This window comes from Colossoma macropomum, unplaced genomic scaffold (assembly GCF_904425465.1).
Source record: "Colossoma macropomum unplaced genomic scaffold, Colossoma_macropomum, whole genome shotgun sequence".
Taxonomy (NCBI): Eukaryota; Metazoa; Chordata; class Actinopteri; order Characiformes; family Serrasalmidae; genus Colossoma; species Colossoma macropomum.
In genome coordinates this window covers 21,482,455-21,535,343 of record NW_023494792.1, presented here as the reverse complement: position 1 = coordinate 21,535,343, position 52,889 = coordinate 21,482,455, and the positions used below count along the sequence as shown (strand labels likewise).

The following is a 52,889-nucleotide window of genomic DNA, read 5'->3' as shown; positions in this document are numbered from 1 at the left end:
TATCATTGATAGCTTACTTTCTAAACATGGAATACTTAGGATGTCAAGCTATAGACATTTTATTTTCAAATTAATAATTTTTATAATTTATGAAGGTTTTCAGCAGGTTAACTTAAACTGAACGCTACATTTAAGAGAGTAACTAACACAGCTAGATTTTTGGGGTAACAGATAGATTAGGCATGAAAACAGACTAGGAGCTTAATCCCAACTAAACTTATTTCCCAGTGTGATGCATAAAATTAGAGTCAGGGTGGTGTTCTCAATCGATCCTTACTCCAGAAATAGTGTACTTGTACTGTGTCAATGATAAATTGAACTCCTTAGCTCAAAGACTCACAAAGCACTGCAACGTGTGGAGCACACATGCTGCAGTTTCCAGTCTTACTAAAGAAAGCTTTCATGGAGTCAAAAAAGGGTCAAAAAGATTTTGAGCTTGTAAAACAATATTCACACATGTACTGAAATTTGCAGTTGTGTTTGAGCAACTATACACGTAAAATACACATTAACAAATAATTTGGAATCTGCAAATACGAAACCAAAAAAAACATAAATAAATAAATCAAATTCACAAATGCGTAAAAATATTTTGAATATATAGAAAGGATTTTTGAATGTGTAAAAAAGATTGGATTTGTGAATGAAATGTTGTGAATGTGTGAATCAGTACTACTCAAATGATTTACATTGTGCCAGACCATAAAAATACATTTAAAAAGTTTTAAGTTCCAAGTGTGACAGTACAAATCCACGAACACGTCTCTCTTTCTGTTTGTGTGAAGCTCTTTTTACAGCTGCGGATTTTTGACCCTGTTTTGACGGCAAATTGAAGGACCAATAGGAAACTTGAACTGGTCCAATCAGTAAGTTTGACTTATCCAACCACAACCCTGACTTGTTGCTGTCAGTCAAAGCTTTGGTAAGCTGTTGGTACCCGCCTCTAATGGCGCTTCGACCGAGGGCATATGTGGACATATCGGTATCTGATTCTAGCGGTATGTGTACATGTTAGGTAACAGAACAAAAAACTATGGAGATTTGACTTTGCAGTCCGGTCCCGCAGTGAGGCCACTTTAATTTGCTCTCGTTCGACACGGACGGCCGAGCTCGGGAGTCATTTCCCGCCTTCGGGCCTCTCATGGCTGTCATCGTCGTCCTCCTCTCTCTGGCAGTGATGTCCTCCTCCCACCGTCACTCGCGTCCCTTGGCGGTGTTCGGTACTCGCGTGCCGCCCCCCACTCACTCGCAGTTCTCCTCTCCCCGCACATTCACAACGTTTCATTTACAATTGCCAATTTTTTAAACATTCAAAAATCCTTCCTATATATTCAAAATGTTTTTATGCATTAGTGAATTTGATCTATGTTTTTTTTGGTTGTGAATATAGTTTACAAGTTGAAAATCATTTTGACCCATTATTGACTCCATAAGCTTTCATCTGCTAAGTGGCCTGAAGATGGTACAAGAGAGCATTTTCACATACAAACGTAAGCTGTGAACTTAAATTTTATTGTACAGCTTTGCCAATGCCTACTTTTGCAATTACACAGGCCTCTTTTTAAAAAAGTTCAGAGATCAGAAATCTTTCACTTTGTGTAGCTAGACTCCTAGCTAACCGATACTTGCTCACCAAGAGCAAAACATATTAGCTAGCTAGAGAGGAACTGGTAGGATCGCTAACTCTATTTGTTAATTGAGCAGGGACAACACACATTAATCAGCGTAATTTTTTCATAATGTGGTGCCAGATTTGGTCAAATGGCAAAGTTTCATCTGCAATTGCCGCCTCAGTCAGCTGGCAGACTGGACAGATTTGTGTCTAGCAGACTGTGTGGGTTTTAATTTAGAGGGCTCATATGAGTGTAGGAGTGAATGAGTGACTGTTTAGGACAGAGCCTCTGTCTGTGTTTCCTCCAGTTCTCAATCCCCACCGCACGCTTTCACGTTTTCTGCACCACCGATTAGCTAATGTTGTTTTCTTGAGCTGAATCAGGGGTGTCGGTGTGACTGTATGATCCAGTGTGACTGCATGGTCCAGTGTGACTATATCATCCAGTCACACTCTATACTCCAATGTAACTGTATTATCCAGTGCGACTGTATCATCCAGTGAGACTATAATCCAATGTGACTGTATTATCCAATGTGACTGTATTATCCAGTGTGACTGTATGATCTAATGTGACTGTTTTATTTAGCATGGCTGTATTATTCAGTGTGACTGTTATTCAGCGAGACTGTATTATCCAGTGTAACTGTATTATCCAGTGTAACTGTATTATTCAGTGTAACCATATTATACAGTGTGACTTTATTATTCAGTGTGACTGTATCCTCCATTGTGACTGAATGATCTAGTGTGACTGCATCGTCCACTGTGACTGTATCGTCCAGTGTGGGGCGCTGCTGGATCACATTCAGAATGGACGAGAGAAACTCGGTGTCAGTCTGTGTAAGTCCAGAGTTCAGAATCAGTACTGGTGCCGATGGAGCTCCGTTAATGGAGTCTGAGATACTTTCACTTGTGTGTTCATTAAACGATCGAGGTTTTCTGATGTTACTATAACCTTAAAAATGTTCACGTTAAATCATCATGACCGGTCTGGAGGCGGGTCTTTTCGCTGACCGGTCGCGCACTGCTCTCTGGGTAACCGAGTCCACATCTTCAGTAATTCAAGCACCATCACTTGTTAGCAAGATGCCGGCCGTCCATAAATTACTGCTAGAAGAAGCTCTACAAGACAGTCCGCAGGTAGGACAGACGCTTCTCTGCTGCAGTGTCTGCTGTACTACAGGCTGTGTTCGCAGTTTGTGGGTAATTTAGCTGCGGACTTCGTGAACTGTTGGTCCCGTTTGTCCAGACAGCGCTGATGGAGCTCACTGAGGTCGGTTAGTGTTTCATTCTGGTCTTACAGAGCGATCAGAACAGGCTGCTGTTGGTACAGAGTACAGGACACGACTGGGTGATCTCGATAGAGTATTAAACAGCAGCTTCTGCTTGTTTTCCTGGAGTAAAGGCCACGGAGGAGGAGGCGAGTGAGGGAGTGAGTGGACGCATCCTGCATCTCAGTTGTTTACGACTTTCCAGCGAGCTACGAATGAGCAGATCCGTGCAGAGCAGAGTGCTGCGTTTTCCATAACGGCCATGTTGAGTCGTTTCCAAGACATTTCGGCTAGAAATGTATTATTTTCATGCGATCAGTCTAAAAGCGCAGGGCCTGCAGCCCCGTCTGGCAGTCTGGGAGGGGCCTGATTAGCTGGACTAGCTGAATGTTATTCTGTGTGACGGACAGGGAACGACTGACTGTCAAACACTGTCTGATCCAGACTGGAGACAGACCACCGCACACTTACGCTATACTGCACTGAGAAACCATCACCCAGCTGACTGTCCCTGCTGAAATGATTATGTAAAACTGTTTTGATCAGCAGTAAGCGCATGGTGAAACTATAAAATATAGAAATAAACTATAAAAATATAGAAATAAACTATAAAAACTAGAATAAAAACAAATAAAATTGTCAGAAATGCATAAGAAGAATGTTTGTATATTGAGTTAGAAGAGTATAGTTACAAGAGCTTTGAAACTTTGGAAATGGTTACACTAACACACTCATGCACATACAGTCACAATGTATGTATTTGTGTTTATTCTTATTCTTGTTGGTGGTTTGTAACCAATAAACTGCCCAGATAAATAGCTTTACATGCAGTTATCTCAGATGCCTGAGACTTTGGCACAGTACTGTATACAGTGGACCTATAAGGTAGATGGACCTCATAAAGCAAGCAGTGAATGGAAGTGAGTGGAAGGTAAAGTGGATGGTGAGTAAATTCACTGGAGGTTTCCAAAGTCAGTTGTGGAGACCCCACACTATTCCCGTTTCTGTGATCTCCTGGTGTGCAGGGTCAAGTGTGTCAGAGTAGAACTGCTGCTACACACTGTTGTCGGAGGGGTTTGGTAAATCAAACAGCTGTTCAAAAATGTCCACGTGAAGCCCTGACTTGGCCTCTTACACTCAGTTGGCATTTCAAATGTCATTGAAATGTTGTATCTTGTGGCTTGGATAAGCCAATCATAATGTAATATCTGCTCACAATGTAATAAAGCAAAAACTAACCGTTTAGATCGCTTTAAAAATAGCTGAGAACGAAATAATGATTCTGTTTAGTTTAGACCAAACTCTTCTTTATCCATATCTGCAGATGCTGAAAAGTAATGCATTTAAACGTGTATGTTGTGAAGTCAAGACATATTTGGTGTTTGAACTTTGCCTCTTTAGCTCTTCATTTGGCTTCCGTTGTGGCGTGATGGTGAACTTCAAGTGGAGTCTTATCATTCAGGAGTTTCCAGACTCTTTCTCTGTCTTTCATTCTGTATCCAGTGAACAGTGGCTTTTTGTTCTCATAGACGACACCTGTCTCACTAGCAGCATATTTGAGAGTAGGCAATAGGGATCAACATGTGAAACTTTATGTGCCAGACATGTTAACATGTCTATTACATGTTTCATGATGGTGAGCAGTTGGGTGAGGGTTTGGATTTGAAGAAGTAGACTTAGATTTAGACCTTCAGTCCAGGGTCAGCTGATGAGTTGTGGCCCTTTCTAGGGGGAAAGTTCTTCTTTTAGGGCAAGATATTTCACACATGTGGTGACAGTAACCTACCCACCACTGTACCACTTTAAAATAGTTACATCACTGGCCAGTACATTATTCCTACTGTTTGTCTACTGTAGATAAGCTACAAATGGAAAACTAGAGAAAGTAAACTATGATAAGTAGCCTACTAGATCAGTCTATTTTAGGTTGTGTTTTAGCTTTAAAACTGTAGATGCAGATGTCTGGACTAGTATACACTCATCAATTTAGTTAGCTGACCGAACTGATTTGTTTTTGCAGATTTGACCTCCGCAAAAAGTTCAGAACTATGAAAGTCTACATCAAGCATTGCATAATACAGCACAATCAGCTGCTCCTAGTTATTGCTACAGACCCTTCAGTGTGCAGAGAGCACGCTGACTAAACTTGTTCACGAGTGTTCTGGTGATTCACAGGAACTCAGGCCTGCTGATGAATTGCAAGCTATCTTGAATATTTGTGACACTGAAATAAGATCCAGATAGTCAAACTAATCCAGATATCTCTAAGTCCAATTATGGTTAAAAATGAGACTCCTTAAAATGAGAACTTTCTTTCTAACAGCGCTGTAATTTATAGTCTGAGTTCATTTGAATAACTGCTGCTGTCATGTGTGTGTAATCTTGCAGTTCTAAGTAATTAAAAGAGTGGCCATAATTAGTCAGGTTTGGCAAGTTTGAAGTGTCATGTCTTCCACCTTGAGCTCTACGCTTATTATTCTATGCTTATTATTCTGTTATTAGTCTGAAGACTTAAGACACAACTACAGAGCCAATTCCAAAAAACAGTATGTGAAATGCAAATAAAAACAGAAAGCAATGATTAGTAAGTCCTTTTTGACCTGTATTAAACTGAAAACGGTACATAAACAGTATGTGTGAATGTGATATTTGTTGTTTTACTTTATATGATATGATAGCTCCAAAAAAATTATGACAGGAGCATTTTTACCCCTGTGCTATGTCACCTTTCCTTTTAACAACACTGAAGCATCATTTGGGGACTGAAGATACCGATTGATTCAGTTTTGAAAGTGGATTTTTTGCCATTCTTCTAAGTCTTTAGTTGTGCAACTGTACAGTGTTTTTGTTGTCTTATTTTGCACTTCATAACATGTGCCCTATGTTTTCAATTTTGAGGCAGGCAGGCCAGTCCAGCATCTGCAACTTCTGATTACCCAGTCATGCTGTTAAAACACTTGCAAAATGTGTCTTGGCATTGTCCTGGTGAAAGAAGCATTGATATCCCTGAAAGGCAGCTTATGTTGCTCTAAAATGTGATGCCCCCCCTTGATACAATGACAGACACTGGCTTTTGAACTTTATGCTGGTAGCAACCTGAATAAAAGTCCTTTTCGTCTTTGGCTCAGAGAACATCATGTCCATTATTTCTATAAACAGTCTGAAAGGTTGAATCGTGAGACTGCAATACATGTTTCCACTGTTCATCTGTCCATTTCAGATGAGCTTGAGCCCAGAGAAGTTGGCAGCGTTTCTGGAAGTCATTGACTAATGGCTTCCACTGTACAGAGTGCAGTCTTAATTTGCATTTGTGGATGCAGGGATGAACAACGTTTACCGACAAGTTTAGCAAAGTATTGTCAAGCCCATGTGGTGATGTACATCACAGAAATGCAAGTTTTTAGTGCATTGCTGTCTGAAGGATTGAAGGTCATGGGAATTCAGTTGTATCACTTTTGATAATATTATGCGCAGTAAAGAGTGAAATAGCTTCAGTGCTTTTTGAAGAACGTTGGGCCTCATTCACCAACTCTTCTTAAGATGAAATTTCTTCTTCAAACCCACTTACATGGTTTTCACAAAGATTCCGACATTCACCAATGCTTTCTTATTTGGGATTTTTTCTTGGGTAAGAACAGAATCTACACTCATTCAAAGGCACAAAGGTGTGAACAATTCTGCGGTATAAGAACACGTAATAAATCTGATCTAGACTTTTTTCTTAGGACCTTAATCAAGAACAAATCTAAGAAAACACTTGGATATTGGTGAATGAGGCCCATTGCTCTTAAAGTTGGAATATTTTTGGAAAAGTGGTAAATGTATGTTTACAAAAAACAATGAAATTCATAACACACTAAATATCTTGTTGTTTTGCTACCTATTTAAATACAGATCAAAGTGGATTTACAAATCACGGCTTGCTGGTTTTATTTGCATGTCATGTACTATCATAACCTCTTTGGAGTTGGAGCTTTGTACTAGGAATTGTTCTGTAATATGTAAATCATGTCTTGAGAGTGAGGAACTGAGGTGTGGGCCCACATGCAGGCCCTTAGGGTTTAAATGGTTAACCACATTACATGCAGTTCTGCAGAAGCCTAATTATATTCTCCTTTTGTTTGTGCTTGAACCACACCCACACCTGCAGGTATTAAAGACATTTCACCCATGTCTGTAGTCTTTCACTGAGCTGTCTGCATGACTGCTCTGCTTGATTTTGTGTGTCTTATTTGCTCTGTGTTGTGTGTTTCAGACTCGCTCACTGCTCAGTGTGTTTGAAGAGGATGCAGGGACTCTCACAGACTACACCAACCAGCTCCTGCAGTCTATGCAGAGAGTGTTTGGGGCACAGGTACACAAACACACTGTACACATACTCACAGTGCCTCGACAGAGGATCCTATGGACCTACAGTATATACCAGAAATATACCATGTACTGGCAGCATTATTGAGTAGGGCTGCAAATTGTTACAGGTCTGACAGTGCAATAGTATCACAACACTTGATACGATGATATGATTTAGTTGCAGTAGTTAAAAATTCGCAATATATAAGTATTGCAATATGACATACTGTTATGTTACTATTTTTTACTTTTGACTACAAATTATTCCTCCAAAGAAAGATCACACTTTGTTCACCTTACGTTAATCTTTTTATCAAAATCCTTTTATCAAAGCAGAACGGACCTATGCAGTATATAAGTCAACAACAACAACAAAAAAATGTTAGTCTTGTATCATATTTGGCTGATGGTGTCTTTTTGTTTGTAGACAAACAACATTTCGAATATAGTTTCTGATTTCTGTCTGCTTTCAGGTGTGGAGCGACTGTGTTATCCACTAATCTGTCCAACCACATCACATCACAATTTCATCACAATACATCCACTGACAGTAGACTTGGTCTCACCAAAAAGATCATAGGAATTAAGGCAGAAATGCATTTTGGTAGTCTGTCAGTCTAATAGTGAGATTAATACACATCAAAAATATTAATAATAAAATATTAATACTTGGGTTTCCATGTAGCATTACAGTTTTTAAACCCAAGATGATTTAATATTACACTCTATTGAGTTTTCTCCCACATCAATTAAAACTTTACAATTTGCTGAAGGTGGATATAAATGTGGCCTGTGCAAAAGTTGTGGCACATTTTAGATTTTATTTAAACTTAGCAAATACATAGAAATTGTGCACTAAAGTGTGCAAACTTTTGCATACGACTGTATGACAGTTCTATGTATTCACTTATACTCAAGACTGGAATAATCACATTGTCAAGTTGCAAAAATCATATCTAGTTCACCTCTCTCTCTCTCTCTCTCTCTCTTTTAGAATGAGATGGCTTTGGCCACAGAACAGCTCTCCAAACAGTTACTTGAGTATGAGAAACAGGTAACACGTCTTTGTGTTCTATAATGTAACCAGTAACAGATGAAAATCGAGTGTGTGTTGCTCTTTGTCATAGTCAGAATAATGCTGAATCAGCCATTTCAAATCGTAATGTAGCAGTGATGCCTTGTTTTAAATTTTAACTGTGACTGTAAAAGATTTCTTTATGACCCAGAGATGTCACGAATGACTGTGGGCTGACAGATGAGCACTGAATTATTCAGTGTTTTGGACTTTGAGTAATTTTAGGGTTTCTTTGATGTTGCAGAACTTTGCTCTGGGGAGGGGAGATGAGGAGGTGATCAGCACACTTCAGCACTTTGCCAGAACCGTGGAAGAGGTGAGGGCTCTGCCTGCTGAGTCTGTATGTGCATCTGACTCTGAGATTGCATCTATCTGAATGTGTGTTGGGTATATATAAACGTGTGTTTGTAGGTCTAGCATATCATAGCTGTCATGCCAAAACCTCGTAACTACAGTTTTGTAAAAATTTGAAATGCCAGCTACTGATTAGATGGTGTGAACATTTCATGATGAATGGAGCAACAGAAATAGTTAAAAAAATATCTGGAAAAAAACTCTTGCTAAATGAATGTACAATAAAGAAGAATGATTTTTCCTTCCCCAGTACAGTTAGTAGTTTGGAGTTATGAGGTTGTGTTATGATGGTGATGATATATTTGAGTGTAATTAGTTGCGGGCGGTGAGTAAGCTCAGCTGGGTGGAGGCGTCCAGCAGCAGTGCAGGTGGAGAAAGTGTGGGGTTCCAGCAGGGGGGCACAGTAACAGATGGCATGTGTTTTCCCAGCCACCAAGGTCAAGGTTTTAGATACTGTGGGCTAGAAACTACTGCACTGAACACAGAGTCCTCTCACCTGTTGTTAAAAACCATACTGTATTTCTTTAGGTAAGGGTTTGAGGGACATTGTGTATATTCAGGCTTATAGCTTAGGCAGGGGTCCTGTATTATTGGTTGTCTTAGATAATAGCAGAACGAACTGTGCATTGTTTTGTTTCTGCTGAGCTTTTCATATCGCAGTGTTGTCAGTAAGGCTTGTAGTCATTATTTTATTTTCTATAGTTCTCATCTCTCTCTTTCTCTCTTCGTCTCTCAGCTGAATGCTCTGCATGCTGACCTGGCCTCTCAGATTGCTGACAGGATGGTGTTTCCCATGGTGCAGTTCAGAGAGAAGGACCTGACTGGTATGGCAGTGTTAATGCTAAAACTAATCAAATGTGCTTCTCTGTTGTGTTTTAATCTAAGTTGCATTTCTGCCTATGTACACTAAAGCTTTCTGAGACGAAATGTAAAATAACTAAATATTGACAACAAATATTTCCTTATTTTGGAACTTTTCTGTTGTACTGTCTCTTACAGAGATAAGCACACTGAAAGAGATATTTGGAATTGCCACTGATGGTAAGGACAAATCATCTTAAAAAGAGGATGGGGACATTTTTCTGTGATTGTAAGGTGTCCTATTTTTACAGTTACTGCAGAATTTCTGCGATGAGCACATCATTAAGGGCTGTGATAACAAAATAGATCAAATTACATTACATATACCCAGTGAGAGTGATTGGCTGGAATGAAGTGTTAGAAGTCTAATATTAGTTATACGATCTCCTGAGCCGGCTCTGAATTCAGGTGTCATGCATACAGAGTGAGTGACTTAACCACTTTACAGTGAACAAAATGACCATATCATCTGAAGTGATATCTTTCCCCTTCCTCCTTAGAGCACGAGGCAGCCATGGTTAAATACAGTAGACTCCCCAAGAAGAGGGAGAATGAAAAGGTGGGTAACTCAAACAGGTTTCATCATATTTTTTCTGCTTGATGTTAAGTGGGGATGAAGACTACATATATATGACAGTTACACAACAGAAACTGATATTTATATAATATTTGTGCTTGTATGTATGTGTGTCTCTGTGTGTATCTTTTGCCCCCAGCTGAAAGCAGAGGTGGTGCGGGAGGTGGCATTTTGCCGGAGGAAGCAGCACCAGGCCTCTATGCAGTATTACTGTGCTCTCAATGCCTTACAGTACAGGAAGAGAGTAGCCATGCTGGAACCCTTGCTGGGATACACACAAGCACAGGTCTGAGAGCAGTTTTAGTTTTTTCCTCTGTATCTGCAGATAATACAGTGTAGGGGCTGATGATCCTAGGTCTTACGTGGGTGACTTCATCTGAGGAACAGAAAGAACATGGCATAAATTCATGATAGCCAAACATTTATAAATTTATCATGACACACGCTCAAATATTATTACATTCTCAGCTGCATATGCTGTTCTGTCTTCATTCTTACCTCCCTCACACAGATAAACTTCTTTAAGAAAGGGATGGAGCTGGTTTCCAAGAAAATGGACAGTTTCTTGGCTTCTGTGAGCAGCATGACTCAAAGGTAAACAGTCAGGTTTCTAAATAGAGTGTTTTATATATGCAAGATATTTATATGCAGTACTGGGCAAAAGTCAGAGAACAGCCTTCATTAATTTTATTTCCAGTCAAAACATTTCACTTACATTTTGGGGAATATTTATGAGGAAGTAGATATAAGACAAAATCCACTTGCATAAGGGAGGGAAAAGTTAAAGATAAGTACAAGAAGTAGGAGTTTTCCACTGGAGTTCAAAGATATGGAGAAAACGAGACTCCTAACAACCATGCGAGACCTAGTGGACCACCAAAACTGTCACCATCAGCACTTAAAGCTTTCATCTCTGAGAGGGAGGAGAAAATCAAGCTCCACTCTTGATCCAGAGCGGAAAAAATCCAGAGGATTTTCTGTCCATCCTTCCACTGTGAGAAAACTCAACACTATGAGTCTGACTGGATGTGCACCTGTGAAGAAACTGTTACTGAGAAAAGGAAATAGACAAAAAAAGAAGAAAATATGCAGATCAAACAAATAAGCTGCTGGTGTTCTCAGAACAATGTACTGACCACCCCTGAGTCCAGACCTCAACATCACTGAATGTGTTTGGGATTATTTGGATAGTAAGAAAATGCATCCAACTTCTAAGACTGAACTTCAGAGGTGTAGAAAAGGATCCCTGTAGATTTATTGAAAAACTGAAAGCAAGTATAGTACCCATTAGGGGTGGGAATCTTTAGGCACCTCACGATTCGATTCGATTACGATTCAGAGGGCTGCGATGCGATTATAAAACGATTATCGATGCATCTCGATACATCTTTTTTCTCTATACAGGATTTCCATCTTCCTACTGTCTGAGGACTTGGTAGTTTTAAAGCAAAGTATTTGTAATGATCCATAATATAAATGCATTATGGATCATTACAAATACTTTGCTTTAAATATCTAAAATATCTTTTATAAATAAATCAAATGGTAGTGATGTGGTAAGTGAACTAGAAGGCTCTCACTCAGAGACACTGCTGCCACTCACCTGCGATAAAATGCGCTGCTGCCCTGAAATAAGATCCAGTGGTGATGGGTGTCCACGCAGCACGTTACAGCCGTCCTTCCCGTTTTCTTTAGTGATTTTAGAACTTCGGTTTTCGTCTCGTTGTAGAGAGTGTGTGTGTGTGTGTGTGTGTGTGTGTGGTGTGGGGAGGGGGGGGGGTGTATTTTCGAGACTGGACGCTGAATCTCGGCTCCAAAGTGTGCAGCATAGCGCGAAAGCCCTGGTTCTCAACGACTGAGAACAGACAGCAGACAGCAGGTCACATAGGCCCGAAGTCTGGCCTCTCCAGTAGCGAACGAAAAAACAGATTAAGACGAACATTTGGAGGACTTATTCGCATTTATAAGCAGCGCGGTTGGTTAAATCTGCTGAGAGACTGTCTTTCTCTAAAAAGTTGCGAAAATGAACTCTCTGAGCTTCTCTTTCAGATCTTCCCGTTCCACCTTAAATGGTGCAGCAGTTACATTCGGCGCCTAAGGCAGAATTTAAGGTGGAACAGGAAAATTAGAACGAGAAGTGAATGAGAAGCGACTTCAGCCTCGTAAAACAGCCGGATGCTGAGACATTTTACAAGAAACTCTTCTAGTTTTGAAGAAAAGTTTTCTGGCGGAGATGGAAGAAAAGCGGCTAAAGCTAAAGCTTAAAGTAGAGCGAAGTAAATCTGCGCTCTCGTTTATATTGTTTAGTCTATACTAGGGACATTAACACATACTGAGACATACTGGACATTAAATGTTGCGGCTTCCAAGGTGGTTCGATTTTTGTTGAAAGGACAAAATGTCTCTTCTTAACTTTTGCGTTGTGACTCCTGACCTGACCTGGCTTTAATGCAGAGGGAGCCGGTCGGATTTCTCGATCATCCAGTGGTGTTTTTGTTATGTGCCTCCTCAGACTGTCCAGGCGCTGCACTTACCCACTTCCAGTTCCGCCCTTTGCGTTCCGTCAACATTACGTTATAAATTAAATATTTAGAAAATCGATTTTTGACATTAGTGAATCGATTCAGAATCGTTCACGTCCGCATCGCGATGCGTCTAAGAATCAAGTTTTTCCTGCACCCCTAGTATCTATAGTACTTGAAAATTTAGATATTTAGTTGTTAAGGTTTCTGTGTATTTTTTTAAATGTGTTTTCAGCTTCTTTTTTTCCCCAGACACTGAAAAACAATCATTTCTGACCATAAATTAGAAAAATGATTGTTGGTCTCCAATTTTGCACAGTACTGAAAATTTTAGCTTTGTTATTGTGACATTTATACAGAGGAGCTTTGTTTCATGTGTCTCTCTTTCTCTCTGAAGCATCCAGGCTCAGTTAGATGCAGAGGCAGAGAGTATGCGTTTGACTCAGAGAGAGCTGCTGTCAGTGGAGGACACAGTCTACATGCCTGACCACGACCTGGAGCCGGTCAACCGCACGCTCATACAGAAAGCAGGCTACCTCAACATTAGAAAGTAAACAGCTTTTACATTGTGTGTTTTATTTAACACTGTAATCTTTTGTGCGTGTGCATGGGTGTGTGTGTGTATGTGGGTGTGTGTGTGTGTATGTGGGTGTGTGTATGTGGAGGGGGTGTGCGTGTGTGGAGGGGGTGTGTGTGCGTGCATGTTTTCCTTAAAAAAACTTACCTGACAAAAAGTTACCTGTTTGCTGCTTTGCTGGCGACATGGCTTTTAACAAGGGAAGTATCCACTGTTTCTCTGACTCCAACAAGAGGGACATTTCCTAGCTCACATACCACCATACATATCACCATATAACATCCCATAATAGTATTTGTTATCATTAACCCTATCAAACCTAACCTCTCATCAGCAATACATTACGAAACTTTGGCAGTATCCCCTCTTAAAGAGATTAAAATCTGCCCCCAGTGTAGGGGTGTATGCCTGCCTATACTAAGCATGGTGAAATGTCGTATCAGCATATGGAGTGGGAGCTCTCTGTGTGCTACTATGAGATATTTTCTGCACATTGAGAACAGAATTAAGATCACTGAAGGTTTAATATTGATTGGTTTAATCAATTAACAATAAAAAATGACTGAAATGTGAAGTGTACATCTCTGCATTTGTTTTCTTGCTCATAAAGGTACTTTTTGACAGAAAATAAAAAGGATGAGAAATCACATTCCTAATATGGGAAACCAAAGAGTTAAAAAGCATTTTTTCAGAAACGTACACTACCATTTAAAAGTTAGGAATCGCTTGTCATATTAATAATTGCTGTTATTTATTCAGAAAACCATGTAAATACAATACAATAAGACACCAGAATGTGTTTGATTTAGGATGTTTTGTTCATTTCAAGTTTTTAGGGAAACACCAAGACCTTATTAAGTGATACATAAAATATTGTAATGATCTACTTACAGTTTCATTGATAACATTGTCTGCCTAGGATTTGATGACTATGCTTCAAATAAGATGCATTCTGTACATTCATTTTAGTATAACTTCATTCTCAATGTTTTAGAACTTTCTCAGTCATTATGGGATAATCTGCAGCTCTGTATATCAGACATTTCTTTATTTTTTTATGCCGTCATACAAATGAAGTTCCATTGTAGGAGGATCATAATTGAATCATTTTATACATTTTAAAAATGTATATCCCCAAGATAATTGGTAAATAAAAGCATCAAACTACAAATATCCAAACTTTTTATTGCAAGTTAAATTATTTCAGACTTTTTTAGTGTCCCTACATCCTTCCCTTTATTAATTCTTGCTCTGTATCTTTGTATTCTTCTGCAGTAAGACTGGGCTGGTGACCACAGCCTGGGACCGGCTGTATTTCTTCACGCAAGGAGGCAACCTGATGTGCCAGCCACGTGGTGCTGTGGCAGGGGGCATGGTGCTGGACCTGGACAACAGCTCTGTCATGGCCGTGGAGTGCGAGGACAGACGTTACTGCTTTCAGATCACATCGCCTACTGGGAAAACGTATGGCAATAAGCTGTTTGTGCATACATTAAAACCTGTAATACACTGTGGGGCACACCTCTGAAAGTGTTGTTAGGCAGTGTAGAGGTGTCTTGCAGTGGGTATCACAGCTTTAAGCCAACACCGAACCATTTGCCACCTTCAGAGCTGAGAATATAACTGCCTACATTTGCATGAGAAAAGAATAGAGCTGTGTCCGTCTCCTGTCTGCGCCATATAGCAGCCAGTAAAGAATGTTCATGGTAGTGTTCTTGTTGTTCTCTGAGCATGTAAAAGTGCTCGTGAGTGATGATGATGGTGTAAATGGCCGTTTAAAAAGATAGGCTTTATTCAGATCAGCATGTGTTGCTTTTAGTGGCGCTGGAATTTTTGACTTGATTACATTTGCGAGTTGAAATACGTCACAGGTACTGCATGCTTTTAGTGGCATGTCATTCATGGCAAGTTGCATAGAGTTAAAAAGATCAAAGTGCAAAAGCCATGTGGGAACATTTTACTTGCTCATGTTTTGATGAAAGGTGACTAGCTTACATAGTCAAAACACTGACACTGCAGAATATTAATATATATAGTATATAGTTCCACATTTCAGATGTTTAAAGTGCTTGTTAACTTTAAACATGCTTTGTAAAGCAGTATAAAGAATTGTAAAGATCGCTAGGGTTCATTTCCATCAGTGAACGTGTGTGCTTGCTCTTAGTGGCACAGATATTTATGACTTTATTGCAACACTTAAGTTCTGAAAAAGATGAGACACTATATATAAGTAAAACCAGAAAGCAGTGATTAGTAAATTTACTTTGTCCTGCATTTAAATGAAACAGTACAAAGACAAGATATTTACTGTTTTTTGATTATCAACTTCATTCTGAAACTGATGCCAGCAACTTGTTCCAAAAAAGTTGAGACAGGGGAACTTTAAGTATAGGAACGTTGTAAAATGTTCAAAAACATCTTAAACGGGTGATGTCATCATGCTTTGGTGTAAAAGGAGGATCCAGGAAAGGCTTAGTCTGCATTAGCAAACAAGCCAATGGTTTAAGAACATTGGGCCTCATTCACCAACTCTTTGTAAGAAGAAATTTCTTCTTAAAACCCACTTAAGCAGTTTTCACAAAGATTCTGACATTCACCAGTGTTTTCTTATTTGGGATTTCTTCTCAGTTAAGAACAGAATCTACACACACTCAAGAGAACAAAGGTGCAAACAGTTCTGAGGTTTAAGAACACGTCATGAATCTGACAGACTTTTTCTTAGGACTTTGTCAAGAACAAATTTAAGAAAAACTTAGAAAGATATTGGTGAATGAGGCCCAATGTGTCAAAACTCTGCAGTGCAAAATATCATGAAAAGATTTAGGAATTGTGGAGAAATCTCTTGCATTAAAAAGTAAGGCCAAAAACCACAAGCTGTAGAATGCCTGTGACCTTCGATCCCTCAGACAGCACTGCATTAAAAACCGGCATGCTACTGTGATGGTTATCAGGATGTGGGTTCAGAAATACTTTGACAAACCAATTGCCAGTAAACATGCTTGCTGCTGCATATGCAAATTAAAACTGTGCTATGTACAGCAGAAGCTGTATACCAACAGCGTTCAGAAACGCCTCTGATTTCTCTGAGCTTGAACTCTGAACTCTGAAATGGATTGATGCACAGTGTAATGTGGTCTGACGGGTCAAACTTTATGGAAATAATGGATGTTGAAAAAGTTGAAAAGCCAGTGTCTGTCATGGTATGGGGGGATATTAATGGGATAACGTCTACATCTGTGAAGGCACCATTAATACTGAAAAATATATACACATTTTAGAGCAACACAAGCTCTTTACTAGATGACGTCTTTTTTCAGGGACTTCCCTGCTAATTGAATCATGACAGCAGTCACGTACTGGATGTTACAACAGTATGGCTGCATAGTCAGAGAGTGTGAGCGCTAGACTGACCTGTCTGCTTTCAAATTGTGTTTTCCAAACCGGATCAATTGTTGTCTGCAGTGCCCAAATGATTATGAAGTGTCTTGTACTGTAATTTAATACAGGCTGAACAGAATTTACTAATCACTGCTTTCTGTTTTTATTAGCATTTCACAGACTGTCCCAACTTTTAGAACTGAGGTTTGCATACTCACAAGTGAGTGTTCATTATTTAGCTTCCAAATTAAGACAACTATATTTTACTTAAAAATGTAAATAAATTCCACTCTTTGTTTTCAAACAGACTGAGGTGGCCGGAATGGAGAAAAACCTTATGTGTAGATGTTCCTGTGAAATGGCTTTCTATGTAACTTAAACTTTAAGCTGGTTACCATATGAGATTACAGTGCAGGATATAGATTTAGAGTACACTCAGGTAGAAAGAAGATGCATACTTGAAAGAAAAAAAAACTTCATCCAGTCGTAGGCCTCTCTTTGCTGCTGTCCTTTTATTTTTTGCTGCACACCACACTTTCACAGTCTCTTTCTACTCCTCTCCTGAAGCGTACCTTTCTCTTTCTGTCCTTCCATCTATAATTTATTGGCTGACTGAATACTCAAGAGTCGGGTGCTCGGCTGCTAGAGCTTGTCAAAGTGCAAGATACTCAACATTCTTATCCAGAGCAGTTTTACATCTATATATATGAATAATATGCTAATGTCAGATGGTTACTAAGGTATAATATGACGAAGTAGTTGAATAAGAGAGCTTGTTAAATGTGTGATGGATCATCAGGTGTTTTTGGTAACCTTTTCATTGACTTGCTATTTTTGATCTGCTTTTCACACAACTGCTTATCTCCAGCATCCGTCCTGTGAGAGCAACACCCCCAAAATCAATTTCCTGTCACTATATTAGTGTCTTGCTAACTGTGAGGACAAGTGAGATGCGCAGTGGGCTTCAGCATGCTGGCTGCGTGCCAAGGAGAGGGAGAGGGAGAGATAGAGAGACCTCCTCAGAGCTTGTTTAATCTAAGAGGAAATAATTATACAGACATTTCCTGTGATATCCACTCTGCTTTGTTACAAGCTGTACAAGCAGTGAACACAGAACAGTGGCTGACAGATGCTACTGAATGCAGCTCCAGTTCAAAGAAGACTCTGAAAAGACAGACTGATATTCCAGTGATGGTCTTTTCTCTTTGGTATTTATAAGTATTGACAGGACACAATTGCTGTCACAAATCTGGCGCCGGCAAACGTCCTTCAGCGTTAGCCATGTCTTAATTAATTGCAGCTTTGCAGTCTTTTATTGTTTTCATAGATTATTACTGTGATGAAATTAGTTAATTTCTGCTTTCTACTTCCAGGTCTATGATTCTTCAAGCAGAGAGCAAAAGGGAATATGAAGAGGTGTGTTACTTTAACATTTTCTACTACTTCATGCCATATTTTGAACTCTACAGTTGAAGTCGGCTTAGAAAAATAGTTCAGCAAAAAATCTAATTTACATGATTTTCCGCTTACCCCAAATCAGTCGATCAGCCAAGACATGTTTGTTGTCCAAGTTTTGTTTATTTAATTTAGAACTGGAGCTACAAGGCTAATGGTGCTAACAAACACTGGAAGTCAATAGTCACCCAAACTGTTTAAGCAAATACATGCCCAAAAACTGCTCTCAGCTTGAATAAACACACAATCAGGTTTTAAATTGTGCAGACAATTCAATGTGCTTTAGAGCAGAATATGACTCACTGTGAACTATAATAACAGAAAAATGTCTATGTGGAGTCATTTAGGATAATCAGAATCACCATTTCCATGCAAAGTTACTTGAGACGGTGCTGAAGGAATCCACAACACTGACGGACCATATGGTAATATAGGTAGAGAAGCTCAGCGAGTGTACTCAGAAAATCAATGTCTGATTACGAGTTTGAGGACTAATTTTTCTGCACAAATAACTCACATAAATACACATGAAGAAATGCATCAGTCGGATGCTAAATCCAAAAGTGACTTTCTGGACCACCTTGTAGCTTGAAGCTGAAATTAGCTTACTATTCAAATTTTCTTTTCCACCTTAAATGGTGCATTGTTACATTGTGGCACCTCAAGCACCAGAACATTACTGCTGCAACATTTAAGGTGGAATGGAAAACTGGAATAAGAAGCTGCCACAGAGGAAGCCAACTTCAGCCTTGTCCTCTTAGCCGCCGGTGGCATGACAGTAAGTGAGAACAACACAGACGGAGATAAAGTAAACAGTGCCTACCTCAGATTTCCTTTATTAAGCTGTCATCTGTAAAAATGTACTTGGTACAGCTGTATATTTTATATCTTGCTGAAGATCTTCCTTGTAATCATCAGCTGAAAAATTGTCACCTCATACACAGAGATTTTGCTGAGTAACTTGAACATCTCTTTTGATAGTTTGTGCTTCATTGTCAAGGGCCAAAAGTTTGCTTGTGTCTGCATTAAAAGGAAATCAGTAGTAAAATATCAGACTGCCTGTAGATTTCTTTGGTCTGTTTTTGCAAAATAGCATTTTTATAGGTTTATCATTATACAATGTGCAACTAACTCTCTTACAGTAAGTAAGCTTTAGGTATTACTGTGCTAATACTACATAGCTGCGTAGAGACATTTTACAACACACCAGAGTTTGTAGTATCAGAAGGCGGGACGTTCTGTGGGTTGATAATGTGGCACCAATTTTAGCTTAAAGGTGTAAATATGGTCTATCCATGACATTTTACCTAATTCTTTGTTTCTATACATGTTTTCATAGCTTATCAATGTAAGTTCAAGCAAATATATTAAGATTTTAGACATGTATTACTGGAAAAGGTTTAGGTGACTATTTACTTCTAGCGTTAGCACTGTTAGCCTGGCAGCTCCAGTTCTAAATTAAGGAGCAAAACTTGGACCCCAAACATGTCTTGGCTGATCTGTGTTTAAGGTTAGTAGAAAATCATGCAAATCTGATTTTCTGCCAAACTGTTTCTTGAAGTAAATGAACTATATTGTCTGTTTCCTCTTCACAGTGGATTTGCACCATCAACAACATTTCTAGGCAGATCTACCTGACGGACAACCCTGAGGTACTGCCTCTCTTCACACGGTCCCTTAGGCACATTGATCAGCACAGATGTGGACAGACATGCCTGCTGTGCTAAGCGTAGATAAGGATAAGGATGGATATTTCCTCTAAAAATACACCTTTGCTAACTTTGCTAATTTGCATACTTCACTAATTTGACCACATAAACTGGTGGAAAGTAGAGCTGGTGTCCCTCAGTTTGCACTGATGGGCAAGGTTTTTAGTGAAGGAGGGCCTTAAGTTTAGACCTCAAAGCCTGAGCTGTGGTCCAGTCTGTGAGAGAGGGTGTGTGAATGTTCTAAAGCAAATATACAAATGGACTTTGATCATCATTTTCCAGCTGCTAGTGATTGTCCTGGATCACTGCTTAATTAGTCCACAGATCAGTGTGCCTTAAAGCAGAATGTGCCCAGTCTTATCCACAAAGGGCTGCTGTGGCTGCAGGTTTTCATTCCAACCAAGCAGGAGCTCAAATAACTACTCAGTGCTTCTGCTTGATTGGAATGAATACCATAAAAACCTGCAGCCACACTGGCCCTTTGTGGATAAGGTTGGTGACCCCTGTCTTAACACGTATGGACACTGATTAATGGACCCTCCCTCATTTACCTGTGCTATCAGTGTTGTAATAATGTTCTTACCATGTAGTTACAGAGATTCTAAAAAAACTGATTCCCTTTGGATGAAACTGTTTACCTCTCAGTATAAGGTCTGTTCAGTTATTCTGTTACTTAAGTCTTTTCCTTTGAGTCTTATTTTGAGCCTTTATATGTTTTGTTGTTTTTTTTCTTTTTTTTTCTTTTACAGTGTTTATTTTAGTTTCTTTAGATACTTTATTGCTTTTGATTTTACTGCATTTTACCGTTTCAGCTCGCATGTATGTTTTGGGTCAGTGTTGTTCTGTACTGTCTTGTTGTGTGGGTTGTCTTATTTTATCATTATTTCATTGAATGAATGTACTTTCCCTTTTTCATTTTAATCTGATTTTCAGCACTTAGTTCAGTATGTTGTGTTTTGAATGTGCTTTTTTTTTATTATTTGACCTGATGTGAATAGATTCTGTTCTTTGTTCTCAGGCAGTGGCCATCAGGCTGAATCAGACAGCCATCCAGGCGGTCACTCCCATCACCAGCTTTGAAAAGAGAGCAGAGGGCTCCCCCAACCCTGACAGGTCAGAATGATACTACGATAACGTCTATTTACACTTTTATATTTCAGTGCTTTATTCATGAAATAAACTCTTCAAGAGAGTCAGATCGCAGAAGATTTTCCTGATTTAACACAACTGAGTCAACTCCCAGGATAGACCGTTCAGATTTAGGGGCAGAAATTCTTGTGATCATTGTCATGATTTGTTAATGGGTCTTTGCATACAGCCTGTGTAGTTTTACAGAAAAAAGTTGTATGATGAAAATTCTGAACAAACATGCACTTCTGTGTCAATAACAGGTCTTTTTAAGAAGCTTTTGTTTGTGTTAGCATCCTAACAGGAATGCCACAGTTACATTAGCACCAAGATACTGTAGAACTATTTTACATTCTGTAAGAGCTCTCTAGCTTAAACACAGACGCTTGATGCTTGTAACAGACATTGAGGTGACATATTCCATTTGTATGGTGCAGTTTGAATGTTGATTCCTTCAGTGAAAGTTTTAAGCCTCTCACTGAATATTACTGGAGCCTGTTAGCTTAGAGTAAAAAGAGTAAAAGGAGTGAAAGGAGTCTACTGTATTTGTCATGAACACAGATATTTAATGTTGGCGATATGTGACTTTACGTTGCTGTCCTGTCCTTCAGAGACATCTGTTTGTAAAACTGCAGCTGTGACAGTGAAAGTATGAAGGCTGGGTTAGTGTGAATGTTTTTTCGAGTGGAGGGACGTTTGTTCGATGTTAGCAGCAAATCTGTACAGTCTGTAGAATTACATGCTTTCTGGAAGAGGTGAATGCACCAAAACACAGCGTGTAGAGAATCTGGACACTTCACATTTCAGTTTCTTGGACTGTAGATACAATGACATATAGCATACATGTGAACTGGCTAGGAATATGCAGTTTTGTTTACTACGCCCTCATTAAAATACAACCCAAGTTCAATTTTAGCCTTTTTTTTTGCAGTTGCTAAAAACTGGCTCAGCTCATACTCACATGTTGCTAAATAAGCTTTAGCCTAGGTAGGTGTATGTATGCTTTGCAAAATTAAGACAGTTGCAAACTTATAACTGCTGGAAATTCACCACTTTGCATTTACATTTTCTTTTTTAATATAGAAAAATGGATTATTCTGAATTAAATCTCAAAATGTCGTTGTAGGGCTAAACCAGGTGGAGTAGCTCACAGCAGTGTTAAGAAGGCCCCTACTGTCCCAGAGCCTGAAGACCTGATCGCCCCCGGAACGCCCATCCAGTTTGATATAGTGCTGCCTGCATCTGAGTTCCAGGACCAGAACAGAGCTGGAGGGAGGTCAGAAGATACTGCGGCCAATATGTGAAACATATTGTTTTCTCAAACTCTAGATTAAGGAATTTAGCCTAGACCAAAAGGATTTCCAATAGTGACTCACTACAGGCATTATAGTTCAGTCCAGAGCTGAGGTTAATGCACCTTTAGGGATCCATGTTTGTTCATTGTTTAGACAGTATCAGCCCTTAATCATTCTGTTTGTATATTACACATTTCTTACGGTCTCTGTTTATGTAGTTTATAGAGCTAAATTAGAGCTCGTATTATCTACTGTCACTACTTACCGTCATATGTGCTTTATTAACATTGCCTGACTTTTTTTTTCATGACCCTACTGCACAGACGCACAAACCCTTTTGGCGAGACAGAAGAGGAGAGCTCTTCAGGTGCTGATGGTGAGACATCACAGCTGCCTCTTTCTTTTCAGCTGTTCATTTGTTGCTGATAGATAAGGTCAGAAAGGGCCACGTAACGCCATAATGGAACTCAAAGACCTCAATTCAGCTGTGCTTTGGCTCCCTTTATGAAGATTGGTTGAATGTCGTGTTGTGTCTTGATCCTCTCGCTCTCTTTGTGTGTGTGCAGACTCTTTGCTACAGCAGGTGTTCGCTGTGCGGTTTCTGGGCTCTATGGCCGTGCGCTCAGGCCACACACAGGAAGTGATCTATGAGGCAATGAGGCAGGTGCTTGCGGCTCGAGCGATACACAACATCTTCAAAACCAGCGAGTCCCACCTGATGGTCACCAGCAGCTGCCTCCGGTGAGTTTGGAATTCAGAGCAAGTCTGACACAGAGACACTGTCACACCTTAGATTTAAAATCAACATGGAAATATACTGACAATAGAAAGGCAGAAAACATTTAATTTTTTTTTTTTGTCCAACAGCTTGATCGATCCTCAGACACAGGTCACTAAAATAAGTGTAAGTGAGTCTCCCTTACACTTAAATGTCATTGAGGATAGATTGCATCTCTGAAGTCTCTGACCTGACTGAGTTATGTGATCCAGGGTCAGCAAAAATGTCCAAGTCTAATTTATTTATTCTGTATCTCCCTGTCTGCATTCTCTTTTCTTTCCATCCTTTTCATCAGTTCCAGCTGAAGGATGTTACTCAGTTTGCAGCACACCAGGAGAACAGCAGGCTGATGGGCTTCGTGGTGGAGGGGAGAGACTGGAGTGAAGGAGCGGAGGAGGGACAGCCCTCCTTCAGCGCCTTCATCTTTGAGAGCAACACTGAGGGAGAGAAGGTAGCTGTTCAGTTCTGCTGAAATTTTACTTAATTGCAGAAAATATGTTTCGATAGTGACAGTATTTAAAAATCACACTCATGATTAATCACAATATTTCAACCTTAAAAGAAATCAAAGAAGATCTTTTAAAAGAAAAAACATTGTAAACAATACTGTTTTCACAAGCCGAAGTTGTTTTAGGGTTTAGGACAGTTGCACAAAAAAAAACCCTATAAATGATGTTTGTATATATATTTATCTTATTACTGTCTCAAATAATGCATTGGGTTTAAATAGATCAAAACACAATCCTTGTAAATATCTAATGTCTGAATATTAGAATATTGTTTTTTTTTGTTGTTGTTTTCTGTTTTTTGTGTAGGATGTGTTCATCATTAGATTTGCTTTTTATGCTGTTTCCCTCTCTTCCATAGATCTGCTACACAATAAACTTAGGAAAGGAGATTACAGAAGCAAAGAAGGTAATTAACGTCTTAATGTTTATGTTAGGATAATCACACTGCATTATACCTACATTATTGGTTTAACCTTTAAACTTTCACCACCTGCATTAGGACCCAGAGGCTCTAGCTCAGCTGATGAAGTCTATGCCTCTGACCAATGATGGGAAGTTCCTGTTGTTGGAGAGTGAGACGGGCGAGGCAGCTAATGGAGGAGGACAAGAGGATCTGGAGTCTGAGGCCTGAACACTCCCCACCTGCAGTTAGATTTATTAGCCCTCTCAAAGGAAGAGTGCTGATCCAGGCTCATCTTTTACCTCTCATATCTTAATGAAGACTGTGGGAGGAGACCCTAGATCAGCACTCTGCAGAGTCAGATTCAAACTGACTCTCTGCTCTACTTTAATCCATAAGCCTGGATTCAACACACCAATTTTGCTCTTAAACAACAATTAGCAGCGTTGAATGAAATTTCACACCTAACAAAGAGTTTAGAGATTTGGGTATACAGTGAATTTACATTAGTTTATGCAGAACAGACCAATTAAATACTTCTGCTGAAGAACACATGGATCTCCTATGGTAATATACAGAAAAATCAGTAAGTTTAGATGGGAATCCTGCAAATTATTGTTGTTGGTATTTACAGTGTGCCCTGATTATCAAATTAAACTGGCAGCTGATCAGCTGAGGTGCATGTTATTAACATGCCACTGCAAGAAACTTAACCACAGATTGACTTGTCTAGGCCTTAAAGCAGCTTTTACACTGTAGCTGCTCTTCTTCATTAGAGCTGATCGTACAGGACAGTGGGACAGTAAATGGTCTTAATGGCTGCTGTCCAGTCTTCAATAAGAACTGAGATTACAAGGGCGAAGAAAGGAGGGGGGCTTCTTAAGAGCACTGAGGTCTGACCTTTCACAAGACCTCTTCACTCAGTATCTCATCTTATGTCTGTACTGAGGAGCATGATTTAAAAGGATGCCGTTTCTAGTTTATCATCTTAGTTTGGTTCAGTGTTTTTGGCTGCTGAGTCATTGAGACTGTTTCTTTCTGTAAAGAGGTACAGGAGTCCTCTTATATACATTTAATAGGCTGGTCTTTGTTCACCAGGGCTTTTAGGTTCATAGTTTCAATTCATCTGCTAAGTAGCAGTAAAAGGAAGCCTATGCAGATGTTATTAATCACTAGGCATCAAGGCATCAGTTTAGACCTTCCAGCTTAGCTAGACTTGCTCTCTTCATTTTCTACTGGTATTAAAATATGTAACATATGTTTTAAGCACAGAGTATAACTGCACTTTCCAGAGTTGTCTTGCAAGACAGCATTTCGTAAGAGTTTGGTAAATTGCACTAATGTAAGTAGATTGTAATTTTGAAGAAAGAATTCATCATAACGGTACTGTAACGTGAAACTAAAAAATACCGTACTGTAATCCAGCTAAATTCCATGCTATGGGTGGTTATTATGCAGATGCTGAATCAGGGTCTGCATCCCCTTCTCAGAGTCCAGTGCTGTTAGAGCAGAGGTGAGCTGCAAGTTGTTAAACAGACTTTCCCTGTAAGTAAGAACTGTCCCCTGTTGGCTGTATGGATGTGTGTATATGGGTGTGCATTTTGGGTGACAGTTTGCTGCAAGACAGCTTCTTGACCAAAAGGATTTGAAGGTGGTTGAACCTGTGCTGAATTACTTTTCTCTGACATGAAGGAATAACAAGTGTATTTTTACTCATTAATCTCATTGTGTACATTCTCCTCAGGTCATTTTAAGTAAAACATCTTTTACATTCCTTTGTTAAAAAAACAACAAAAAAAAACAATTCCAGAACACTAAATAGGTGTTAATATTAATCCACATTTAATTTCGTATGTAGGACTGTGCGCAGTGCTCTGTTTACAGTGAATGGCATGCACATTTAGGTTGAAAGTGCAGTTTACAATCACTTTATAAGGGGTTTAAAATACTCCACAAACACTAAATAACAGTGAGTTGGGTTTATGACACTCCTGGTAATTAGTTTAGTATCAAATGCAGATTTAGTGCACAAAACCTCCTGGTTCAAAAGCTGTCCATGTTAAACTTTGCAACACTCAATGATAAAGTCAATAAGATGTTTTCTGGTGGCGGTGAATACTAAAAATACTGTAGCTGTATTTTTAAGATGGATGATCTAGTGAATATAGATCCGTTAGCTCATTTCAGAATCACTTCTCTCCAAGCGAGCGCATCATTGAGGTTTTTTTTGTGGCTCCCTGACTACGCTGTTTCTCCTAAAGGGCTTTTTCTTCTTAAATATTCTTGTTTAATCTGCTTGTTTGGCTGAATTGAAAGATGCGTGCCTATGGGCATGTTTTTTCCTGCTGTAATCTGCAATATATAAGGAAAATTAGTTTGGTGCACTTCAGTATTGTACATAAAAGCAGAATATACATGAGATTTTGTTTTCCCAAACAGTAATTACTGGCTTATGTAAGAATGGTGGCAGTTATATGCTTGAACCAAAAGCAAGCTGTTAAGAGAGGGCTCAGTGGGTGGACAGGAACTGGCTCATTTTCAGTGTTGTTTATTGGAGCCTGGAGAAGACTAGAACAGACTGAAGTGCATGTAAACATGTCTGTTTCTCAAAAAACAGCATCTTTTGTTTTGTCTGTTGATAGACTGTACCATCAGGAGGTTAAAAAGGCAAATAATAGCATTTGAATAAACTCTGAAAAAAAGCTCTCAGAGCAGAACTGCTTTCGGTGGAAGAACACTTTTGGTGAAGTTTAATTTGGCAATGTCTATTGCCTTGAAGGCTTTGCACGTATGTCTTTGTCTTTTCTTAAAAACAACTGTAATAACATCTTTAATAAAGCTATGTGACGATTTCTAACTTTTCTGAAAGTTTTTGTTTCGGCTCATCGTCTGCTCATATGAATGTGAGATGCAACGTGAAACTCAGCATTTTATTTTAATTCACATATAACACCACAGCAGTGAGACATGTTGGACTCAATGTAGATTGACAGTGATACTGATTTGGCAATAGAAGTGTAAGCAATTGCTCTGAAAATGAGAGGAGAACGCTATGACCAGAACAGGAGACGGCAGTTTACAGACATGAAACAAAATGAAGAAATTTTAGAACTTAATTCTGTTGCTAAGAAAGCAAACTGTAAAATGCATTACAGTTTGCTCAGAATCCAGTTGAATTCCACATTTCTTCAGTTGACTGTACAGACATTAACTAGTGTTACCTTTGTAACTTGCACTTAGCTTGGTATAGAATAGCCACAAAATATCTTAGAGCAGCACCATGGACTCACATTGCAGAGCAACTACAATGTTGATAAGCACATTATTTGCATATAGAGAGCCTTACTGATGTCAACACTGGTGCCAAAGCAGCTAGAGGAAAAGCCCATTTCATCAGCAGTTCACAAAGACAGCCAAAACGTCATGAGTCTTTGTAGTAGTTGTTGAAGTTGATGCGCAGCAGAAAGTCTTCTAAATGTGGCTGGTAGCCTTTGTCAACCAGCTTGGAGACCACTGCAGACACACAAACATCCAGACTGAGCACAGACATTTACTTTATGCTGCTCTTCAGATGTGTGCAGAATTTTCCAAAGGTAAATCTCTTTTCTTATCAGCTTTACCTTTATATTAACAACCAAAGAGAGCTTAACATATGTTTGTTTTGTGTGATAACAGCAATGGGGTGTGTCTACTTACCTTTGAACAGAAAGCGTGAGTAGTATTTGAAGGTGTTGTAAGACTGCTGCATGGCGATGAAGCTGGGGTGCACCGTCTCCCCCTGCTGGCTCTCCCAGGACTGTGCGATCAGCTGCCCACGGAACTTCAGGATCAAACTGAAGATGCTGTGGATGATGTTCATCACTGGAGCAGCCTTCTCTGTCAGCAGAGCCCTGTAATGCAGCACGGACAAGAGAATGTTTTAAAAGCAAAGTAAAGCAATATATTTCTCTATAGAGCATCTGAGAGAGGAAAGGAAATTTAATCACTAGCTTACAATAAATATTACAATCGATCTCCTCTCATGAACTTGCTTCTGAGTATTTTTAACTCAAAACAATACAGCGTACACTCTCTTTTTCTGTATTACGACCCAACCAATATGCATGGCCAATAAAGTCAGCATTATTTAAAAGGGAATTCCACAGATTTTTCAAAACTTGCACATAACTGAATGTTAAAGATATAAAGAGTCATTCAGAGTGGTCTGATGTGAAATGCTCAGAGTGAAATACTCAAAACTGTTCACAGTAGTGGTGGTAAGAACCAGACGTCTGAAAAGTAATACCTCTCAAACCTCTCTTACAGAAAGTTATTACATGAATATGCTGATGCCTGATTTATGATATTTATGATGTTTTGACATAAGCATTTTTTAAATACATCCATGGCTGAGCGGTACATTCAGGGCATCACAAAGCAAAATAGTCCCCAACATTATGTTTTAAAACCTCGAAGACACGTGTAGGTACACTGGCTGTTTTGGATAGTAAATAAAATGGCTACATTTGTGTTGTAGACACTGACACGTGGTTCCTACTAACACTGCAGAGAGAGATGAGCTGCTAAGCGTTTGCAAGCACTGCTAATCCAGTGGTCACCAGTTGTTTACCTTTATTTCAGCAAAACAAGCAGGAATTAGAACTTAAACCATCATGATAAAATGCATCCAAACATAACATTTAGCATATGTCAAAACTTTATGTGAAGAGAACTGAAAATAAGAGCTCAATAACAGAAATCAACAAAACTGCTAAAATTCTGAGAAGCTCCACCCCAGAGCTACAATATTTACATTATTAAAGTACTTTGTATGCTGTTGTTGTAGATTTAAAGATATTTGACCACTATGACTTGATACTAAAGCACTGTTTAACTAAAACCCTTAGATTAACTCCTCAAGTTCTTAAAGTCAGTAACGGAGACAATTTCATATCAATCAAGCCCTTTTACACACCACATGCATCTCAGATGATGAAAATGGTACAAACTGCAGAAATGCAGCACATAATTCTGACCTGAAGATGGCCCCATTTGGGTACTTCACATGTGCATAAATGAGTCTGTGTGTGTGCGCGTGTTTGTGTGTGTGTGTGTGTAGTGTAGTGTGTTGTTCCCACCTGAAGATGGCCCTGTTGAGGTACTCTGCGTGTGTGCGGTGGATGGTGTCGAGGTCGCTGGCACTGCTGAGTTTCTGAGTGAACTCGCTCCAAGACACCTGCAGGATCTGGTTAGCGATGTAGCCCTGAATCACCTTCACAAAATGCTGCATCTCATGCCTGTACAGCTGCAGCTGCCGGAACTGCACTGACCTGCCTGCTCCCTTGACCAGGGCTGAGAGAGAAATACAGATATATAGAGAGATAGAGACACGCACGCACGCACGCACACACATTTAGATTAGAGAGAGAGAGAGAGAGAGAGAGAGAGAGAGAGAGACAGAGAGAATAAACTCTCAGCTGTGATGTTCTGGGGAGCAGGATCTCTAAAGCAAACATCCAGATCTTCTCAGTGAGTGATAAAGTGAGAGCCTGTCTAACTGTTCATCACTGGAGACAAAATGAAAAAATGGAATAGATCTCACCAACAACTGTCAGAATCCTACAATACAGCAAATAATAAGAGTCAGTATGTTTACAGATGCTCACCTGTTCGTTTGAGATGAAACCAGACATCGCTCAGAGACCACACCATGTGTTTGAGCTGCAGCAGGAAGGAGAAGAGCCGGTTGTACTTATTCATACAGCTATCTGTTATTATTATATTTAATGGCCAGTCCACCTGGAGCAGAAAGAGCAAGAGAGAGTGAGTGAGAGAGAACAAACAAGTGCAAAAGAGACAGAGAACAATTCTTTTTCAGTATTCAAGGTGCTGAAATCAAAACATCCATTATAACACGTCTTATCATATGATTCCCGTTTTCATAAAAGCAGGTTAAACACAAAGAAAGGGTTCATCCATTCTTCTCTGACTCTATAGCCTATAACGGAGGCATTTCAGGAACCTTAACAACGGAGAAAAGTGGAGGAATGAGAGACAGAGACGCTAATGAAGAGAGTTAGCAGGGGACCTGTATCAGTCTGACCTTGTAGCGGAGCTCGAGGCAGTTGAGCGAGTCAGGGGCGTGCGGGTGGAAAACCTCGGGCAGGTAGCGCAGTGCAAACGTGAAGTTAGCGGCCAGCTCACTGTCGCCATGGAGACTGTACTGCATGGCCTTGTTCAGAATGGAGTTCAACACCAGAGGAGTCAACAGCTCACCGGGGGTCTGACCGCTGCCCAGCTATAAAGCACACACACACACACACACACACACACACACACACACACACACACACAAAACACAATACATGAGTAACCTTTTCAAAAGCGCACATATTTGACTGGTGCACTTATCAAGCAATACTCATAGCTCTGTGCAGTCATAACTGTAACTGCTTGAAACAGAACAATTATAGCTCTCAGCAGCACTTTTGCTGCCACTGCGTATCTGCTTAATGGAAACCTCACAAGTTCCATTACTGAAGTAAGCACGGCGCACGCGAATTTAAGCAGAAAGACACGGCATCCTACGAGCTGCACACATCAGTTCCCTCCCCAGGCTAATTCTCTAAAGAGGAGTCTGACAGGCTGCCGGCCCACTGATGTTCTGTGCGAATCCTCACTTTCTCAAAGAGGCGGTCAGTGAGCGAGAGAGCAAACTCGCCATCCTCCATCAGCAAGAAGTGCCTCAAAGCCTCAAAGTGCTTCTCCACTCTCAACTCCACAAAGAAGTAATCCACCACCGCCTTATTCACCAGAGACAAACTGAAAGAGGAGAGAGAGGGAAAATTGCTCAGCACTCAAGAGTCACCACTCAAATTCATTTATTTTGGCACACAAAGCCCTTGAGGAGGAGGTAAGTCTAGACACATGCAAAAACATAATAAAATCAGTCAGGAGGGTTACAGTTTTCGCTAAACCTGATGCTTAAGACAGGCTTCTGGAACAGTTAAGACTTCAATAATAGCCTTTTTGTTCATGATTACACGTACTAGTATTACTTGTTAAAAAAAATGTTTCAGCACGAACAATAACTTCTATGTAAATGTAACAAAGCTACTCTAATTTAGAGGAATTTCACTCATTTTTCAATGTTTCTGTGCAATCATTAATCATCGAACAGTCATTCAGAGCGATTTAACATGATATTGTTCACAGTTTCATATGTCCTCTTGATAATGGTTAAATAGTGGCAAAACAAGCCTCTGAAGCATCAAACAGCATATTGCTGATATTTCATTTAATAACTTTCTGTGAAGTAGCTATTAGAAGCATTAAACGTCATCAACACTGAACAATTCTGAGTGGATACATTTCATGTGAAACTACTGTGAATGACTTTGCATCTTAATGATTTATGTATGCAGAAATCTTGAAATTCTGTGCAATTCCCCTTTAACCTAAACCATTAAGGGAAAGAGAGTTAATATATTGCTTTTCTTTATTGTTTTCTACAGCAAACGCAAGCAAAAGGTTTAAAAAAATAACATGTTGGAACTTTACTACACTTATGAAGATCTCTGACATTCGATTACACTTACTGTGTAATGAGTGGGGTTGTGACTGAGTGTTTCATAAGCACAGGAAGAGGCATCATCTCGCTGAGCTGGACCGCAGTGGAGTCTGTGGCACAGTGCAGGGAGGCGTCCACTGGCAAACCATTCGGGCCACGCGTTACCTGTTGCAGGAGCTGTGCATCAGGGGCAGACACTGACCACGCGCACACACACACACACACACACACACAGTCAGAAATGTTTATGAGTGAAACATTCGACAGCAGATATAAGATTTTGTGTAGGTATTTCATTCCTCTGCTCACCAACTGCATTTCATAAGCTCATCTCTGTCTTAAATTCTTTGCGAACTCTCACCATTCAGCTACAATGGACATTTCCAATACACAAAGGACAGAACAGGCAGAGGGGAGGAAACACAGCATTCAATGTGTGCAGCAGGCTGTGCTGAACTTTCTACTAGACAGAGACAGCCAGAGCATTACTCAGCATTGTGGTTTGCGAGTATGAAAGCTGGGGATACTGGCTGACTAAACAAACTGATAAGGAAGGCCAGCTCAGTGGTGGGGCAGTGACCGGACAATCTGGAGAGAGTGAGTGAGAGGAGGGTGATGGACAGAATGCTGCATGATAAATAGCATTTTTTTTTTTTCTTACTGGCATCATGTTATGAGTTTCCATGATACAACATTAAAAGCTTGAACCTGGCTCTCCCATAGGAAAAGCCAGTAATGTAAGCTTTTGGCTAAACAGCCAAGTGCAAAAAGAAAAACAGACATGCACAGCTCAAAAATTACCACATCCTGAACTACTAGTCTGTAAAAACAAAAAAGCATCAAATATTACCATTATTCTCATGCCCAATTTTGTGCTTTGAATGTGTGAAGCAATAATGACATTGTCACAAACCTGCATCTCCATAAAGAGCTTTTTAATGAGTTAAATATATATTCATTGTTTTTTGTGTGCGTACATAAAGATGAATGAATAAAGAAAAATGGTTTTTGTTGCTTTTATATGTATCAAAAAAAACAAAACACATTTCAAGCCCATATTATACAGCCCTACTGAACAAAATCTATGCCATCTTACACAACCCTGCACACCCTTTCAATGATAAACTGTGGAAAATCCAGGGATCCCCCTTTCTCTTACTAAGAACAAATGAAACACAAGCCTGATATTAAAATAGATAAACTACTTACACCTAAAACTCATTTGCTACCTGGAGTGTTTTGTTACGCCTCTTTACACAATAGGTTAACAGAATGCAAAGCAGCTTAAGTTCATCACTGTCACAACAGCACAGAGACAATGATTACAAACAACTGTTTACTGCAGAGCATTAGCTAGCAACCCCTTTGACTTCACTTCATTAGAATGATCACATACAATCACATACATTCTTAATGTTCATCCATTTCTTTAGTTATTACCTATTTAACATTTAGCCTGTCTTTATCTCATTTGTTAGAAGCTTTGAAGAGCACCTGTAAATGAAAGTTACTCACTCATCAGGCTGTAAGAATCCTCATACTGCTCAGCCTCATACTGAGAGGCCAGATTCAGGAGGTAGTCATCCTCTGGGCTCTCTCCAGGGGACAGACCCAGCCCCTGAGCCCAGGCAGCAAGACCCTCATCCAGAGTGAGCAGCTCTGGAGGTGCTGCTGTGGAGCCTATAAAGCCCACAAACATTTTAGAGGCAACTACTGAAAAATACAGTATGCATCTACATGAGTTCCACACAACATTTTTTAAGCCATTATATACAGCTCTGTCTACTAAAGTCAACTAATATGAAACACAGCTATGGATATAGCTACGGTATATGGCTTCTGTTGTTTTGTTGCAACTGAACAAGCCATAATGGATAGATTAGTTCATTAATCGAACAGTAGTTGATATGTTAATCAATTACAGAAATAATCATAAGCTACAGGCGTACTGTAAACTCACAAACAGCTCCATCACATGGCTGACTTGAAACCAGTTGTATTAAATAACATGACTACAACAGAGATCTGAATATTTAGTCCAACTTCCTTCAAAACAAAGTTAACAGCTTAAACAATACATTCATGTTCTTACCTTGGGTCTCTATGCTCTCTTGTTTGTCCTTTCCTTCTGTGGTCAAGTTTGATCTTGTCTGAAGGACTTCGCCATATGAGCTTCCAGGCAAGACCCCCCGTACCACACAGCCCATGCCCAGTGTGGAGTCAGAGGAATGACCATGAGTACTGCCTGGGAGAGGGGGGTGTCTAGGGGGTTCTGCCCCTTTCACTACACAACCTACCCCGAGTGTTGAGTCCGATGAATGTCCGTATGCACTACCGGGCAGTGGGGATGGAAGAGGATCTGATCCAGACACAATACAACCAACCTTTAGTGTGGAGTCTGAGCTGTGACCGTGTGTGTTGGCTGGCAATCGGGGGTTGGGCTGCTCACTGCCTGTAACCACACACCCTATACCCAGTCTAGAGTCTGAAGAGTGACCGTAAGCACTGCCCGGCAAGGGGGAATGAAAGGGTTCAGTCTCTGGCATCACACAGCCCACTTTTAGTGTGCTGTCTGAAGAGTGGCCATGCTTGCTCCAACGAGGACGAGAAGGAACAACTTCTGATACAAACTCGCCAACTTTTATATGGGCATCAGAGGCATGGCCATAGATGTTAGGGGAAGGGGTCAAGGTTGTTACCTCCGAAACAAGCTCTCCAATTTTAATATGGGCATCAGAGGCGTGGCCATGGACATTGGGGGACGGTCTTGGGGCAGTTACCTCAGAAACTAGCTGTCCAATTTTTATATGAGCATCAGAGGCGTGGCCATGGACATTAGGGGAGGGGGTAGGCGTGGTTACATCAGACACATGCTCACCAATCCTAATATGAGCATCAGAGGCATGGCCATGTACATTAGGAGATGGACTAGGTATAGACACTTCTGAAACAAGCTGACCAATTTTAATATGAGCATCTGAAGCATGGCCATGAATATTGGGCGTGGGGAGATTAGCGGTAACCTCAGAGACAAGCTCTCCAATCCTTATATGGGCATCAGAAGCATGGCCTTGGACAGAAGTGGTGGGAGGAAGACTAGTTAGCCCTGAGACGCTGTTCTTATTTTTGCTTGGAGCACCTAAGTCTTGGCTGCAGACACTGGTGAGAGGCAGCTCAGTTGGAGTTTCCTTAGCTGTCATATGAGGGGGCTGAGCAAGCTGCTCACTCTGTTTGGCCTCGTCTGCTGTGTCATCTGTTGCTTGTTTTGGCTCTGAATGTGCACTGCATGCTGAAGGCTCTTTCCCTTCTCCATCCAAGTTCCTTTCTCTGGCCTCTTCGTCTGCCTCCTGCCTTTGGTTCGCGGCCACATTTTTCTGTTGTGTCTCTCCTGCTGGCTCTGCTTCAGTCAAGCTGGTTTGTGACAGGACGTCTGGGCTTCTATGCCCTGAGGCGGCACTGTTCTCCAGCGGCAGTGAGCTGAGTGAGGGGTGGCCATATTCACTTGCCCTAGGCTTTGCTAATGGCACCGAACTTTGGGCTTCAGACACATTTTCCCCAATCTCAGTGTGGGACACGGAGGGGTGCGCAGGACGAGGGCGAGGCTTAAGGTATTCATGAGGATAGGGGGAGGAGAAGTCATAGTCTGAATTCTGTGGCAGGGATTGTGGAAGGTCGGAGCCGATGTCTTGAAGAGCCTGCGTTATAGCTTTACTGTCCGGGACACGCGGTGGCTTAGGGAGGAAGTCTGTAATGTCGATCTCATCAGAGATGAGCACGTCAGCAGCTGCAGAGGAGGAAATGGAAGGTCCACGTGGTGGCGATGGGCAGAGAGGAGGTGGGATTGACTCCGAACCAACAGTGGGTTTCACAGTCACATTTAGGGTTTTCATCGGTGGTTCAGAAGTATGCGGTTCCTATAGTGCAAGAGGGGAGAATTCATTGGAGCAGTAGTTCCCAACCCCAGTCCTAGTCAACTTACAGTTTTTCCTGCTCCGACACACCAACGTTAACTCTTGATGGGCTGTGTTAATTAGCCGATTAGTTGGATCAGATATGTTGGAGCAAGAAAATGTACTGTATAATATCAAAATATGGATGACCATCAGGACTAACATTAAAAAACACTGCATGCAGGCCATGCAGACATACAGAAAGACATATTAACTGAAATGTCTAGCATCTCTCAAACCTGCTCATGTTGATGTGGTTCCTGAGTAGGGCGTTGCTGCCCTAAAGGATACTTCTTCAGCAAAGCCTGGAAAGCAAGCAGAGTCACAAAAAACACTGCACTGTCATTAGGTCTGAAACATTTAAGTCTGGTTTTCTGAGCAGGGATTAAGCCTATTCATGGACTGCATTTTTTTCTGAATAAAAAATCTTTTCAAAAGAACAATATGTAGCAGAGGGGTGTTCAGCATAGTTTGGTGATCTCCTTGCTCAAACAAACTAGATTCAACGCCGTTATTAGCTAGCAGGTTTAGTAGGCATTTTTGGGAATGCACCAAACTGTGCTGGACCCTACAGGAACTGGAATTGGATGCCCCTGTTAAAGAAGTTCTGACCTGTATGGCCTGTTGGTCCTGCTGTAGAAAGCTCACTCTGGCTTCATCCAGCCTCATTCTCTGAACCTTCCACATAGCTCTCCGTTCTCTCTTTGCAGCCTCTTCAGACAGGCGACTATACTGTGCTATCAGGTCCATGCTGAACACACACAGACAGACACAGTGTGATAACTGCACCATACTGGTTATCTGATTCTTAATCTTAATGAGTGCTTTTCATTCTGTGCAATGACTGAATATTGTAAACTGAGAAAGGCATATAATTGCACAGTGAGAATTTAAAGCCAAGTTCACATGACAAATCTTATCATTCAAATTTTTTGCCCCCTCTCTGATCTGACTGGTCTCATTACAGTTGCATGGACATACGGGCAGGGGGCACAAATGATTCAAATCTGGTTCACGAAGATCAGATGTGTGTGTTGACACAGCTTGGATAAAAATCTGATCTTTGTCAAATTTAGACAAAACTCAGACTTTTGCCACTTCAAAAGTGAATGTGAACATGACCTGTATGCAGAGCGTTCCTGCTGGCCTTACCGTGCCCTGCGCTCCAGCTGCTCCTCAAGGGCCTGCAGCCTCTGCTCTCTATCTCTGAGCTCGCGAGCAAAGCTGAAGTCATCCTCCTGCTCCTTCCTTTTAGCAGCACTGCGCCACTGGAAACACAATCACCATTCTCGCCATTATTTAGAGCTTATGTATATGCTCACCGAATAAGACATTTGCTTACCTACGTTTAACTTCTAATACTATTTATGTCACTGTCAGTATTAAAAGCCTCCACTTTAACAGTGGGAGAAAACAGAGCAAAGTGATTGAAACCTACTAATCTGCAAGTTCAAAAAAATGTAGAATGCACAGTGTCCCCTGAGAGCAAGCAGGCCTATTTATCACAGCTGGAGGTGTGGTGTCTTTGAAGTGGGCGCATTATGAATATTCCAATAGCACGATGTTACACAGTCATCATTAGTAAGAACTGAAGGGAGCAAGAACTACTCTTAAAAAAATAATAAATAAATAAATAAATTATTATATATATATATATATATATATATATATATATATATATTTTAAACTTATCTCACCATATAAAACTATGCACTTAACGGTGCGATCTGTTCAGCACACTCAAATATCACCACTTGAAATTTTGTGCAAATTGACATGGTGCCTGCTGTTACTTTCAAAGGGGAAAATGGGGTGATTCTAATTGGTCAGGGATTTCAGACAAAATTACCCAGACAGGAGTAACTACCCTGCAGTTTGGAAGTTAGAGCTGCTGGTAAATCCAGCACATTACCATAACACACAGAAAACCACAGTACAATGAGAAATAAAATATGAAAAACTGGAGATGTGTACATTGCAGCTCCACCAAGCTTATACACATATTTACAGAAACATTCTTTTTTTCCACAGTTTGTAAAAATTTCATATATGAATATATTTGACTTATAGAGAAATGAGGTAGACATAGGACAGGATCTGGTTTGGCTAACAATTAATGAATGCTGTAATGAGCATGCTTTTTGCGCACAACATGGTCTTCCTTTCTTTCATATCCTCATAAAGCAAAGCATTCACACTCTCTCGAAACTCTGTGTGTGTGTGTGTCTCTCACCTCTTGGTCGAGCTCCAGCTGCTGTCTCAACTCCTCAAAGCGTTCTCTCTTTTTCACCTCCTCAGCCAGACGCTGTGACACCTGGCGGCCTGCAGGGGGCAAGAGAGAGCGCAGCAGGAGCTCAGCCACTAGCCCATTAATTCACATTTCTTTTCATTTCACTTCATTCTGGGTTGTTTGGTTCCTGCTGCTTTTCTGCTTCATGTGATTATTAGTGCCTGATTTCTACCAGTGGAAAGTGTGATCTAATCAGTGCAATATCACAGACTGGTCTTAAGCTATAATTGTGCTTTTGGAGTGATGGAAAGTGGAGCTTCAGATTTTAGTATGAATTTTTGCACTCGACAAACCGTAATAGAACTGTAGAGCTCTTTCAACAAATTAACTTCTGGGCACACATTTGGCTCGTGGCCATAACTTCCCATCTCCACTGTCTCATACTTCTGCCTGAGGTACAAAAGATCCGACGGCATATTTTACCGGGAGAGCAAAATCCGTTATAAGAACTGCCTATACCTCATTTTGCTGGAGTGTAGGAGAGATGAGGTGTTGTGATAAATATGATGCAGGTGACTTTTTCTGACCTCGGATGCTCTCCAGCGTCTTGGCTGCCGACTCTCTGACCTGATTGATGAGCTCTTGGCGTGCCAACTCTGTACGCAATACCTAATACACAAGACAGAAGGCAAAAAATATGCAGTAAAGAGGAAGAGAGAGATAGATTGGTAGGAAGAGAGCAAAAAAAAAGAAATGAGAGACAGTGAGACAGAAAGAAGGGTGAGAGAGAAATGAGTGAGTGAGAGACAGGAAAAGGAGAGGAAAAGAGAATAGGACAATGAGAGTCATAAAGAGAAAAGAGAACATTTCAGCCCTCTGGCTTACAATGTCCTGCATTTCTGCTGAAAATGTGTTAATGGATCATAGTCTTCATTTCTCCTGAAGCTACGATATCAATATTACTGAGAGCTTTAACAGAGAAGTGGTACATTTAGCCCCATCTGGAGCTCCCCAACATAAGCTTTATGAATAGAACAAAGACAAACAAGGCCCAGGAGAATATGTGCACAGAAACATTCACTTTAATATAAACAACTTCACATGACTACACTTCCACAGAGTGGACTGATATCACTTCACTCATAAATATCTGCAACTTACATCAAATTCAGAAACATGTTTAGCTTTGGAAACAGGAAATACTAATACTATAGCTGCTGCAATGAGTGTAAGTGCTGTACCTGCTCCTCTCTGCTGACAGCACTGTGTTTGGCGATGGTCTCCATGCGGCCTCGGTACACAGCACAGTCTCTCTCTATCTCCTCCACCTCACGCAGAGAGAATGTTACTGCGATCCGCGGCACCGGCAACTCCGACCAGAAGATGTAATGCTGTCAGACACTGCATGGTCAGTCCTTTAGGCTTCAGATTTAATGTTACATGCATTCTAACAATATAGGTTATGGAAACAGTGTTCCAAATACTGTTTTCCTCTCTGTAACTGTTATATACCATTTTATATATATATATATATATATATATATATATATATATATATATATATATATATATATATATATATACACACACACACACACACACACACACACACACACACACAGGACTAACTATGCTCTTTTTGTAATAAATTTCAGTTCAATACAAAAATGTTAAAGTCCTGATGATATCCACAATATGTGCAGAAAAGCTTACCATTGTATTGTGACATAAAAATAATCATAACAACCTCTGCTAATTGTTCCTACATTTACAGAAAAAAAAAACAACCAGCTTCTCTACTTTGTCCCATGCTACACCATGATAAGCACCGACACTCAAAAAGGAGAGAACTCAATGATTTGTGATCGTAATAATTATGATATAACATCCTGATAATGTTTTGTGGAATTAGCAGAGCCTCTTTCCTGCAGCCACATGCTCCTAAAACAGATTTCGGTTATAAATAGCTGACCTGGGGGCAGCAGATCTTGAGCAGGTTGATGGTCTTTCCACAAACATAAACGTCGTTAGCAATGTGTCGGAGGAACACAGGCACGCAGTCCTCCGCATCCCTTGAGATCAGAGTGTAGCCCTGCACCCAGAAATGTTTATCTACAGGGAGACAGAGGGAGAGACCGACGCTGAGAATTGGTAATGAACTCCAACCATTGTTTGTGCCTGGTATGAACAAAAAATGAGTATAGAAAGAGAGCTATAGGCATTTGTATCAGAGCTCTTTGTAGATAAAAAAATATATATTTTTGCCATCAAAGCAAAAAAACAAAACCACACAAACTACTTATATTTATGCTGCTTTCATGGCTAAATGGGAACTGAGAATTTTTCAACTTCCAAGTAGGAAAAATCCATTTCCACAGCAATCCGACTCATACTTCCCGCTCCAAAGGTCTGAGTTTCTCAAGAGCTCTGACTTAACCAAGTCGCAATCCTGTGACATCATTGCAACACTATCGCCCACAAAACAAGAAGTAATTTTTTATGCAGTTTTTTTTTGTGTATGATATTGCTAAGTGCAGGTGTTGCAGGATAATCCGAAGGTTATGTGATTCTCTAGAATCTTTTTAATCAAAGTGTAATTTTGCAGTTTGATGCCCTGGAAAGAAAATTCTTGGCCAAAAACCAAAACTTACATTTTTTTTGCTTTGTTTATTTGTTTTTGTCAAACATACTAAATGTAAATTTACAAGGTAAAATATAAAATACATGTAAAAATACACTATTATTATTGATCATGTCTGCTTTAAATAGGACAAAACTGAGCTGACAACAAATAAACATTTTCACATAAAACAAATTTACTAAAATCATTGCTGAATGTAGACTACACTATTTGCAACAAAATACAGCGTCCTTGACAACTGACATCGGTTGACAATATATTCAAGGCAAGGAATTCCATTATTTTTCATTTTAGTTGTCATTTTAGTTGTTGTACTGTAGCTACAAATGTGGTAGTAGCAGAGACTTTCCCTTGTGAAGCCTGAGTTCCCAGCTGTCATGAACACAGCATAAGATGATTCCTCCACACACACTCACTCACCTCTGTAGCTGAGGAAGTCTTCATTAACCTGGATCATGAACTCTTTATACACATCTCTGAACACTCCCACTGTACACCCAGTCTGACACAAACCTACACACACCAACAAAATTATTATGGAATATAGTGACTCTTTGGAAGTTTGCACAGAACACTTGATGGAAATGGCTGACAACAAATTGAACTGGTTCAGCAGTTTTGCTATGAAAACAAATATTAAGTCTTCTCTTTGCCACAAAGTTTAGCAGAGGTCAGAAAGGCATTCTGTGCACAGCCACAAGCAAGTCTGCTCATCTAGAACAAGTGTTCAGTAATGTGCCATCACAACAACAAGAACAAGAAAGGCTTAGAATTCATAATGAAGTCCAATCAATGTGCGGTCGTGTTTAGCATCAACATAAGGTGGTGCTACAAACAGCTATATACATTTGTTTCAGAGCTGTTTGTGCTTAATGAGGTCTGTTTCAAACTTCACTAATAGAAGTGGCAAGTTACCTAGTAAAGGACGGTGACAAAATGTTTCTTTAATGATTTCTTTGTGTTTAAACTAAGAACAATGGCTTTGTACCAAATGGATCTTATGGAGGGCAGTCGTTACATAATTAATGTGGCTGAGGGAATGTTACCAGTTAAGCTAAGAATAATTCTTTTCAGCAAGGGGTTAACTAACACTCTAAATCAACTCTAGCATTTCCTAACAAGTTGATATTACACACACCATCTTGGAAATATTTTGGCTTAGTCTGAGCAAAATCAATAACTCTCTAAGAGCAGGTCATAGCACTGTAGAAGAAAATAATTCAAAGTAATACAGTGCATGAGAAATTTGTATTTTAGACTTCACTTAACTATTCAAGGATTAAGTCTGTAACTAGAGCTGGGCGATAAAACGATAACGATAATTACTGTGATATAACTTTTCCTCGATAGAGCGATACGACAGGTTTGATAAATGTTCGATATAATACACCACTCTCACACTTCCACGTTCAGCAAAAGCCTTGGTGGCGCTTTCTATTGCAAGGAAAGCGACACTACTCTGCTGTCGCCAGGAGAGGGCGCAATTCCTCTCCTGTTTTTCTACATGATTAGTGAGGGAGGGGGCCACGAGGAAGATGAGTCTTTAGCAACGGCTGAAACGCGGAGTTATACATTCCCTGTTTGAGCGGAACGACCGGCGATCTGTTCTCCTGTGACCGAGTGTGAGTGACGAGGTCAGTGGTGTAACTGTACTGTCCTACAGCGAACTCAACTCTTTCTGTACATCCTAACCAGCTTTAGCAGCGTTAAATCACAATCACAATCCTAAGAACTAAAGCGCTGTTGCAGCGCTCGGACAGTCATATTTAAGTACGAGTGCATTCCCAACGAAAGTGAAAGAAAGAAGTGGGTTCATGTTCATTACAGCCCTGATTTAAACGAAAAGTAAACTGGGGAAGCTGTGAGGCACTGGAGAGCGGGAGAGCGCTGTCTTTCCAGGCTAGCTGTTTTTAGCAACTTGAAGCGGCGCTTCGTCACTCGCACAACACGGAGAACTGATGATACTGTGGATCAAACACGACACAAAAGCACTGCTTTCAGTTTAAACGTACCTAAAAGGAGGACTCTGATTATCTGGTGTTGATATTTTGCGGTTCACCACTTAAACTACTACGACAGTATAGAGAAATCCAGTCCTCGCTAGCTGGTGTCTGAATACTGTGATGTCGTTTGTAACGGGGTAGCTGAGCGCTCGGCACCAGCTAAAAATAATCTGTTTTCTTTCTTAAATTATGAGTTACAAAATAGCCATGCTTTTACAGCTGGTAAAAACAGCTCACCAGACACTTTCTCCCACTCTCCTGTGACAGATTTGTGAAATGTTCCACTGTTTGAGTGTTTGTTGTGTTCTGACCATAAAGGATAGTTTAAAACCACAGTTAACCCCCCAGCAGCAAAAATCAGCCTTCAAACTTGAAAGAAATAATGTTTTGACATTTATCGCGATATGTATCGATATCGAACGATGTGAATTTTGTTTATCGTGATAACATTTTTGGCCATATCGCCCAGCTCTATCTGTAACTAGCTCAATTTATACCATAGTCTGGAAAACTGTCCCTAAAGGTTTTCATGGCGCTTTGAAAAGACTGATTTGAAAGTAAAGAGAAACAGAATCAGTTACCGCAGCGTGTTCACAAACCGCCCCAAAGGAGCCTCTACATTATTGAAACAGAATACTGATCAAAAGATACCAAAGTGCGATTGAGGTGAATTCCCAGGGTGTCATTTAGACACTGAGGACAGAAATGTCACCTGAAGAGATGAGGGAGAGATAGAGAGAGAGATGTTCTAACCGTGTGTAGGGCTCACAGCTGCTCTTCAGCAGAGACAGCAGGACAGGGTAGTTCTCATTACTGCAGTTACTCTGCGCTTCATTATACAGGTAGGAAAGAAGCTTCACACCCTGTAGAAACAAAAACACATCTGTAAACAGCACTACAGCTCATGCATGCAGTAATGACTGCACTTGCTCTGAACTACTCAAGTGTGTTACTTACCACAGGGAAGGTAGCCTGCTTTGCACCCGCAGCTCCATCCACACAGCACAGCTCAGATAGATACCTGATAAACACAGTGAGGGCATGAATACTGAATAAGCATCATCTCTCACAGGTTTTTCATTTATGACAACAACGTTTTTGCGGGATTCACAGATCTAACCAAAAGTTTTGAATAAAGGCTTAAACCTGAATCTTAACATTGCAGGACCGTCACTACTGTACGTTACATTAGTAACTGAGCTATTTACCTATTATTCAATGTATCTATTAGCAGGATTGAGGGCTGTATAAAAGACACAAAAGGCTGGATGTCAAGTAACTTTCTTCTACTTAACTCAGATAAAACAGAGGTTCTGCTTCTTGGTCCAAAAGCTGCTACAAACAAACTGTCTATTTTAACACTTAAACTTAAATAGTTTCACAGTTGCGTCAGGTTCATCTGTAAAAAATCTTGGTGTCATGATAGATCCCGATCTTCAACGCACATATAATGAATATTACTAGAACAGCCTTCCTGCATCTCCGTAATATTGCTAAATTAAGAAATGCATTATCTCTACAGGATGCAGAAAAGCTAGTTTATGCATTTATTACCTCAAGGCTGGATTACTGTAATGCCCTGCTGTCTGGACGTTCCAGCAAAAGCCTTAACAAGCTTCAGCTAGTCCAGAACGCTGCAGCCAGAGTCCTCACAAGAACCAGAAAGTTTGACCATATCAGCCCAGTTTTATCAAACCTACACTGGTTGCCAGTGAAATTTCGCATTGATTAAAAAATTCTTTTCCTGACATATAAAGCTCTAAAGGGACTCGCCCCTCAGTATCAGAGTGAACTTCTCTCATACTATGAACCATCACGCCTACTTAGGTCACAAGGTGCTGGCTTACTACTAGTACCTAGAATTAATAAAATTTCATCAGGGGGGAGAGCCTTCTCATACAAAGCCCCCCAACTTTGGAATAATCTTCCAGTCAGTGTTTGGGACTCTGACACAGCCTCAGTCTTTAAGTCTAGGCTAAAAACTTACTTGTTTCAGTCGAGCCTTTGGTAATTAGTTTTCCCTGTTAGATAAAAGGTGCAGATCTGGGGGTTCAGGGTCATAGAGTATTGTGGCAAACCGGTAGTGTTGGTGCTGTCGTCCCACCGCTCTCATGCGTTTTTAGTTAGGCTGTAATAACCAGACGTGCTGCTGTTAATACTGTAATCTGTGATAAGTCACTCTTTACAGAACTAACTCTCTGTGTGTTTTCCTTTTCTTTGCCAAGCTGAACAGCTGCCCATCCTATGTGTCTGATACTGTTGCTTCTTCTACCTTGATCGGGTGCCACTGTTCGCCAGCCTTCTGGACCGGTTTGACCACCATTGAGCTTCATGCTGTACAATGCTGTGCAAACCTCACCCTCATGAACTGACCCTCCCAATGATGCTGCTGCATAAACTAAAACTAATCTAATTAACCATTGCTCTGCCTTTTTTCCCCTGTTCTGTATTACAATATTTTATACTAATGCTTTAAGACTTTAAGGTGATGGCTATTCTTGCTGAAAAGGAGCATTTAAGATGTTATTTCTTGAGTTACGTAGGATTCCGTAGCCCAGCACTGCACCTCTCAGGCTTCAACTTGACAAACCTGTGTCATTTTCATGTTTTTGCTCATCACTGTTACTCTTACTATGATACTCAGCATGCTTTACGCAAATATACCATACAACCAAAAAACCCTGAACAAACCCTGACTGTTAGCCACTGATCTAGAGGCTAATGCTGCATTTGACTGAAGTTGTCAAATCACACCATCAACAGTAACCAAAAAAAAACAGCTTTTACTTTTAAATGTGATTTGCTTTAAATCAGCTGACATAAAGTAATAACTGATTAAATCATATGACACATCATATGTATCTATAACATGTTTTTCCCACTTTGCAGCTCAAATGCACAAAGGTAAAAAAACAACAATTTCAAGCTCTGACTTCCTACTTCCAAGCCAAGTCGAATGCAGCATAATAAATACCTCACTTGGTGTTATAGCACTAACCTAAACTGACGGTCAAACGGTTCTCCTTGTTAAGGGAATAAACAGCCCACCCAGAAGTAACCACCCCAAAGCATCTGTAGTCTTTCAAATTTTATTTCCAGCTTCAAGATGCAACATCAAAAGGTTTTTTTTAAAAAAGGAAATCTCGCTTTAGAGACCACTGTGGCACCACTCTAGCAGGTGAGCAGGCATGACCACAAGAGATGTAGTACTAGTTATGTTTTTCCACTTTAAGCTCTTTTTCTTACTCCAAGAGAGATCAGTAAAAATTGAAATATACATGGCTAACTAACCACTGCCAGATCTTCATGTCCCATCAGTATGACTGAAATGGAAGCAATGCTGTTAAAACGGTACAAGAGATTCCAACCTGAGCTGGCGTCCCAGCTTGCGGAAATGGAAGCCGATGGTGAGGAGACTGAGTGAGGCGGGTGTGCTCAGTACACATGCTCTGTAGTAGTGCAGATAGCGTCTCAGACCACCCGTGAAGGCCTGTTACATAAACACACACACACACACACACACACACACACACACACACACACACACACACACACACACACACAATAAATACAGTGAGATTAGATTTCCCATTTCTCTTAAAAAGCTTTCGATACAAATTGGGATTGTGAGGAAAAGTGGTCTCCGGAACAGCGGTAAACGGCAACTTGTCCTTGAAGCAAACCAAGGTTATAAATGCTGATTGGGAAGCCATTACCTGAAACACCAGGCCTTTCTTATCAGCAGTGCCCAGAGAGAAACGGCTCAGACGAAGGTAATGTGTGCCGTACTGCGCCAGCTCTGCTAACAGCCGCGACACACTCTCCGGGGACGTTCCCGACACACATACATCCGGACGCACATCAAACTGCACGCTCACCTAGAATAGAGTGGGCAGAAAGGAACATAAAACATACACTCAGAAGTCCACTGTTACCAACATACAGATACATTCATTATCTCCATAATCATCTCCAGGGACATAAACAGTGAGATAAATGACATTTTCCAGAATGTGCAAGTGATTCCATTCCACTTAGGAACACAGTGAAGTTACCTCATTGAGAGGGAAAGTAGCAGAGGCCACCCCTATAAGCACATTGAGGAGGTCTTTAACTAATTGAGTTTGGCAGTCCAGAGGTAGAGGCAGCAGAGGAGAGGGAGTCTGAGACGAGATCATGTTCCTAACTTCTCCTTCCCAGAGCCGGTACAGCTGATCAAACGCCTCCCTGCCTGCTTCCGACAGATAGGGAGGCTCCTTCTGACCTGGGGGACTGCAGGAAAAGAGCAGAAGGGAAAGTGATAGAGTCAGTTAAGGACAAAAGAGGCAAAATGGCTACAGACTCTTTAAATAAAAACACACACACACCACAAAGATTCCACTGGTTACCGAAAAAACATTTTAGAAAACGATATTTTTGAATGTGAAGAAACTTTAAAAGGTTTAAAAGAGGTTGTCCACATTCATCTCATTTTCAAAAAAGTTCTCTGAAGAAACGTACATTGAAAAGCTTTCAGAGAACCAAATGTGGTTATTCTACAGCCTTGCACAAAGGAACCTTTTTAGCACCTTTATTTTTAATAGTGCACCACACTAAAGATTAAGGGTGTAACAATTTAATATGTATCAAAAAATCAAATTTGAAACTTTAAAATTACCACCGACACACCCATCACTTTCATCAGAGGATCTGTCATATATCGTCTTTTGTGGAAACCACTGATAGTGATCAAAATTATATTTTAGGGCGCAGCCTATTAAAGTGGGTGGTGAGGGAGAGGGGTTACGCTACATACACAGCAACACTCAAAAGGCCTGGACTTTTTAATATTTTAAATTATTTGTAATTTTTTTTCATTATTATTCATTTTATTTAAATTTTTTCTTCTTCTTACTATTATTATTATTATTTTGCGTGTAGGGATTCTAGTGGTTTGAGTTTGTTTTTTAGAGGGAGGTGTGACAGGTGTAAAAACAATTTTATTTTACTTTTATTTATCACAGCTCTGTAGAATAATTTTTAACATTTGTAACATACAAAGTACTAAAAACGTAACTGAATCCTGGCTGCAGATTTCAAAACTGTATCAAAACTCAAACTGTGCGCATTATTATGTAGTACAGATGCACGTATGCCTTGCGCATGGTGCAAACATTAACATATTAACATATAAATACATTGTTACTGGGTCTTACCAGCCCACGTTTTCCCAGCAGCGGCGCCTGCCAGGCACAAATGTGCGCAGGGCCTCCCAGATGTCAACCTCAGGACTAGGGCTGGGCTCAGACTGTGAGTCTGGCGTCAGATTGGAGGCAGACTGGAACCCTTCATCCTCTGACTGATCCAAACACTGAGGAACCTACAACCAAAATAGCCGAAAACTATCCAAAAGTATTCAATTTATACACACACACATACATACATACATACATACATACATACATCATCTAAACCGCTTATCCTTCTGGGTCGCGGTGGGGTGCTGGAGCCTATCCCAGCTGTCATTGGGCGGAAGGCAGGATACTCAATTTATTTTTAAATCAATTCATTTATACAACGCTTTTTACAAAGGTCATCACCACAAAGCAGCTTTATAGAAATCTAGGTGCAGCGCCCTATTGAGCAAAGACTGGAGTGGCAAAGGGAAAAGGCAACAGAAGTGGTACCCATCCTCCTCTAGACCACAACAGAGGGAGCTTAGTGTTAGTGTTACAATTCACTAACTGCACTATTCACAGCCTACACAGATTCGCTAGATGTAAAAAGAGCCCACTTGTGGTCCATTTGAGGGCTCAATTTCATCAGTTTAGCACAAATGTAAAAGGGTAATATTAAACATTTGACAGATAAACGCAATTTTTAGGAAAAAATATGCTATCAGTGAAAAGTGAAGGCCTATCAATGAAAGTCAATTATAAATTAAGTGAGTTCAGTTTCAGCTCATCTGTGCATTCGGCAGAATCCAAAAGAATTAACTAATGTGGAATTGGATCTGCCTGACCTTGCAAATTCAACTCTTACTGCCGTACCCGAATAGTGAGTCCAGTGACCTCTGCGTTGCTGGGCACAGGTGGCAAGTCCAGCCGGATGTCCATATCTGATGTCCTCGAGTGCTGCAGAGCTCCAAACAGGGACAGCCTGGTTTCCCTCTCAAACTTCTCTTCTACTTCTGCTCTCCTGCCCAGGCCTGGCAGGCCAGTCCCTGGTGGAGCGTCCATCAGGCTTAACGTCCTACAAACACCCCCAAACGCCCCCCACTCTTCTTCACACACCAGAGCCCAGGCCCTGCTCTCTAGCCTCTGCATCTCCTGGCTCAGGTAGCCACCCAGGGGAGGCCTGCGGAGCACAGGCCGCTCCCGCCGCATGTAGTCCCTGCTGAAGGACACTGCTGGTGGAGGAACAGAACCGGCCAACTGCACCAGCAACTCCAAGACAGAATCCAGCTCAGCCAGACCGGACGAAAGGGCCACCTCATGGAGCTGCGCCAGGAGGACCTCGAGTCTCTCCGCTTCTTCGATGCGGCCAGAGACACGCAGGTCGAAGGAAATCATCAGCATTTTGTTGTGAGCAGGCGTGGTAGCCAATGCATTTGCTGTTGAGTTGGTTTTGAAGGAGCTGTCCTGAAAGAGTTTGGATAGCAGTGCGCCGTAGGCTCTCTTGCGGAGGGTGCGGCGGAACACCTCCCTTGAGGCACCGCCCAAAGAGAGACGCTTCCATGACACGCCTGACAGGCTGCAGTCACACAGTGCCCCTAGAAGCTCTGTAATGCTGTTGCTGCTGGGCCAAGTGGACATTTCAGATGAAGTTCGTCTGCAGTACATGGTAATGTCCTGGTGCTGAGATCAGCGTATGATCTGTCCTGCAAGAGAAAACATAAATATAACTACATTACAACAACTGTATCTTCTCTAGGCCTGTCACAATCATGAAACTGTACCTGACGATTAATTGTCAAATAAATAACTCCAATTAAACTTTATTGTGCTTTTTATGGAGTTATTAAAGCAAAAAACCTAAGACAGACAAACTGGCTGATTAGCTATCTTGGATGCTAGTTAGGTTGAACTGGCATGAAATTATACTCCGCACTGTTCTGTGCACATACACACTCACATAACTACTGTTACATAAAATGGTCTGTAGAGTCAAGCAAAGCTTAAACTTCTCTCTTATTACTGAGATAATGGAATTATTAGCAAGCAAATAGTTAAACAAACATTACTGAGTTCAGGTATTTCAGCCACACTCATTGCTAACAGCTGTATAATATCAAGAAAGAACAGCTATGCCATCTCCATAGACAAACACTGGCAGTAGAATGGGTCTCGAAAGAGCACAATAACTTTAAATTTAGGCCACAAATGAGCTAGTGAAATTTCTGTCTTGCTAGATCTGCCCCTGTCAGCTGTAAGTGCTATTATTGTGAAATGGAAGCACCTAGGAGCTCACTTATGAAACAGCAGGCCACACAACCTCACAGAGCAGCTGCTGAGTGCTAAAGTGTGTACAAATCATCCATCATCTGATGCATCAGTGACTACAGAGTTTCAAACTGCCTCTGGAAGCAACATCAGCACAAGACCTGAGCATCAGGAGCTTCATGAAATGGGTTTCTAAAGCATGCCACCATTAGACTCAGGAAACGTGACGACACATGATCTGGCTGTCTGATCTGGGTTTGGTGGATGCTAGCAGAACACAGACATTTGACCATACAGTGTAGCACCAGTTAGAATGGGTGTTCTTTGTGTTCAATCATATTGTCTACATCTTTTTTTTTTACAATTTACTTTTATTTGTTTCAGCCCAATGCACTTCCAATGACTGAGGAAAACAAATGCCGTTAACCAAAATAACCACAATTAGTTCAAATAACTGCAATCAGGTGACAACATAAGTGTGACAGACCAAATCTTCCCTCATATGGCCATACAGTGAAATATGTATTAAGAGCAACACTCGTTAGTTTACTCTATTACTTACAGTGTAAAAATTTGAATACAACATTGAAAAACAAAAATGGACACGCAAAACAGTATCCCGAAATTTAAACATATATTGCTGATAGACTCATCTGTCTCTTCTAAGAGTTTCTCATTTGCTGTCTTTTGGAGAAACCACGACACATGAAAAAACTGAAATGGTAACTTAGTTATAGCTAATAAACAGAGTCAGATCCAGTGAAGATTTTGCATGTCGCTGTTGTCGGAAAAAAACCTTGTATCTCCATTTTTGTCATTTTTCAGTTTTTGACACAATTTGAAAATGCCTATTACCCTTCACATTGTATGTACATTTCATGATGACTGGACTACAAGACCCAAATTTCCTTCTCCTGTAAAGTTACCATTTTGGAGACACGAGGTTTTTTTCCGACAACAGCGATGTGTTTTAACAGTGCTTTGTAATTCCAATGAATACGGAAACATACTGTATAAGGTTTTATAATAGGCAGCTCAGGTTTTCGCATCATTTTAGAAGATCACTATTTTGCATAAGAGTAAGCTACTTTTTAATGTCTGTTTTGAAATAAAATTGCTATTTTTCTGAGCCAAGCAAATATGTGTAGTATATAACTACTGCTCAGTAGAATCCAAACATTTCAAAACATAAAATATTGAATATCAATATCATTTCTGAATATCAGAAACCTGATGTGCATCATACCACAATAATTTTTGGCTTTGAGCTTTTGCCTTACCTTGAGTGAGCTGCATAAAATCGTGCAACGTGAAAAATCAGTAATTGTAAACTGAGTTTCAGATCCTAACTGTATGCTCCCATGGCTCTATGTCCCAAGGACCCAATGAGCAGCTCTTTACATGGTGTTATACCCTCCACACAAAGAGGAGCAGATTTTCAAGAATGTACTTTGCCTCAACTAGGCTCAGATAAGTGAGCTAGCTAAGCAAACTTTGTAATTATTTTTATTTTTTTTTAGAAGTCAGAGTGTACAGTGCATAAGCTTTTAGAATAACTGCTTTGCCTGGTTTAGGCATGGTGCACCACTCTTCTTTTCTTCTTGTTCCTCGTTGTGTAGGCCTTAGCTTGCTTACTAGTAAGTTAACAGAATACAGTAACAAACATGAGACTGTACTAAAGATTCCCCAACAAGGAAAAGGTGAGGGCATGTTGACAAGGCCATGTTGTAAACGTTACTGGGACAATTTGCACAAATACCAACTTTGACAATGTTTTACAGTGTTGAAATCATTGGGATTCTCAAATAAAATTATACCTTAAAACATTAACTTAAATGCTGCCCATTCTCTTTTCTTTTGCTCACTGCATTGTTCAGTCAGTGTGTTTTAATGAAGGAATCTCTTTGAAAGCAGCATGTACATGTACAGTTTCACATTTTGTTGACTGAACATACACCTTCAGAATATGCAAGTTCTTATCTATATGAGAAGTATAGACGTTACTTTTATTTCACGCTGAGAAAAAAACACGACTGAAGCAACTTGGGAACACAGAGCTAGCCCCATTTCCTTTGAAAATGTCAGTGAGGGATCACGGGACGCTGGGAACATTACAAAACTACACAGGCATCACAGAGCCTGAGGAACACAAGGCCCCGGGCCATTTCCAGAGATGTACATGAGAAACTGAAGGACTCGGGGAACACAGGGATGACCACCTGAAGACGGCTCGTCTTGTCAACAGGGCTACACTGTACAGAGCGGCTTGCCTGTTTGGTGCCTCAGAGAACTCTGTCCACTAACGGCCGCCTCTACCGCAGCTCCTAGCGTGTGTGAGCTCTACGAGTAAACATAAATCAGGAGTAACGGAGCAAACAAAAACAATACCAGTCCCGTATCTCTCCGAGAGCGAAGAGCACGAGCAGCCGTTACTAGGGTTATCCACTAGCCTTGTTTGTTGTGGTTACGAGGCTAGCTGGCCTAAATGCAGCTGATATGCCGAACGCTGACGTTAGCGCCTAGCCAGCTAGCTAAGGATGGCGGCTCGGCCGTGTCTACACTGTGGGGCGCCGTTCAGCGCGCTGACCCGAGAGTCAGTGTGCTCCGGCTGACTGTCTGGAGTGAGAGCTCCTGTCCAGGACGCCAGTGACCGCCCTGACTATCTCAGTACTCACCACACCTGCCCGAGTCTGTTCTGGGGGGCTGCAGCAGCGGCCCCGTCGCTCCTGTCCGTGTCACTGCGGCTCCAGGAGCTCCGTCCGCACCGCTGCAGAACAGACAGCACCGCTCATTATAAACTACTGATAACGGACCGCTCATTTACAGCGGCCTCTCCGCAAGAGTGAATACTGTAAACATCACACACGCTCTGTTATTTCCTGCCATATTTCTTCGGCGACCGCGCTAGTTTTCAAAGACCCTCCTTCACTGAGCGCTGATTGGTTGGAATTCACTGTGTTGCGTTGTGCTTGGATAACACGGGGTTCACTTTACAGTGACCACATCCGGTAAGAAAGCGCGCCAACTGGCGGAGGATTCCTCAACTACCAGTGATTTCTCAGGTGACTAAAATATAATAATAATAATAATAATAATAATGTTAGATTATTCTTCTCATTATCATTATTGTTACTATTATTATTAACAATAATACATGAGTAAACAAACTTTTGTGCAATAGTGATGCATTATATATATAATGCATCAGTATTGCACAAAAGTTTTGTCCACCTGAGAAAAT

General features: G+C 40.6%; 2 protein-coding genes across 2 annotated transcripts; one reads left to right on the top strand and one right to left on the bottom strand.

The window, feature by feature from the left end:
- Positions 1-2,490: 2,490 nt before the first annotated feature.
- On the top strand, positions 2,491-24,932 carry appl2 (adaptor protein, phosphotyrosine interaction, PH domain and leucine zipper containing 2). Its single transcript, XM_036576544.1, has 21 exons — positions 2,491-2,755; positions 7,142-7,240; positions 8,231-8,290; positions 8,556-8,627; positions 9,402-9,489; positions 9,665-9,706; positions 10,027-10,085; positions 10,243-10,389; positions 10,615-10,697; positions 13,023-13,175; positions 14,478-14,666; positions 17,954-17,996; positions 19,631-19,687; positions 20,763-20,857; positions 21,999-22,148; positions 22,491-22,543; positions 22,734-22,908; positions 23,035-23,071; positions 23,241-23,396; positions 23,813-23,860; positions 23,954-24,932. Exons 1-21 carry the CDS (start codon positions 2,597-2,599, stop codon positions 24,083-24,085), a joined length of 2,097 nt encoding a protein of 698 aa, XP_036432437.1. The 5' UTR covers positions 2,491-2,596; the 3' UTR covers positions 24,086-24,932.
- A 1,844-nt stretch (positions 24,933-26,776) lies between these two features.
- On the bottom strand, positions 26,777-52,557 carry tubgcp6 (tubulin, gamma complex associated protein 6). Its single transcript, XM_036576543.1, is given in 26 exon segments — positions 26,777-27,367; positions 27,551-27,744; positions 28,972-29,185; positions 29,500-29,632; positions 29,937-30,131; positions 30,514-30,655; positions 31,432-31,600; positions 32,919-33,083; positions 33,496-35,317; positions 35,593-35,658; positions 35,966-36,104; positions 36,506-36,621; positions 37,587-37,675; positions 38,171-38,252; positions 38,825-38,974; positions 39,556-39,695; positions 40,645-40,711; positions 40,713-40,737; positions 42,981-43,090; positions 43,185-43,248; positions 45,596-45,717; positions 45,944-46,105; positions 46,283-46,499; positions 47,423-47,586; positions 48,257-49,086; positions 52,324-52,557. Coding segments are annotated over 25 exon segments (5,631 nt in total). The 5' UTR covers positions 49,049-49,086; positions 52,324-52,557; the 3' UTR covers positions 26,777-27,275.
- Between the last annotated feature and the right edge of the window lie 332 nt (positions 52,558-52,889).

Excerpts from the sequence above, each read along its gene's own strand:
- appl2 (XM_036576544.1), top strand. The coding sequence starts at position 2,597 with ATGACCGGTCTGGAGGCGGGTCTTTTCGCTGACCGGTCGCGCACTGCT. Across the intron at positions 8,291-8,555 it reads TACTTGAGTATGAGAAACAG|AACTTTGCTCTGGGGAGGGG; the intron begins GTAACACGTCTT and ends TTGATGTTGCAG. Across the intron at positions 22,544-22,733 it reads GAGCTCTTCAGGTGCTGATG|ACTCTTTGCTACAGCAGGTG; the intron begins GTGAGACATCAC and ends GTGTGTGTGCAG.